The sequence below is a fragment of the Camellia sinensis genome, chromosome 8 (assembly GCF_055761805.1).
Source record: "Camellia sinensis isolate YWXY chromosome 8, ASM5576180v1, whole genome shotgun sequence".
Classification (NCBI taxonomy): Eukaryota; Viridiplantae; Streptophyta; class Magnoliopsida; order Ericales; family Theaceae; genus Camellia; species Camellia sinensis.
The window spans coordinates 172,142,015-172,214,103 of record NC_138968.1 but is presented as its reverse complement, the minus strand read 5'-3'; the positions used below and the strand labels follow the sequence as shown (position 1 = coordinate 172,214,103).

General features: G+C 36.9%; 2 protein-coding genes and 1 long non-coding RNA gene across 6 annotated transcripts; 1 reads left to right on the top strand and 2 right to left on the bottom strand.

The window, feature by feature from the left end:
- Positions 1 to 23,878: 23,878 nt before the first annotated feature.
- On the top strand, positions 23,879 to 35,889 carry LOC114274513 (uncharacterized). Its single transcript, XM_028216454.2, has 2 exons — positions 23,879 to 24,404; positions 35,135 to 35,889. The coding sequence occupies exons 1-2, from the start codon at positions 24,120 to 24,122 to the stop codon at positions 35,630 to 35,632; spliced, it is 783 nt and encodes a 260-aa protein (XP_028072255.2). The 5' UTR covers positions 23,879 to 24,119; the 3' UTR covers positions 35,633 to 35,889.
- LOC114261074 (homeobox-leucine zipper protein ATHB-15) lies at positions 26,890 to 32,952 on the bottom strand. 4 transcript variants are annotated; one of them, XM_082884135.1, is made up of 5 exons: positions 28,673 to 28,806; positions 28,409 to 28,553; positions 28,030 to 28,135; positions 27,675 to 27,824; positions 26,890 to 27,187 (listed from the first exon to the last, which is right to left on the bottom strand). In XM_082884135.1, the coding sequence occupies exons 3-5, from the start codon at positions 28,045 to 28,047 to the stop codon at positions 26,999 to 27,001; spliced, it is 357 nt and encodes a 118-aa protein (XP_082740261.1). In that variant the 5' UTR covers positions 28,048 to 28,135; positions 28,409 to 28,553; positions 28,673 to 28,806; the 3' UTR covers positions 26,890 to 26,998. The 4 variants fall into 4 exon arrangements, with proteins under 4 accessions (XP_082740261.1, XP_082740260.1, XP_082740262.1 ...); XM_082884134.1 differs by having other exon boundaries at positions 28,642 to 28,794; XM_082884133.1 differs by lacking the exons at positions 26,890 to 27,187; positions 27,675 to 27,824; positions 28,030 to 28,135; positions 28,409 to 28,553; positions 28,673 to 28,806 and adding exons at positions 29,143 to 29,367; positions 30,670 to 30,708; positions 31,493 to 31,568; positions 32,062 to 32,134; positions 32,800 to 32,952.
- An 18,159-nt stretch (positions 35,890 to 54,048) lies between the features above and the next one.
- LOC114274512 (uncharacterized) lies at positions 54,049 to 56,996 on the bottom strand. The gene is made up of 5 exons (XR_014339063.1): positions 56,900 to 56,996; positions 56,359 to 56,464; positions 55,828 to 55,977; positions 55,107 to 55,202; positions 54,049 to 54,302 (listed from the first exon to the last, which is right to left on the bottom strand). It is a non-coding gene; the product is annotated as an uncharacterized LOC114274512 (long non-coding RNA).
- Between the last annotated feature and the right edge of the window lie 15,093 nt (positions 56,997 to 72,089).

Sequence of the window (72,089 nt, the reverse complement as noted above, 5' to 3'; positions counted from 1 at the left end):
TTCATTATGTGTAGATTTACATACAATTGAATTATATTTGACCTTGATTTGATATGTAAGGAAGGATTTACTACAAGATTGAAGTTAGAAATCTTACCTAGAGTTATTGAATGATTGAAGCTCTTCACAAGTTCTTGAGTTTTCTTTCTTTTCTTTATTTCTCGTTTGCTTTCTTAGTTGTTCATCTTGCATTTACACTCTCCAGCAAACTCTTTTCCAGGTGAGCTCTCTGTCTCTCCCCGTTTTTTTTTTTTTTTTGACTTCTTGGATTTAATGGTGTACTCTACTCTTCAATTCATCACACACATATTATTCACATCTCCTATTTTTGACCTCATAGCACGTGCACACATGCACTCTTGTAACACTTCCAGCACAACACATGCACACACCCACAGAAGTTTCTTTGCACACCCACACCCACACCCACGCCCACGCCCACATACATTCTTAATCCTAGATTCAATTTATGTTTAGGATTTATTTAATTACGCAACACTTAGTCTTAATAAATTTCAATTGGCACATCATTAAATTAATTATGACTAATCATAAATCTCACATAATTTAATCGGTCTAATTTGACATCCATCAGGGCCCAATTAATTTCATTTAATTTATCATTCTGAATCAGATTTTTAATTAAACTCTCAAAAGGTTCCATATATTCGGTTAAACACATTTCCATTATCAATTTTGATTTCTCAAGTCATTTGGGCCTCAATTTCTAATCAGACTTCAAATTTTTGTCAATAAATTACATATCCAAATTGGACACCCCATAAATAAATTTAATTCTTAATAATTACAATTCTCAATCTTCATAATTTAATTAACTAAATTTTCTCCAATTCGGACCTAATTAATCGGATCTCAATGTTACTAAACTGAATCGAATATTTAATTAAACTCTCAAATGGGTCTGTAGCTAAAATTAAATTGACTCAACTTTTTAATTTTACTTCCTTAAATCATTTGGACCCATAATTTCTAATTCCAAAATAAATCTTTAATAGAATCATATACGAGTCAGATTCCACAATTCTCATAAATCCTAAATTAAATTATAATACTCGACAATTAAATTTCAAATCTTCTTAATTAATTAAGTACTAATCATTATACGTGGTGAGGTCGTTACAGTTGCTCCGACATTTTTTAACGCGAATGGCATAACACGATAGTGGTAAGTTCCCCGGTTAGTGATGAAGGAGGTGTGTTCCTGGTCAGCTGGGTGCATCAGAATTTGATTGTAGCTAGAGAAAGCGTCCATGAAACTGAGCATTTGATAGCCGGCAATGGTGTCGACAAGCAAATCTATGCGGGGGAGAAGATAACTATCTTTAGGGCAAGCTCGGTTAAGGTCAGAATAGTCGACGCAGAGTCACCATTTTCCGTTGTTTTTACGAATCAGGACCACATTCGACAGCCATCTGGGGTAGCCCACGTTCTTGACAAACCATGCCTTTAATAGTTTGTCTACCTCAGAGGCGATAAGGGCGTTGCGTTCTAGATGAAAGACATGCTGCTTCTGGCGAAAAGGTCGGAAGTGGGGCTCGATACTGAGACGATGCGTGATGAAAGAGAGATCGATACCCGGCATGTCGGAATGGGTCCAGGCAAATACATCATTGTGCTCGGTTAGGAGGGCTGTGAGATCGGCCTTGGCTTGAGAGGATAGTTGGCTACTGATCTTGGCTGTTTTTGTTGGGTTGGTGTGGTTGATGGGAACTTCAATAAGTTCTTCACTAGTTTCCCTTTGGCTAATTCATCTTCGTCTCGGACGTCAAGTTCTTCGATGATCATAGCTGTCACGACCCAAACCCGGCCCTATGGGTTTAGCACCGTAACCGGCCAGTAATCCGAGATTACCGAAGGCCTGCAGAACAGTAGTACAGTAAAACAGAGTACAGGGCCTGGCGGAAGCCAATACAGTAAAGAAACAATGCCCAATGAGCTGTGACAGTCTGTATGCAAAAAGACTTTTCATACATTTATACGTAAACAGTACAGAACAGTATGCACAATATTTACAATCATTCAGACTAGGGACTCAATCCCTATAACAGTACCGTAAATATTCAGTCTATACAGAACAGTAAGACGGTACAGAAGGGGGAATCCTAAAACATCTCTAAGCCTTAGCAATAGGCTTGGAACCTCGCAGTGAGGCACATAGGCTGGCTTGACAAAACTGGAGTAACCCTGACGCTCCTAGCCGCGGTCTGGTGCCTGTACACCTACATATATATATGAGCAGTGAGCTAAAGCCCAGTGAATAACATAATGCGTAAAGAGGTTAAGAATGAATGTCCTTACAGTATGAAAACAGTTCATTTAAACAGTATTTCAATTGTTCAGTCAGTACAGTCGTATGTGGTACACCCATTAGCATAACAGTACAGTAAACAGTAGGTCTTAAAAGACCGAGCAGTAATTGATGGCCATCAGTCAGTAACAGTAGTGGTTCCAACAATGGAACCGACAGAGATTTCTGTCGCAGTAACAGTAAACAGTAGGTGCTAAGGATGCCACAATACAGTTCAGAATATAGGACATGCATTCATTCAGTTAACAGTAATCAGTTCAGAAAATAGTACAGTTCAGTTGTTCAGAAGATAATCATTTGTGAACATATCTTTACACAATCGTTACTCACAGAGTTCTGGGCTACAGTATGCTAGAGCGTGTCTCCCCAGTCGCTAACCCTACACAGTTAACAGATTGAACACACACTAAGCTCAAAGTTGGGAAAGATAATAACTTAATCCCTAATTTGCCTCGGTGTGTCCTACATCTATATCCTCATTAAAATGTCTTAAACTAGGTCTAAGAATGCCTAGAATGGGATGAGGATGCAAAGATGTACTCAAAAAGCAGTTTCAGAAGTTTCAGAAAGACAGAGTCCCGCTCGAGCGCAGGTTTACCCGCTCGAGCGGACATGCAACAAAGGTACACGCTCGAGCGTCAACTCTCCCGCTCGAGCGTACTGTAAAAGTACTGGATGGGTGAAATCTCCGCTCGACGGGCGCTCGACGCCCGCTCAATCGTGAGACACATGCCTCCGCTCGAGTGCCCAATCCTCCGCTTGAGCGGACTGTAAAACAGTGCTCAGAAATACTGGATGCTCGGATTCCACGCTCGAGCGCCACTTCCCCGCTCGAGCGGAAGTGCAAAATCTGGGAATTCCAGATTGCACCTCCAAGCCAAAACCAGGTTCAAATGCATCAAAACCAATCCTCTTGGGCCCATTTTTCTGGAAAACATTTATAAACACATAGAATAACATAGTTCAAAGCTCAATTTGAGAAATCAAAGCCCAAGGGTGTTTAATTTAAACTCAATTTCAAATCAATATCAAGAACAATATGAACATGCAAACATGCATGAATTCAAAATCATTTTGAAGCTCCAATTTGATGTTCTAAGGAGCCAATTGTTTCCAAAACATGATGAAATCATGGACCATTACAAAATTATGGACATGCATGTACCATTTTACCATGAAATCAACTCACAACTCAACAATTCAAACATGCATGCATGAAATGAGCTTCAATTCACCATTAATGAACCAATTCATGACTTAGCTCTACAATTAGACATGAACCATGCATGAATCAACTTAAAGACAAAATCAAAAAGATGAAATTCATACCTAGGTTCCTTGAATACAAGTCTAGAGGTTCAATTATGCACTTAAGCTCTCAATTCCTCAAGATTCAAGCCAAATCTCTATGTTGAATTCACTACTCTCCCTTCCTCTCTCTCTCTAAGGTCGGCAAGAGCTCAAACAAGGCTGAGGAAATGTTTTGATTCAAGTGTGGTGTAGCTCAAAGGTGTATAGGTAGTGGCCCACTCAAGGGCAAAGTTGTAAATAAGTCAAACTCTGCAATTGGTCAATATTTAATCTAATTTAATCATACCTAATCAGTTTTCAGATAATTACACCGTAAAATCACATTAATTATGATGATCATAAAACATCAATCAATTCCGGATTCGGCCGCCGATAAGGCCTTCAATTGGCAGTTAAAAGCATAACACGTGAATAGATAATCAAACAATCAAACAGATAAATGCACAATTAAACAGATATACTCAGTCGATTCAGTTCTAGATTTCAGTCAATCAGTTCAGTACTTTAATCAGTTCAGTTATCAGTCATAATCAGTTCAGTACTTTAATCAGTTCAGTTATCAGTCATAATCAGTTCAGTTTAACGGTAATCAGTAGTGAGTGTTATTACAGTCTCCCCTCCTTATAAAGAGTTTAGTCCTCTAAACTCAGGTTACCTTCATTCTAGAAGAAAACAGGATTCAGTGGGAATAGTTCAGGATATCTCTTGGCCATGTCATCTTCCCTTTCCCAAGTGGCATACACGCCACCGTGGTTTTGCCAATCGACTTTTACCAGCGGGATTTCTTTGTTTCTCAGTTTCTTGATCCGTCTGTTTACAATCTGTATAGGCCGTTCCTCGTAAGTGTAGTCATCACTCAGCACTACACGAGTAGGCTCTATTACATGGAAAGGATCCCGTAGGTAGTCTCTCAATATAAAAATGTGGAAGACGTTATGCATATGCTCCATTTCAGGAGGAAGCGTAACTTGATACGCCACCGGATTGATTTTCTCAATAATCTCATATGGTCCGACGTATCTCGGTGCTAACTTGCCTTTGACTCCAAAACGAGTCTGGCCTTTCATCGGTGTCACTTTCACAAATACGTGATTACCCACTTCATACTCTCTGTCTCGTCTTCTGACATCAGCATAACTCTTCTGTCTGCTCTGTGCAGTTTTCAGTCTCTGTTGTATCAGTTTCACTTTCTCAGTTGTTTCATAAACAATCTCGGGCCCAAGCAAAGGCCCGTCTCCAACTTCTGCCTAGCAAATCGGAGATCTACATTTTTTGCCATACAATGCCTCGAAAGGCGCCATACCAATACTTGAATGATAGCTGTTGTTGTAAGCAAATTCAGCTAATGGCAAATGGCTTTCCCAGTTTCCCTGAAAATTAATGACACACATTCTCAGTAAATCCTCTAGAGTCTGGATGGTTCTTTCTGACTGGCCATCTGTCTGAGGATGATAGGCACTACTCAGTCTCAGTTCAGTACCCAGTGCAGTCTGTAGGCTTTGCCAAAATCTCGATGTAAACTTCGAATCCCTGTCAGAAACAATGGACACGGGCACTCCATGCAGTTTGACAATTTCGTCAATATAGAGTATAGCCAATTTGTCCGCATTATAAATTGTCTTAACAGGTAAGAAGTGAGCAGATTTAGTCAGTCTATCAACAATAACCCAAATCGAGTCCATACCCTTACTGGAGCGAGGCAATCCCACTATAAAATCCATGGTGATATGCTCCCATTTCCACTCCGGTATCGGTAAGGGTTGCAATAAGCCTGCGGGTCGTTGATGTTCGGCTTTAACTTGTTGGCAATGAAGACATTTCGATACAAAATCAGCAATTTCTTTCTTCATTCCCGGCCACCAAAAATTCAGTTTCAGGTCTTTGTACATTTTCGTGTTCCCTGGATGGATAGACAGTTTTGAGTTGTGGCCCTCCTGCAGAACTCTTCTTTTCAGTTCAGTATCATTCGGTACACACAGTCTTTCTTGAAATTTCAGTACATTATTCTCAAATTTGAATCCCGGTCTCGGTTTAGATTCTCTTTCTTCGATGATCTTCTTCAAGAAGTCATCCAGTTGTTGTTTCTCTTTAATCTCTTCAATTAGTGCCGGTTGAGCAGAAATAGCAGCTAAGGTTCCACCTTGTTCTCGTAAAACAATTTCAATTTCAGATTTTTTAAGGTCATAAAGCAACTCTTTCTGTCTGGTAAGTAAACATGCTAAGTTTCCAATCAATTTCCGGCTCAGTGCATCGGCAACGGTATTGGCTTTTCCCAGATGGTGCAGTATCTGTAGGTCATAGTCCTTTATCAATTCTAGCCATCTCCGCTGTCTCATGTTCAGTTCTTTCTGTGTGAAAAAATACTTCAAACTCTTGTGGTCGGTATATACTTCACATGTCACCCCATACAGATAGTGACGCCAAATTTTCAGTGCAAATAGTACTGCAGCAAGTTCCAGATCATGGGTCGGGTAGTTCTTTTCATGCGGTCTCAGTTGTCGGGAAGCATAGGCAATTACTCTCCCATTCTGCATTAAAACACATCCCAAACCCTTATGAGAAGCATCACTATATACAGTATAACCATCCGTACCTGAAGGTAAGGTAAGAACTGGTGCAGTCACTAGTCGAGTTTTCAACTCCTGGAAAGCAGATTCTCTTTGGTCAGTCCAGTCAAATGATATCCCCTTCTGAGTCAGTTGAGTCAACGGTAAAGCAATTTTGGAGAAATCTCTGACAAATCTTCTGTAATACCCAGCCAAACCCAAAAAGCTTCGGACTTTAGTCACGTTGGTTGGTCTAGGCCAGTTCACTGCAGCTTCGATTTTCTGTGGATCAACAGAAATTCCATCTTTGCTAACAACATGCCCCCAAAACATAACATGGTCAAGCCAAAATTCACATTTAGACAGTTTAGCATACAGTTTCTGTTCCCTTAAGGTTTGTAGGGCAAGTCTCAGATGATGTTCATGTTCTTCTATACTCTTGGAGTAAATCAATATGTCATCAATAAATACAACAATAAAATTGTCAAGGTACGGTTTAAAGATTCTGTTCATAAGGTCTATAAATGCAACTGGTGCGTTTGTGACTCCGAAAGGCATAACTAAAAATTCATAATGTCCATACCTCGTTCTAAAAGCAGTTTTATCAATGTCATCTGATTTAACTTTTAACTAATGGTATCCGGATCTGAGATCAATCTTCGAAAATACTTTAGCACCCTGTAACTGATCAAACAGGTCATCAATACGCGGTAATGGGTATTTATTCTTTACAGTTACCTTATTTAGTTCGCGATAGTCAATGCACAGTCTCAGTGAGCCGTCTTTCTTCTTTACAAACAAAATAGGTGCGCCCCAAGACGAAGTGCTAGGTCTGATGAACTTTTTGTCTAACAGTTCCTGCAATTGCACTTTCAGTTCTTTCAGTTCAATTGGAGCCATTCGGTAAGGAGCTTTAGATACTGGCTGTGTTCCGGGAACCACATCAACAGTAAACTCAATCTCCCTGTCAATCAAATCTCCTGGAAGATTATCTGGAAAAACATCTGAGAATTCTCTGACTATAGGAATACAGTTCACATTAGCATTATCATCAGTAGACACAGTCAATACAGAACACAGATATCCCTTACAGCCTTTTCTAATCAATTTTACAACTTTCACAGATGAAATCAGATACGGGGGAGGTACTACTCCAACCCCATTAAACACGAATTCAGGTAGACCAGGTGGATGGAAAACTACTTGTTTCGTTACACAGTCTATGGTGGCATGATATTTCGTTAACCAGTCCATCCCTAATATAACATCAAAATAGTCAATGTTCAATGGCAGTAAATTGATAAACAGATGTGCATCTCCAACAATGATTTCACAAGCAGGGTACATGTATGAACAGGTCATAGATCCCCCAACGGGTGATGATACAGCTAACAGATAATTCATAGGTTCTAGTGGTCTATTCAATTTACGCGAAAAAGCATGCGACACATAAGAATGCGTAGACCCCGAATCAATCAGTACATAAGCATTCTGAGTACAAATAGAGAGAATACCTGACACAACGGTCTCGGTATTCTGGACGTCTCCCGGTACTAGGGCGAACACTCGGCCCTGCCTCATAGGCTCTTTCCCGGTAGTTCTGGGGTTCGGTTTCAGTGTAACAGTTGATGCTGCTACGCTCGGTGTAGCTTTACCACTAGCTTGTGGAGCAGAGGGACAGTCTTTAACCATGTGGCCCACCTTGCCACACCTATAACAGGCTCTTGATATCTTGTAACAGACTCCTTTGTGATTTTTACCACATTCAGAACAGGACGGTATTGTACGGTTTCCTTGACTAGAAGTAGTCGTTGACCCTGTGTTTTGTTTCTTGTTCAATGGACTATGCTTGCCTTTCTTAAACTTAAAACTCTGCCTTTTACCCCGCCATTCAGATAATGGTGTTTCAGTTTTCAGTGCTTCAATGTTTGATTCAGCCATCAAGGCTCTGTCAAGGACATTCACATAGTTCGGTAGTTTCAGAACATTTATTCGGTCAAGAATTGCAACATTAAGGCCGCCTTCAAATTTTCTGGCCTTCTTATACTCAGTATCCACCATATGCGGTGCATATCTAGCAAGCTTGGTGAATTTCGTCTCATATTCAGCAACGGACATTGTCCCTTGTCTCAGCTGTTCAAACTCAGTTACTTTTCTGTCCCTAACACACTGAGGGAAGTACTTTTCAAAGAAGGCTCCCTTGAATTGAGCCCAAGTCAGAACGGTATTTTCATCTCGGATGAGCATCCACCACCTTCTAGCTTCTTCTTGCAATGTAAAGGTGGCTAACAGTACTTTGTGTGCTTTAGAGCACGGGAAAACTTCAAATAATTTTTCAGTCTCCAGAACCCAAGCTTCAGCTTTTAACAGTTCAAGGCCTTCTTGAAAGGATGGCAGTTTCATTTTGCTGAACTTCTGGGTGAGTGCAATTATGTCCCCATCATTTACATTCACATTCTGTTCATTCACATTCACATTTTGTTCCGGTTGTATCGGAGGAGGAGGTAAGGGTTGTTGGTTCAGTTGTTGGTCCAGTCTTGCAGTTATCAGTTCCATCATTTGTTCCAGTCTGGCCATTCTGGCCTCAGAGGATAAGGATTCAGTTTCATTTGCAGTGTTTGCATTATCCATTTCACTATAAGCAGTTATAACAGTTTTAAACATATGTAGTCATTTGTTTCACAGTTTAACACATTAGCAGATATTCAGTCATAACATAACCACACACTTATCATGCTCATGAGATGCCCTAATTACTTTTCTAGGACATCCTATAGCTCATATGGACACGTGTGTGCGGTATAACTCGTGGTAAGTATCGCTCTGATACCACTCTATCACGACCCAAACCCGGCCCTATGGGATTAGCACCGTAACCGGCCAGTAATCCGAGATTACCGAAGGCCTGCAAAACAGTAGTACAGTAAAACAGAGTACAGGGCCTGGCGGAAGCCAATACAGTAAAGAAACAATGCCCAATGAGCTGTGACAGTCTGTATGCAAAAAGACTTTTCATACATTTATACGTAAATAGTACAGAACAGTATGCACAATATTTACAATCATTCAGACTAGGGACTCAATCCCTATAACAGTACCGTAAACATTCAGTCTATACAGAACAGTAAGACGGTACAGAAGGGGGAATCCTAAAACACCCCTAAGCCTTAGCAATAGGCTTGGAACCTCGCAGTGAGGCACATAGGTTGGCTTGACAAAACTGGAGTAACCCTGACGCTCCTAGCCGCGGTCTGGTGCCTATACACCTACATATATATATATAAGCAGTGAGCTAAAGCCCAGTAAATAACATAATGCGTAAAGAGGTTAAGAATGAATGTCCTTACAGTATGAAAACAGTTCATTTAAACAGTATTTCAGTTGTTCAGTCAGTACAGTCATATGTGGTACACCCATTAGCATAACAGTACAGTAAATAGTAGGTCTTAAAAGACCGAGCAGTAATTGATGGCCATCAGTCAGTAACAGTAGTGGTTCCAACAAGGGAACCGACAGAGATTTCTGTTGCAGTAACAGTAAACAGTAAGTGCTAAGGATGCCACAATACAGTTCAGAATATAGGACATGCATTCATTCAGTTAACAGTAATCAGTTCAGAAAACAGTACAGTTCAGTTGTTCAGAAGATAATCATTTGTGAACATATCTTTACACAATCATTACTCACAGTGTTCTGGGCTACAGTATGCTAGAGCATGTCTCCCCAGTCGCCAACCCTACACAGTTAACAGATTGAACACACACTAAGCTACACAATTGGGAAAGATAATAACTTAATCCCTAATTTGCCTCGGTGTGTCCTATATCTATATCCTCATTAAAATGTCTTAAACTAGGTCTAAGAATGCCTAGAATGGGATGAGGATGCAAAGATGTACTCAAAAAGCAGTTTCAGAAGTTTCAAAAAGACAGAGTCCCGCTCGAGCGCAGGTTTACCCGCTTGAGCAGACATGCAACAAAGGTACACGCTCGAGCGTCAACTCTCCCGCTCGAGCGTACTGTAAAAGAACTAGATGGGTGAAATCTCCGCTCGACGGGCGCTCGACGCCCGCTCGATCGTGAGACACATGCCTCCGCTCGAGCTCCCAATCCTCCGCTCGAGTGGACTGTAAAACAGTGCGCAGAAATACTGGATGCTCGGATTCCACGCTCGAGCGCCACTTCCCCGCTCGAGCAGAAGTGCAAAATCTGGGAATTCCAGATTGCACCTCTAAGCCAAAACCAGGTTCAAATGCATCAAAACCAATCCTCTTGGGCCCATTTTTCTGGAAAACATTTATAAACACATAGAATAACATGGTTCAAAGCTCAATTTGAGAAATCAAAGCCCAAGGGTGTTTAATTCAAACTCAATTTCAAATCAATATCAAGAACAATATGAACATGCAAACATGCATGAATTCAAAATCATTTTGAAGCTCCAATTTGATGCTCTAAGGAGCCAATTGTTTCCAAAACATGATGAAATCATGGACCATTACAAAATTATGGACATGCATGTACCATTTTACCATGAAATCAACTCACAACTCAACAATTCAAACATGCATGCATGAAATGAGCTTCAATTCACCATTAATGAACCAATTCATGACTTAGCTCTACAATTAGACATGAACCATGCATGAATCAACTTAAAGACAAAATCAAAAAGATGAAATTCATACCTAGGTTCCTTGAATGCAAGTCTAGAGGTTCAATTATGCACTTAAGCTCTCAATTCCTCAAGATTCAAGCCAAATCTCTATGTTGAATTCACTACTCTCCCTTCCTCTCTCTCTAAGGTCGGCAAGAGCTCAAAGAAGGCTGAGGAAATGTTTTGATTCAAGTGTGGTGTAGCTCAAAGGTGTATAGGTAGTGGCCCACTCAAGGGCAAAGTTGTAAATAAGTCAAACTCTGCAATTGGTCAATATTTAATCTAATTTAATCATACCTAATCAGTTTTCAGATAATTACACCGTAAAATCACATTAATTATGATGATCATAAAACATCAATCAATTCCGGATTCGGCCGCCGATAAGGCCTTCAATTAGCAGTTAAAAGCATAACACGTGAACAGATAATCAAACAATCAAACAGATAAATGCACAATTAAACAGATATACTCAGTCGATTCAGTTCTAGATTTCAGTCAATCAGTTCAGTACTTTAATCAGTTCAGTTATCAGTCATGATCAGTTCAGTACTTTAATCAGTTCAGTTATCAGTCATAATCAGTTTAGTTTAACGGTAATCAGTGGTGAGGGTTATTACAATAGCCTCTTTCAGCTTGATCTCTTTGAGTGAAGCGACGTAGCATTCTCTGGCTGCTGACCCCGAGATCGGTAGAAAACTTCATGGCCAGATGATTCGTGGACGTAACAGCTTGAAAAGTGTTAAGGGTTGTGCGGCCGAGGATGATGTTATAAGCGGAAGAACAGTCGATGACAAGGATAGTGAGTAACTTGGTGGTCTGTTGTGGATACTCTCCGATGGTAATGGAAAGACCGATGGAGTCTATGGAGGTCACCCGATCCCTCGTGAAGCTGACCAACGGGGTTTGGAGAGGGGACAATCTTTCTTTCCCGACCTTGAGCTGGCAATAGGCGTTCAGGAAGATGATTTCTGAAGAGCTGCCGTTGTCGACAAGCACTCGTCTGACTTTGTAATTAGACAGGAGAGCAGAGATGACAAGGGGGCCGTCAGAGGGTAGCGGATGCCTGTGCAATCGGCCTTCGTAAAGGTGATGGGTTTCATCCACTGCTTGGGGTGTTTGAAGGGGCGGTCTAATGTCACGACTTCTTTGTTGGAGCCTTGCTTGATTTTTTTGAGTTCTACTCGTTGGGCTGAACGGGGTGGTCCTCCGCATGCAAGCCTTCTAGCAATGACTCTGATCTCTCCAACCGGGGGGGCAGGGTTGCCTTGTTCTCGGGGTTATGGTACGGGTCGATCATTGCCTTGGTTAGGTTGTGTGAGTTGTCAAGGAGGGGTGTGTCGGTGGTTACCTCTGGTAGGTTCGGTCTTTGGCCGTTGCTGGGAGCGGGCTGTCGTGAACCGACTGAGACGCCCTTGGCGTATCAAGCTCTCGACCTAGTCTTTAAGGTTAACACACTCCTCGGTATTGTGGCCGTGGTCCTGATGGAAACGGTAGTATTTGGACTGGTCTCGCCGGTTAGAAGGAGACCGCGATGGTTCTGGGCATTTCAGGGGATAATCTCATTGGATCTGATTCAAAACTTGTTCCATGGGGGAATTGAGGGGAGTGTACCGTTCGAACCGGCTGGACGATCGAGTAGGTATCGACCGGTCGGCTTGAACAGGTCGATCGGTATACTGAGGTATTTGTTGTGTGTACTGGGTGGTTCTGGTTTCAGATTCCTTTCTCTTCTCTCTGAGGGTTGGGTTTTTGGTTGTGGAATCTTGTCGAAAGGCTAGAGAATCTTCGGCGTTCATATATTTTTGAGCTTTGGAGAGGAGGGTTGTCATGGAAGTTGGAGGGTTTTTGAAGAGGGAGAAAAGGAAGTCGGATGATTGTAGACCAGCCATGAAAACTGTGAGAATGACCTTGTCATCATTTTTTACCACCTGCAAGGCCTCGGTGTTGAAACGAGTGACAAAGCTACACAGCGATTCCCCCTCCGTCTGACGGATGTTAAGGAGTTGAGTCGCCGGGTGACGTTGGCGCTGGGCACCAATGAAATGACTAAGAAAGGAATCACTTAGGTGTTGGAAAGTAAAGACGGAGTCCATCGACAGCTGACTGAACCAGAGTTGAGCCGACCCCTTGAGCGTTACGGGGAAAGCTCGACACATGATCTCATCAAGAAAATCATGGAGGATCATTAAGGTCCTGTAAGTCTCTAAGTGGTCGACCGGGTCCGTTGTACCATCGAAAGAGTCGATCAAGGGCATTTTGAACTTTGGAGGTAGTGGTTTGTCTCTGATGGAGGTGACGAACGGTGAGTTGGCTATTGCGGAGGGTTTATTTTGTATGTTCTGCATGACTCCTTGAAGCAGGAGTTTCATGGCTCGGAGCTCCGCATCCCAGACAGGGATGTTGTCACCTTCAGAATGCAATAGAGGTTGGACACTACTGGCCTCTCCCTTAGGAGTAGGTGCTTGGACCGGCAGACGTGGACCCCGAGGTGGTGGATTCATATCTTGCGGTAGGGGTCGCAAACCCTCGAAGTTGGAGGGGTGGGCTTGTTGGGAGGGATGACTCCAAGTTCGTTCTCAGTTTGGTCGGATATCTTGTGGTGGTGGAGGAGGCACAGGGAGGTCTCGTTGAAGCAAAGCGTTGATCAGGGCTTGGCTTTGTTCGGCTAAGCGGTTGATGCTGTTGGTGAGTTCTGTGAAATACTACGGGGTTGTTTGGGTTAGGAGGGTCGGCTTGGGGGTCGGCAACGTTGTGTTGCGAAGCCATGGATCTTGTTGTGACCATCCACCCTGGTGGGTGGCAAGGAGGAATTATCGGGAGTAGGTCTCCGGCAACAATGAGCATGATTGTCACACAGAGTAAAAGCTTCCCACAGACGGTGCCAACTGATGATGCTTCTTACTCCTGATGGAACAGGTTGGGTTGATCCACGCCTCCCAAACTGTTGTCCGATTGCTGGGCCCACGGAGAAACCTGCATAACAGTTCAACAGGGAATGAGAGTCCCCCAGCGAACCCTCCGACGAGCAAGTTAGAGAAGAGAGTGATGGAATGTAGAGATAGGATGGTGATAAAGAACCTAACCTTCTTTTTGTCTTAGAAGCGTGCTTATATCCTTTGCTCATCATTTTCTTGTCCACTCCGACCTGTCATGTTGGCCGAAAGCCTACGTTTTAGCTTGCCTTGTTCATGGTGAAGCCGTTTTGCCTTGATGTAAAGGGTTTACCGCATTGAATGCCGCAGAGGAACTCATTAATGGCTGATGCGTGGTGCAATAACTCTGCAGGATTTTTATCTATTTACATGGCTGGTTCTTTTGTTGGCAAGTGTTTAAGTATCATTGGTCCTTGGTGCAACATTGGGTTCTAGCAATGTTGGGCTGTAGTGTTTGAGTTATGCATTGGGCTCTAAGTGGTGAGCCAAAAGCCCCTATGGGCCCACCTATGTCAGTATATATATATGTATATGTATGTGTATATGTATGTATACATAATCAAGAAAATATATATATATATATATATACAATTGGGTTTTGATTTGTATATGTATGTACCCACTTTTTTCTTTTCTTTTCTTTTCTTTTTTTCCTTCCTAATTTTCCTCTCCTCATTATCTTATATTCTCTTATTCTCTTCTTCTTAATTGTCTTCAACAATGGATTATAATTCTTGCAAGGGCTATTGATCGAGAAAAACTGGCTGTGTTTGGTTATACTTTCAAACTATAATTTCATCCCTACATTCTAACAACATGTTTGGTTTGAGTTTTCAAAAGTTAATTCCAGCGCCATTTGAAAACATGCTGAAATGTGTGTTTGACAGATCTCTCTCTCTCACTCTATTTTTATGTGTGTGTGAGATGACAAATTAGTATTTTCACTCTCTCCCCTTTCTCTCTCCCTCTTTCCAACCAACCCATAGTGTGGAATCGTGTCTCGTAACTGAGTTTTTTTTTTTTAATCAAATGCAGCTTTGAAACAAGGCAGATTGGGAATTTTTTTTTTTTTTTTTGAACGAAAAGAGTTACACTGAAGCCCACACAGGAGAAGAGCATTAATCCTAACAATTTGAGAGAGAGCCATTGGGGGGTTTGAAACCCAACTTACATGAAGGTCATTGTGGACATAGGCTTGTGCTACCCAATGGGTAGCCCTATTGTTGGTTCTATTATTCCATCTCAACTGTAGGTAGGGAGTTTGAATTTGGAATTTGCTCTTTGGGTCTTATGCCCAGTAAATCGACTGGTTGATCGGAACAATGGTGTTTTTTTTTTTTTTTTTTTTTTGCAAAGGGCACTTATTATTTAGAAAAAAAAAAAAAGAAAAGGAATTTGTTTTTGATTTTTTTAACAAAAATAATGTATTTTTTTATATTTTAAAACAAAAATATTTAAAAATAATAATTTGAATAAAATATACAATAAATCAGTAATTGAATATTTATTTTGGGAAAAAAATTATTTCATTTGTAATATTTTCAATTAAAAAATTTATTAATGTTATTTTTTTGTTAATAATTAGTTTAAAAAATTAATTAAAAAAATTGATTAATGTTAATATTTTGATTTTCGGAATATTTTTAATATTCTTAATATTTTAATTTTCGGAATATTTTTAATATTTAATTTTCTAAATATTTTTAATATTTTAATTTTCTAAATAATTTAAAAATATTTAATGTTTATACGGGCTTAAAAAATGAATTGACAGAAAAATTAATTAACATAAAATAATTGACATAGAAGTTATTTGAAAAAAAAAATTATTCAAAAAAAATACTTAAAAACAATTAATTGAAAAAAAAAATCATTTTTTTTATTTGAATATTTTAAAAATAGTTTGGTTATGACTGTTAATCAAAAATACGGATATCGAGTTATGAGTTGTGTGTTTGATTATCAATTATAGGTTGAATTAAGTTTTGAAAACTCATCACCAAACAAATTTTTTTATTTCACATGTCACATCAAACTTTTCAAAACTCAATTCCACATACAATTCAAAACTTAATTCAACACTCTATTCAAAAATCACAACCAAACAAATTTTCTACATTCAAATCATAATTTCACAACTCACAAACTCAAAATACAATTCATACTCTCAAATTATATTTACAAAACTTTACCAAACACAAACTTAATAATCAAAGTGGGTTGGGAGTTTCTCTCTAAATTTTAGAGAGAGAGCTTCAAAGGACCATTTAGGGTTGGTTTGGGATGTCCTAAAAAAGTGCACTTTTTCACTTATTGGTGGGTTTGGGTTGGGTTTGGGTTGGGTTTGATGTGATGTGTTAGAGAGGTGATGTGATTTAAATAAGATGATGTGACTTAAATAAGATAGTGACTTTTTGACTTTTTAGCTTATTTAGTACATGCCAAACTAGCCCTTACTTTATGTTTTTGTCGCTGTTCCTTTTTCTTCGTTCGCTCTGTTACCATTCTAATGGTTGATCATATTGGTTAGATTTGATAAGCATTTTATCATCTTCAAAGTACTGTAATAAGGATTATTTTAACTTTAAAAAAAGCATACTCTTTGTAATGGCTATACCACTGCACTTATGAACTGGAACTCTGCTATGGCTTTTTGAGGACGAAAACAGGGATTCATCATTTGGGTTCATCGTTTCAGGATAACAAAATTAATGAGTCTTTTTGTTTGGAAAGAGAGAATCAGAAGGAAAATGTTTGAGTTTGGATGATGAAGATAATGGTATAATTGTCAATTTATCATTTCTGTTAACAGAAGTTTGTATGCATTTCAATCCAGGAACCACGTAGAGGTTATGTGATGATTTTCGAATGTTAATGGGATATATTGCACCATGTCCAAATTACAAGGGGTAAAGTAAAATTTTCCCTTGATTTAATTATAACCATTCATTATATTTTCCGTAAATTATTCTACAATTTATTTTATGTTTTTACCTTTGTTATTCCTTGAAAGGACTAATTCAACAATGATTCATCCCACTAAAAACATCACCACTAATAGCACTAATGCATTAAAAAAGTAAAAAAAAAAAAAAAAATATAACTCCAAGACCAAAACATCACATCATTACTGACGGGACCCACTGCCACCTAATTAGTGGGAGCACTAATTAGTGCTCCCAAGCATTATTCGGACTAATTAATCAACATCTGTGCTAAACCAACTATTTCATGTGGGATCCACCACATAAAAGGACCTTTGATAAACATTAGTCAAGTTTCAACAAAGAAAAGTTTCATGTATGTATTTAACCAAAAAATGGTTTCTACGGAGAAATTTTTTAGCGTAAAAAAGATAGATGTGATGTGGTATCTTTTTATGATATAATTGACTTGATAATAAAATATATATTATTTATTTTTTCTTTAGAAAAAAGATAGCACAGGGGCATAAATATTTGCGAAAGATCAAAGATTAGGCAGTAAAGTCATGAGAGACAATAATTTAGACCACGACTAAAGTTGGGTTGAGATGAGATAAAAGAAAAGGTGGGTTGGATGTATTGTATGTTAGTTTCCTTGGAAAAAGGGTTAGTGAGCAGCAAAAAGGGTGGGGTTTTGGATTCAGGAAACAAAAATGCTTTAGAGCTCTAATATAAGAGCTCTAATAGCTCTAATGGGAATGTGGGACCCATCCTGATGTGATGTTTGTGTCTTGTTTTGTTTTTTTTTTTTTTTTTTTTTTTTTTTTTTGCTTTGACACATCACTAGAGCTCAAATTAAAGCTCTAAATTTAGAGCTCTCTAGCATTTTCCTTCAGGAAATCAATCAGCAAGAGAATGAGAATATTCGAAGGTACGGAGTATTATATCAGTTAGATATTATGATTATTCATGAAAGTTTCTGAGAAAAAAAATTAGTGATGTTGATGATATATAACGCGGTTTACATGGATTTGTTGTGTTTAAATCTTTTTTGGAGTCTTTGTTTGCGTTTAGGAATGGCAATGGGGGGCAATGGGGTGGATATTAATTCTCCATCCCCATTCTCCTATAATAAATTTTTCCCATTCCCCATTCCCCATTCCCCATGGGTACCACCCTCCCCATTTTTTAATGGGTATGGATTTCCCCAACCCACTTTAATCTCCATTTTTATTTTTTATATTTAATGTTAACAAAAACCTTTTTTTTTTCTTTTTTTTTCTTTCTTTTTTTTTTTTTTTTTTTTTTTTTAAGGTTCACAACAAAAACTAAATATACCTTCAATCTTTTTTCTTTCTTTTTAAATATATTTAATGTTAACAATTTTTTTTTATTTTTTATTTTTTATTTTTTTTAAGGTTCACAACAAAAGTTAAATATACCTTCAATCTTTTTTCTTTTTTTTTTAATATATTTAATGTTAACAATTTTTATTTATTTATTTATTTATTTTTTATTTATTTTTTTTTTTTTTAAGGTTCACAACAAAAGTTAAATATACCTTCAATCTTTTTTCTTTCTTTTTTAATATATTTAATGTTAACAATTTTTTTTTTATTTATTTATTTAAGGTTCACAATAAAAGTTAAATATACCTTCAATCTTTTTTCTTTCTTTTTTAATATATTTAATGTTAACAACCTTCTTGTTTTTCTTTTGTCTTTTTTTTATAAAGGTTTTAGCTAAATATACCTTCAATCTTTTTTCTTTCTTTTTTAATATATTTAATGTTAACAACTTATTTTTTTATTTTATTTTTTATTTTTTTAAGGTTCACAACAAAAGCTAAATATATATTCAATCTTATTTTATTTTATTTGGTTCAACAACAAAATCAAATATACATTAATTAATAATTAAAAAGTTTGTTTTATAATAATCAAATATATAATTTTGAGAAAATCAAAAAGTTTGTTTGAAGATAGTGTTATAAGACTCATATTAAATTGCATCAGGGCATAAACAAGGAATTGTTAGCCACGGACAATTTAGACATTAAACCATCTTTCTCTTAGCAAATCTGAACAATTAATTTTAATTTATCCAAAATCTAATTATACCTTTAACAAATCTGAACCACTCATTTTAAGATATCTATGCATTACCACACCCAATCCATCCTCCATCTTCTTCCTTTAGTCCCCCACGAATTTTGTTGTTTGTTACTTTTAAAAAATAAAAAATATTTTTTCAATTAAATTTTTACTAATTTCACAACACCATCACCACTATTCTCACTTTCACTGTCACACTACCATCACCATAGCCACTACCATCATCACTGCCGCCATCACCCCACCACTATGTAACAATTTCTACTTTCACCTTCGTTCCATCACCACCACCACCAAATATAAAAAAATATATTTTGAATTTTTTTTATAAAAAATATTTTTCATTAAAAAATATTTTCTATCTAAATAAATGAAGCATAACATTGGGAAACAAGCTGATTTCAGTTAAATCTGTTCATAACTAAAAAAAATTCTTTTAATTTAAAAAAAAATTATTTAGTATGACTTTGTATCCCCTTTTTGTTTTTCTAGCAAATAAATCTATGTACCCATCATTTCTAACCAATCACAACTCATGCTTGTTTTGATTCTCTACAATTTCCTTATTTTCAAATACATTCATATATATATATATATATGTTGTATAAATTGTGTGATAACATAAAACAAATAGATTCATACTCGTTAATTGAAATTTCAGAACAAGCAAACCATTCTGAAAATTATAATACACAACAAAATAAAATAACATAGAAAAGCAAACCGAAACCTACACTAGACAATGTCCTTAATTTTTTTTAAATAAATTTAAAAAATTCTAGATATGCATAAAATTTGACAAGAATAATGTGACAATGTTAATTAATGTGTATTTGATTTTATTGTTGAGCCAAATAAAATAAAATAAGATTGAATGTATAGCTTTGGTTGTGAATCTTAAAAAAAAAAAAAATGGTTGTGAACCTTAAAAAAAAAATTAAAAAAAAAAGAAAAAAATTAAATATATATTTAGCTTTGGTTGTGAATCTTAAAAAAAAAAAAATGGTTGTGAACCTTAAAAAAAATTAAAAAAAGGAAAAAAATTAAATGTATATTTAGATTTTGTTGTAAATCTTAAAAATTAAAAAAAAAATGGTTGTGGACCTTAAAAATAAAATAAAAAAAGATTGGAGGTATATTTAGCTTTGGTTGTGGATCTTAAAAAAAAAAAAAAAAAAAAAAAAAAAAAATTGGTTGTGAACCTGAAAAAATAAATAAATAAAAAAAAGAAAAAAGATTGCATGTATATTTAGTTTTAGTTGTGAATCTTAAAAAAAAAAAAAAAAAAAAAAAAAAAAAAAAAAAAAAAAAAAAAAAACATATGGGGAAATTAGTGGGTACCCATCCCCAACCCATCCCCTATGGATATTTAAAGAATATCACCTACCCTACCCAATGGATAAGAAAAAGAGGGGAAAACCCATGTATTTGGGTTGGGTCTCCATGGATACCCATAGGGTAGGTTATCCATTGACATCCCTATTTGCGTTCCCATTGTGATAATGTGGTTAACAAATCTAAAATTTAAAGTGACCATTTCATGGATTCACCTTCACGCGGTTCTAACATTTCATGCTTGGGAATGAGGTTTACCATGTAGGAATTCAACCAAAAAAAAAAGTGTATTGTCAAAATAATACCTATGAAAACCAATTTGATTAAGAGTTAAATTTCTCAAAAATAAATAAATAAATCAAGGGTAAGGCGAGGCTTCTCCCCCGTCCTAATCTCAAAAATATATATATAACTAATTGGTTTTTGTCCCATTCATTTTGAATTCGTGGATCCATTACGAGTTTCATTTTGATAATTCAAATTATTTATTTTATTAAACTTTTTGTATATATTATTTATAAAAAAAATAAGTTAATATTAGGAGTGTAAAAATGACTCACGACCCGTAGGTGGCCCAAAGCCTGCCAGTGGCCCAAGGTAGGCTCGGCCTGTTTAGGCACGTTTGGGCCCGAGTCTGAGCCCCTAGGCCTAAGCCATCATTTTGAAGTCTGACCCAGCCCATCGGCCTGTTTAAGACCCACTCAGGGCCTGATCCACCCGATCCCCCGTGTCTTTTTTAGTGAAAAATAATAAATCTTTGGTAGAAAAAATAAAAAAAAATAAAAAAACAAAAAAAATGGTTAGGCCCGCCCAAGCCCGACGCAAAGCCTAGACCCACCGGCCCGCCCAAGACCCGACTGCCCCTGGGGCTGGGCCTAATTTTTTGACTGGTGTCTCTGGCCCGAATTTTGGCGGAAACTCGCGAGACTTGATATAGGCCGGGCTAGATTTACTTCCCTAGTTAATATGATAACCATAGACTCAGAAAAATATATGGTATATTTTTAAAAATACATTATCATGCATTATTTTTAGAGATAAACAGTAAATTAATTAAGTTATGATTATCAATTTGATTTAATTTCTTATATAGATGATCCAAACTAAATCTATGATGGCTCCATAAACCAGAATAACACCCTCTAGTCCAAATCTAGGACGAAAAATCCAGACACTTAAAAAATATAAATAAATAAATAAACAAGCTCAATTGATTAAAGTACTCCCAAAATTTAAAAAAAAAAAAAAAAAAAAAACGCAATCAACTTAAATACTCCAAAATCATATAATTCCTAAACATGAATAACACTAAAATAATGCCTTTGAGTTGTTCTTGTCAGGCATGAATTTGGCATGCCTCCTTTGTTGGGTTAGGGTGGGTTGGTTGGGGTGGGTGTCAGCAAGGGGTCAAATTATTGGGTTTACATTTACTGTGTTTTTTTCTTTTTTCTTTTTTTTTTCCCTCTTTTTCGTTATTGATGTTTTTGCGATCTGTTTATTTTGTATTAGGGATAAGCAGTGAATATATTGATTCGTCTGAATCGATCGAACCAAGTCGTTCCGTCGCATTTTGGACAGATACATGATGATGAGCGGACAGTTGTAAATTTCTAATTCACGTAGTTTTAAACGGATGACAGATTTGAGGTTTCTTTTGCCGCAACCAAACCGCCAAACTATGAGCACCCTAGTAATTTGTAAGACTTTGTGTTTTCAATTTGTTTAGATATTCTGTTTGTGTTTTCAATTGAAAAAGAGTTTAAATATTCTGTTAAAAAATAGTTTTCAACTTGAATATATTTTTTGAATTAAAAAAATAAATGTATTATTTATATATTTTTTTTGATTTTTAAATCTAAATCTAACTCTAAAAATAATAAATAAATAAGATGATATATGCTAGTTGGTTTTTGTTTTCAAAAACAGATATAGATGTAACAATACAGAGACATACAATATTTACTACTACTCTGTTCATGATTTTGGTGATTTGAATTGTTTTTATGTTTTAAGAATCACAAATTATAATATTTTATGTGGATGAGACCTGCTGTAATTATAATATGTGGATGAGGTATGCAATGATTGTAATATTCTAAAATTTCAACTTTTCTTTCTTTAAATGAGATCTGTAGTGATTTTAATATATATATATATATATATATATATTTTTTTTTTTGAGGAAGTGCACAAGTTGAATTATGTTGAAAATTTATAAAATTTTGAAACGCTAAACTGATCTGTCTCCATCCGCCAATCCGTGTCAATCTGCCCAATCCACATTCGTCGGATTGACGGACGGATGCAGATTAATTTTTTTTTTTCAATCCGTCAATCTGACGAACGGATGACGAGTTAGAGATTCTGTAACCACAACTGATCCGCGCCCATCCCTACTTTGTACTCATTCCATATAATCAATAATTTTTTATTTTTTAATTCTGTATTCTTTTGTTGATCAAAACATAATAATAAATATTACACAATGCTCAAGGTCACAAGTTCACAAGTTTTTGAGATTTAAGCCCCAAAGTCACAAGTTCAATTCCTTCCTTGGACCAATCTTTTGGGCGAAACATTGTTGGTTAAGAGGTTGGACCTCAAGTTGTCTAGTCAACACTTGGTGTGGGTTCAATGCTCCCTCGTTGTGCGAGTTCTGACTTAAGCGGAGCTTGTCTTGGGAGGTCGGGGCAAGTTCCCAGGTTATAGTCTCCTCGCTCAGAACGGCTAACAGGACACCTTAGTGATCTCTGCAAGGGGCGCTGCCTTGAACCTGCGGGAGGGTAGGAAGGATTTTCCTATAACCAAAAAAAAAAAAAAAAAATATTACGCAATTAATTATGAAACTCGGTTAAATCTCTAACAACTTGTGGAGCTCCTCAATTATTTTAGTGAAACAGCCTCTTCTTTTTCTTTTTCTTTTTTTCTGTTTTTTAAAGGAAAAGTTAAATACAAAGTAAAGGTATTGCTTATTAATATGAGTTCATTACATACACCTCTCCTGAGGTATCTCATATTACATACACCTCTCCTGAGGTATCTCATAAATACAACAATCTGTTATAGTTTCTAAAATTACATTGATCTCTCATGTTAAATTTATAGTTTATTGAGATTAACAATAAATGTACAATTACTTCATTACAAAAATTAATGTTATATGCATTAATGAGTACACTAATTAATGTATCAATTGATGATATGACATAATTTAAAATATTTTTAATATTTATAATTTGTATAATGAGTAGGGTCAATAATAATATAATGACTAATATTAATACACTAGTTAGTATACTAATGAGTGCATATAATACCGCTCATTTACAAAAATAAATTTCCATAACACTATATTTGTAACCAAACAAAACAAATAAAAACTACAAATTTATTTTTCTTTTATCTTTGTGCCCAAACTGCCCCAGTTCACAATCAGCATCTCTAAGCCTGGTTTGGCAGACCATTTGGACTAAATAATCACAAAAAGATAAAAAAGCCACAAAATTATCATACTAACCCATATACAAATCAAAAATAAAAAAACCATCATTTTTAAGCGGAGGACAATTTTTTCATTCGAATGCCAAAAGCTAAAAAGGCCAAATAAGAAAATCAAACAAATAAAAAAAATCCCAGATTAAAAAAAATAAAGAAAACCAAAAAATCAACTAAGAAAATATTACCAAACAACCCCCAAATATTAACACCAACACCAACACCAACACCAGCTCTATACCACCATCACAACCCTCCCATCGGAATATACACGCAAAGGAAGGGAAATCAAACCCACATATATATATATATGTTTAAAATACCTAATTTATTACTTTTAAATTTTTTTTTTCCCCATCTTTATAAAAAAGAACTGAAGAAGCACCGCACTTCAATTCCATACAAAACAAGCCCCAAGTCTCTCTGCGTTGGCTGTTCTTTGTTCTCATTTGGGTATACAAAAAATTCAATTGATGGATTTGTCTTGCGTCCTTGTTAGTATGTGTTTATTCTCTTCAATGTTTCCGATCTCGTTGGCTGCTAAACCAGATAATCATGCTAATAACCTAACCATCCAGCAGATCCATGATGAATGTTTACCAGAATCAGGAGACTTGTCGTCTTCTCTAGGTCTATACCCACCAAACCCAAATGGCCAATCTTTGGATACTCCCTCAGCCGCCTCATCTTTTTTGCGAAATGCCGAACTTACTGCAGAACAACCATCAACCACCGCCGCCGAGCAGAACCAGTGTCTGGTAAGAGACCTTCCACAGCCCTTTATTGCCACTAACTCATTGTCATATTTAGTTATGGAAAAGGTCTCGTAGCTCAAATTTTGTGGCTCAAAAGTGGCTCAAATGGCCAAAACGACGGGCCATTTTTATGTTGTTCTGTACTCAAAACGACGTCGTTTTGACCATTTGAGCCACTTTTGAGTCACAAATTTTGAGCTACGTAGCATTGTCGTTTAGTTATAATTCAATTATGTTCACACATTTGAAAATATATATTTAACAAATCATAAATTTTCATTGGGCCAAGTAGAGGTCACGATTTTAGATGAGTCAATACACGTTTTTTATGTAAGTTTGTGAGTGCGTGAGTCAGATTAATCCAATTTCAAAGTAAATTTATCGAAGCGGTTCCTAAGTTTCACAAAAATTGAAATTATGATCGAACCATTGAGAGTATATAATCGGGTCAAAATCGAAATATAGAAATCGATTTGCTTCACTTCAATTATTGAGATTTTATATAATGGGTTTTGATTATTATGTGTATTTTCTGCTACAAAGTGTTATGGGTCATGGAAACAGACTAATATGTGGGGTCTTTGTTGATGAAGACTCTGCATAGTGTTCAGGTGGTTAACTCTTTGAAAATTATGTTGGGTCTTGCTTGAGTTGCTTGATTCAAGAATCATCATTGAGTCTTGATCTTAATGTGAGCCTTGATTTTTATGATTTTTGTAACCATAGTGGTGTTGGAGGAAAAAGGAAAGAAAAATGATGGAGAGGAGTCTTAGATGAGTCTGTTCTAGGGTTGTTTTGAAAATATTAAATAAGTTAATTTTTTTGTTTATTATAAAAAAACATGTAAAAAATAAAGGGTGATGTAATTGAAATAAGTTAAATTTTTGACTTTTTTATTTTTTTATTTTTTTTGAAAAAAATGTTAAAAATGTGATGTAATTTAAAAAAATCAAAAAATTGAAAAAATAAAAAGATTTTTAGCCGAGTTGTCAAATCAAGCATAGGTCACTTTTAAAAGAGAAAAAATTATTAGTTGGTTTTGAGGCACGGCATGGTGATGTCGTAGACAATCACAAACTCTTATATTCTCTCGTATTTCTAATTATTCTACACAAAATAGTGAATTTTACTTTTTTTTATCAATTACGTTCACATCTACGTGATGCTGTCCCGAACCAGCCAATAGGTTTTTTTTTTTAAGGGTGGTCAAGTGTACGATAACCTTGATATGTGTGGTTTTCATGTGATAGATGACTAGTACAAGATGATTGCAATAATCAAGTTGGAATTTGATCCCAAAAAAAAAAAAAAAAAAAAAAGTTGAAATTTACTTCAAGTTGTAAGGGTGTGCCACGTGTTGCAGACTGTTTTCTTGATTATATGTAAGGGCATCTCCAATCATATGTTATTGCCATTGCTATAATTTGGCAATAAATAGTGTTATTTTATCAAATTATAGCAATGGTGCTCCAATGGTCATTTGCTATTTTAGCAAATCTTAATCAACTTTTCCTCCAAATTTGTAGGTGTTGTTTGGATATAGGTTTTCTTGTGATTTTATTTTTGTTTATTTTTTGTCTTTTGTGACATTTTTTTACTTGTTTATTAAAAAAATATATATATATTTATATTATTTCCAACTATACAAATATAAAAAATTTAAAAAAAATGAAACCTCACCGTCTAGTAATTAATTTTTTTATATTACTATTATTTATAAATATATATATATATATATATATATATATATATTTATATTACTATTATTCCCAACAAGTAATTAATTTTTTTTTTTTTTTTTTTGTTAAACAAACCAAACAGAGCCCAACGGCTCTTTATTACACTGAGGCATCACCGTCTGCCTCCATACATCTAGAATGATCCATCCTTATCCTCTTCCTCTCCCTCTCCCTCTCCCTCTCACTCCTCATCCCCTCCCTCTCCCTCTCACTCCTCACTCTCTCAGTCTGTCTCCCTCTCACTCTCTCACTCTCTGACTCTGTCTCCCTCTTCTGAAACCAGTCCCCATTCTCCTCCATGGTTGCTGATGTGGATCGGTCTCTCACTGCTGGAAAATTCACTTTTAGCGGCGTTTAAAAAACGCCGCTAAAAGTACTAAAAACGTCGCTAATTCTTTTTATGACGTTTAGTACCAAACGCCGATGACGCGGCCGTCGCTATAACTTTATGACGTTTGAAAAACGTCGTTATATTAGTATAGGCGGCGTTTTAAAAACGCCGCCAAATGTCCTACCTAACTGTACTGTGACGTCACTATGACATTTAGCGACGTTTTTTAAAACGCCGTCATAGACATTTATATATTTTTAAAATCTAGCTGTTGTGAGATATAGTGACGTTTTTTAAACGCCGCCATAGCCTTTTTTTTAATTTTTTAATTTTACATGGTTGAACAAAAAAAAAATACCTGTCAAACTAATAATTGATGTTTATTAAAATAATAAATAAACTAAGCTTGAAAACAAAATTAAAAATAAAAAAACAATACATTGCATACCTAAGAATAGCAACAATTTAGACTTTAAATACATCAATTAAAATCAAAATGATCAAGAAGTGTAATTTGCCCAAAAAAATTAAAAAGGAATAAAAAGCACACTAATATGGCTTATATTAAAAACATCTGAAATTAGATAATCATTTAGCTCTTCACTTGCATCATTCAACAAAACATCAGCTACATCTTTTGCAACTTCTGATCTGCCTCTGTTCTTCCTTTTCGCTTCGATGATTTTATGTACTAATTCAACCATTTTCTTCTTTGCCTGAAACAACCCATGTTCAAATTTATTATTAAAAATGTTAATTTCCACAAAAATATTTTCCATCAAAACAAATGGGGCAAAGTTTACTCAAGACAGAACAAATGGGAAACTCTAAATGTATATGGCATACAATTATTATTATTTTTTTAATATTTAGGACACACTAAAGTGAACTGGGATTAAAATTTACACCTACCACTCTCTTGGCAGAGGCAAAGTTAATAGGTGATTGTGGTGAATGCCTCATTAAGTTTCTATGAAAAGTAGCATGGTTCATCCTTTTAGTATCAACAACAATTTGTCGCAATGAATCATTCTTTATGGATGCAGAAACAAATAGAGATGTTGGTTGTTTGGTTGCTTTCAAATACTACTGAAGTCTGAAATCAATGTTATCTCAATAGCAGATCCTAGTTCAGTTAGCCATCATCTGCTTGATCTCAGTTATTATTTATCCAATTTATTAATTCAAGAGAAAATTGCAAACCTGTTGCATAATTTGTGGAAACTCAGAGCAGAGAGTTTTTCTTCCATGATCAACAAATATCTTCTCCAAAGTAATGTCTTGAAGGGTGACCAAGGTTGTCTCAAGCATGTCAAGACCAGCCTGGTTAGCAAAGGTGAAAACTGGCAATGCCTGCATATACAGTTAATTGTAAAGATAATGAGCTTGTAGAAGCAGCATAATTAAAAGCTATCTAATTTTTGTATTTTAGGGGTCTAAACTAACTGGGATTTTTAACTGTGACATATCACCCTCTATTCTGTATTCAAGACCCATGTCACAGAGAGAGAGAGAGAGAGAGAGAGAGAGAGAGAGCTGAAAATTTTAAGCCACATACCTTTAAAGAGCAGCACATAATAGCATCTGTGTGATGCCAAAGGGTTTTGAGGGTGGTTTCACTTCCTTCACTGCCAGACTTGAGAAGCTCTACTCCCAAATAACACCTGTCAAGAAAGAAAGAACACACCAAGGACCAGTGAGAGCAAAAAAATTTATTTTAAGCCCCCAAAAAGACCAATTGCTACACTTCGGGACAACGGAATTCAAAAACTAGATTTTTAAAACTCCTCTTGATTTGACCTATTAAATAGAGTATGCAAAGTTCAGAAATTTTGTGTTCATTGGCATCCATCTACGAACACACTATTACAATCTAATCCAATAATGCCACAAGGAAGATATAAAACTTCAAACATCAAAGTCATGCTCCACTGTACCTTCAAATGCAAATTCAAATGCTATTGTCATCACAGATCTTGTACTGCCACCATTAGAAGTATAATCATTAGATGCTTTATTTCCAGCCGGTCCAATCTCGAGAGCAGAAGCAAGGTCAAGGGTACGATTTGGACTGGAAGCTTCCTACAAAATGTCCCAGTTCATCAAATAAATGGAAGTCCAAAGAAGAGTTTAAAGTAGAGAAAAAAGAGAGAGAATGATAGCCGAATACAGCAACTATAACGTAAGCCACAGGGACCAACTTTAACAGCTGCAGCTGAGTAAGCATCGATACTACTGTCTGCCCATTCTGACCTGTGCTTCCGCAGGAATCTAAGTAGTATTGCAGGGGGCACATTCTGAAATATAGGAAAAGTGTACAGCAAGATCAGATAAAGAAATGTTAAGCTCGAAATGAGAACATGAATACAGCGAACTAGTAGAAAAGGATTGGGCAAGACTTGCGTTAATAGACCTATATACAACAATTATCTTAATTTACTTCACTTGCTAATATGTGACATTTTGATCTTAGCGAGCATGCCCATGGCAGAATTTTTTTTTTTTTCCTTTTTTTTTGGGATACGTATCCCCCATGGATGAGGAACTTCAGGTATTAAAAATGATGCAAGGAATCAACAATAAGACAACCACACAAGGACATGTCAATGTCGTAGGAAGACAACCACACAAGGACATGTCAATCAACCAATCACTCATACAGAAAGTTACATATCATCACAAAAAGTCATTTTACAACAGATAAAAAGTCATTCTTGTGTCTAATTACAAGAATGAAATGAAACATATCTAGAAAACTCACATTAATATTCCTACTCACATATTCCCTTGCCATGGTTTTTGTGAGGCCAAGTACCCCTGCCTTTGCAGCATTATAATTGGCGTGCCCAACGTTACCAACAAGACCAACAATTGATGCTATGTTGATTATCCTTCCCTGCCACATCAGCAATTAAGATAAATGGGAGATTGAAAAGCAAAAAGATAATAAATAGCTACCAAATAATTGAAATTTTTTTTCTCAATTGTTTCTCAAAATATCAAATTTCTTTCTCAATTGTAAGCAACTTGTGATGCATTATGAAAGAGCATGAAATGAGGAGAGAATTGAAATATTTTTCCAAAAACTATTTCTGCTGCAAATTTGAGAAACAAACTTTCAAGTGGAAATGCATCAAAATTCGAACTGTTGGGTTAATTATATCCAAATTTTATTAATTATTGGTGAATATCGACTTATTCCCTACATGAATGAACATGTATATTTTAATTAGTTTAACTATGAAAATGTAAGAAAAATACTTTCACACTCAAAAACCACCTTTAGAATAGGGCATTAGTATAATTTTTATAGATGAGAAAGGGTCAATACATATAAGCAGCTGATAATGCAAAGACAAACAACGAAGTATTTTGCTTGCTTGCCCTGCTGCAATGTTGCTAAAGTGGCACACGCTCTAAAGACTGATGCAAAGGTGTACTGATCTGGTGTCAAACCACTCTGTCTCATCTTATAATAAAGACTCAATCCCATTTCTACAAGACCATTTTGCACATGACCAGCAATTATTGCATTCCATGAAATTAAGGTAGTCCTCGACAACTCATTGAACAGACTGCCAGCAGTTACTAAATCCCCTGCCTTTGCATACAATATCAACAATTTGGTTACCAAATATTCATTGGGAACAAAGCCAACTACCACCATTTGTGCATGGATTCTCCTAATACTAAAAAGATCAACCAATAAATAATTGGTATAGTGGTAATACAATAAATGAAAACTCAATGAATTTGTTAAATTGTCAATACTAATACTAAAAAGATCAACCAGAATGACCAAAAATCAAAATAAAGACATTGGGGCTTTTAGATGCCTTCAAATTCCTAACTCTTAAAATATTGTAGAAATAACTAAGTGAAATTGAAAATTAGGAGTTTATGGGAGCCCCTTATGATTGTTCTGTATATCATCATCTAATCCACTAGAACCAATCATGTTCTTCTTGACACCAAAGAAAAAGATACGATTATTATTTAAGTTGAATAATTTGAACTAAGACATACATGGACACCTAAATACAGGGATTATTATCCTATAAGTTCACACTAAAATTGGCTACAGGCGCAAATTATACATCGACAAATAATGATATATATATATGTAATGAATGGATGAACGAGTAAACAAAATACAAGAATGTCATCTATCAAAAGTGACGAGCGAAGAGAGCTGTACCGAATGGGTGTTCTGATTCTCTCCCTTCTCCAAAGATATCTGCATGGACAATCCAAAATGGGAAATGCAATCATTTGTACAGCTACTGCTGCCAATTCTCATTTTCACTAAAACAACCTTCTCTTGTTGGTGCTTTTTTTAGTTTTTTAAGACACTCCTCCTTCAAGTACTTTCAAAGAAAACAAATACATATAAAAAGAAGGGGAAGAAAAAAGAAAAATAGGAACAAAGACCTAATAGCCGTGGACGTGGCCCTAGTTTGGAGTCCACGTAAATTTGTGTTCTTGTGTGCTTGATTAGATTCTTGTTTTTATTCTTATTTGTGTTTCATCTTTCACTGATCTTGGTTAGGTGTAACAATTCCTCACAACGACCTCCTAACATAGGTTATTAAAACAGGGCAACAAGTCACAAGTGCGGAAATACCAAAATACCTTTACTCCAAATTTGGAGTCAAGTAGTTAGTGTCTAGTACTTATCAGGATCCACACTACCCAACTATCATTTTTCATCAAAGAACATGCCCGTAGCGCTTAACAAGATGGCACGACAAATGTCAAAGTATTTAACATGAGAATAGCTACTTCATTTTTCATGCCTTTTATCCTTTTCCAGGCAGCCACACTGAATTCTAGAAAGTGAAAATCTGCAGTATCATCCTTTATAACTTTTCAAATGAATATAGCTCTCATTCCTTCAATGCACGATAACAAAAATATAGCCAGCAAGACATTTCAAACAATATGAGATCATAAAAGGAAGATCCCATCCTTTAAGATATACCCTCTAGAGTGAATAATTTATGAAGATGTATTAAATTTACCAAGAGAAGATCTTCATCAATTCCAAAGGATTTGCGAGCTTCTTCTAGGCGCTTTGATGTGACCTTCTCATGTTTCCTGCACAATCATCCAAAGTGGAAACTACAATAAACAAAACCAATTGCTCAAGCAAAGATTTGCACAAATTGTAAAACTCAGTGCATTATGGCATGGTAAAGTTTCAAAACATAGTGAACTTCTGGTTAAGATGCTTCTTTTAATGAGATTTCGCACAAAGCTTCACACTTACTAGATTTCTTCAAATGGACCCAAAACATTTCAAATTTAAATGTGCATGCACGTGTAGACACACATCCTGGGGAAGAAAAAGACTAGTTTCCAACCTTTTCACTGTATTTTCTCAAATTAACTAACACACATCAAGAAGCATTCACTAAAGGATTCCACAACTCTTTTACTTAATCAACATGCTTAGGTGTTAATTATCTTCTTATGACCAAAGAAAAAAAAAAAAAAAAAAGAACTAAAAAAAAGAGGCAGCTCTGTTTTTTGTTTTTTCGAATGTTTGTGGATAATGATGTTTAAAGGAGAGGGAAAACAAGTGATGTACCCAGAGCTCGCTGGATCTCTAATCTCAAACTCATCTGTCATAGCATCATAGCCACATATTACAACATAGTGACCTACAGAAGATTATAGTCCAGTTAGTAACAGATACAGATGTGGCATGTACAATGAATATACGAGGTTACTGGCCATGAACTCAAATATGAGATAGTATTAGTGGCAGTGAGAGGACTAGAAATAAATAATTTGGAGGAGAAAAAATGAGACAAACGCAAGATCATGTTCAACAGTTACTTCATTAAATCAGAAACAGTTAAACCCACACATTCATCTGCCCCTTTTTCTCCTACAACTCCAACTGATCCAAAATGAGTTATTTGTAGTTCATAAACAATAACGAAGTTCTCAAATTTCAACATTCCACCAACTATATATATATACAAGTCACAATAACAATCTACATCAACTTGGAAATCCAATCAATACGTTGTTCAAAGTGAGCAATTTATTTTGTCAGATTTTTCATCTTGTGTTTGATGAAAAGGAGATGACCCTTCGTCTGAGCCAGGGCAAAAAAAAGGATGATTATTCAATCAATACATATATAAATTCATATATATACTTGTATAGAGAGATTTTTAAGAGAAAAAAAAAATTATCCAAAAAAAAATACAGATAATGTGTACGCATATAACGAGATTGTGCGAGAGAGACAGAGATCGAGAGAGATTGAGAGATCGAGAGAGAGAAGAATCGATAAAACTGAGATTGGAAGACCAACCTTCAGACGGCGCTGATCTTGCACAACCTGTTTAGCACGGGCCCTAACCTCATATGGATCAATCTTGGATTGGGGCTAACTAGAGCATATACAACTCATCAATCACTGAAACGGAGAGAGAGACGGGAAGGAAGAGCTTCAGAGAGAGAGAGAAAGAGAGACGGTGGAGCTCACCTTAGGCGACGATGGTGTAGATGATGATGTAGACAATGGTGCAGATGGTGGAGACCGATCTGAATCTCTGAATCTCTGCGATGAAATCACTGAGATGAAATCGCTCTGAATCTTTGTGATGAAATCACTGAGATGAATCTCTGAATGGCTCTGATAAGGGTTTAGAGAGAGTTGAGAGAGAGATTTAGAGAGAGAAAGAGAGACAGTGGTGGAGCTTCGAAATCGTTCTGAGATTTAGAGAGAGAGAGAGAGAGAGAGAGAGAGAGAGAAAAGTTGGGTCTGAGATTCAAAATTAGGCTTTGAAAAGAGAGAGAGAGAGAGAGAGAGAGAGAGAGAGAGAAAAGTTGGGTCTGAGATTCAAAATTAGGCTTTGAAAAGAGGAGACCAAGCGCGTGAGGCACAACACATTCGGAGGCGTTTCAAACGCCTCCTATTATTAAACGATGTCGTTTTGTTGAACAAATATGCGACGTTTTAAAAAACGTCGTTAAATGTTAAAAAAAAGTGACGTTTAAAAATGCGTCGTTAAAAAAACGCCGCCTAAACCTCTTTTTCCTGTAGTGTCTCCCTTCTTTCCTCCATGTCGAAACATATCTCACTCTCTTACTCTCTCCCTTTTCTGAAATCACACCCCCTTCTCCTCCATGATCGAAACCCCTCTCTGACTCTCTCACTCTCTCACACTCGGTCTCCTTCTCAGTCTCTCACTGTGTGATGTGGATCGAAACCACCCTTCTGGTTGTTGATGTGGATCGGTGATCGTGGTTGTTGATGTGGATCGGTGATCATGATCGGTGATCGAAACCCCTCCATGGTATTTTTTTTTTTTTCAAATTTTCTTAATTATTCTTTGTGATCAATTTTTGTTCTTCTGATTTTCATATCATATCTGTTTCAATTTCATTCATATCTTCATTCATATCTTCATATCTTCATATATGTCTCAATTTCATTCATATCTGTCTCAATTTCTTCATATATGTCTCGATTTCATTCATATCTTGATGTTCATATCTGATTTTCTTCATATCTGACTGAGATTTGGTGATAAATGAATTAAAAAAAATAAAAATAAAATAAAATTTGAGAAACTAAATTTGGGTTTGTCTCAATTTCATTCTGAAATTTGTTTTCATCTCAAAATTGGGTTTGATTTTGAAAAATGGGTTCCCTACTGTTTAAATTCTGTTGTATTCAACTGAATTTGGTGCCAAATTGCTGTTCATTTTTGCTGATTTGGCAAGCTTGGAGGCTGCTATTTCACTTGCCATATTTGACAACACATATGGCATCTGCCATCTTTGGCAAGTGAAATAGCAGACCATTGGAGACCTGTTTTTGCCATTCTTGTCATTTTTTAGCTTTGACAAGTGAAATAGCAGCTCCCATTGGAGACGCTCTAAGGTAAAAAGGAGTGGATAGAAAGTTAAGGTCAACGTCAATAATGTTGAAATTAAAATTTTAGTGGTCAATTTGTTGTTGAATTAAAAATTTTGGAGTTATTATTCTAATTTTTCCTATGTTTTATAATAGAAAACATATCAATAATAAACAACATTGTTAAGTTGATTCAACCTATGTCAATTCTATCAATAAAACTATTCGCTCAAATTTATTCAGAATTAAAATGTATGGTTTTGGGAGTTGATATTTTTTGTGATTTTTTTATTTTTTGATATTTTTAAAAGTTAAAAAATTAATTTTTTTAAGAAGTTGTTAAAAAGAATTACTTTTTGTGTCACGTTAGCCTTTTTTAACTGATAACAAAAAATTTAGTAACTTTAAAAAAAAAAAAAAAAATTAACAAAAATTGACTTTTTAAAATTGTTCTCAAACAGCCTCTCAATTGTTGTTTGGACTGCACATATGATAAAAATTCTGAGTATACTGCAATTCCATACACAAAATTGATATTTGAATCTTGGTAGCCTCCTCTACAATTTTGTTTTTACAAACCGAAATACTTAAAGAATAATAAACAAATATATCATGGTTAAGTTTGATTCAACTATTTTTGAAATCGAAATCATAAATGAATAAGTGATTTGGACTAGATTGGATCGGCATACCAGTTACATTGATTTTATATTAAAACCTCTGTTTGTGATTTGTCATGATCATTTGGTTTCTAATATACGCATGACCATATCCTTCATGACAGCAATCTGGGACTAGTGATATTGAAGATGGTGAAGAGCTGCTGCCAAGAGGCCATCAGGACAACATAGGGAGGATGGAGACAAGAACTCAAGCGTTGGATCTGGGATGGACTTTCCTTAGACTCACTTTCCAAGCATTACTGTTAATGGTGATTTGCCACTTCCAGGCTCCATCAACATCAACATCAGCATCAGCATCAACATCAGCATCAACATCAATATCAACATCGCCATTGTCTTCTTCAATGAGGTTTCATGTTATTGGGGGTGCCATGCTGATTGGTTTCGCTTTCACCATGATTGGGATGTTGTTGCGCAATGCGTACCCAACCGCTGCAAGCATTGGTGAGCACACTGGCATGTTTTCTGCCGCATTTGGGTTCTTGGTGATGACTGGAATCCTCCTCCCTGATAGATTGAATTGGTTTGTGTTGCCTGTTGCTGGTGTTGTCCTCTTTATTGGGTTTGTCTTTGTCCTTGCAAACATCAGGCAAAGATGATATTATATATACTTTAGGGCTGTTGTACTCGCTGTAATAAAATTTGTAAAACTAATGCAGTTGAGCGAAAAAAAGTTGAGTGGGTGAAAAAAACTGAAGCAGATAGAAGGTAAATTTGACATTAAAAATTAGATAAATTAATGACACTACCTAGCCGGCTTCATCTTTTAGTACCCATCCATGTGAGAAATGGGGGTGTTCCTGTTGTATGCTTCATTTTTTAGTTTATACAAAATGGGTATTGCTTCTTGATGCTACTTTATACTAGAATATGTTGAGAGGTTGTTTAAGTCCAACTCCAGTTATGTTGTGAGCTGTCTAAATTCATTCAATTCTGAATTATAATTCAAAGTTGTGTACATGAGTCCAATTCGAGTTAGGTCCGAATTGCACATAAATTTGAGTTTGTGTTGGGGGATGCAACTAAATTAATTAATTTATTAAAATCAGACTTTAGTTACATTTTTTAAATAAAATTATTAATAATATCAAAATAAATAATTTATATAATGTAAAAGAGATAAGAATTGAAGAATCAATGTGTCGCTACTGTGATATAGAATTTAAATTACTTTAATTCAACCAGTGACTAATAATTTATATGTATATTTAATATACTAGCATATTATCTGTGTTATGCACGGGATTTTGTGATTTAAAAAAAATTATTGTGAAAAAAATTTGTATATGATTTTCCTGTCAAATGATTGTACATACGACTATCTTATACGTTGATATATAAATTTGTCAACTATCCATTTCTAAGAATAGTATGATATTACTTTTCCTCATAACATTTGTCAAGTCTCCACCCTTCACCAATCAACATCTCTCTAATTTTCATCTCCTATTTGTTGACTATAACAACTCTTATTTAAAGTACATTTATTATGCAATCACCCTTACTTTTGTTAAAATTCAATGTATAAAGAGAAATAGAGAATTGTATAGAGAATTGATGTAGTATTGATTGATGTTGAATATATTTATAATGATTCCTATATATAGAAGAGTAGAGTAGGTAGGTGTGTAGTAGGTGGAGTAGGTGGTAGTAGGTGGTAGTGGTATAGGTGTGTAGTAGGTGGAGTAGGTGGTAGTAGGTGGTAGTGGTAGGTTTTAACAGCCCCCCGCAAACTCAAGGAGGAGAGACACAAATCAACTTGAGTTTGGAAAGAGTAACAAAATAAGAAAATAGACTAATACATAAAATAAAAGAGGATAGGAGACACTGTATGGTCGTGTCAGACCGTTGTTGAAGATAATGTCTGGACAGTTGACGAGGTCACACTAGACCGATGTAGAAGCTAACCGGAATCAATGTCGGGACAGTTTATGGGGTCATGCCGGACCGTTGAAAAAGCTAACTGGAATCAATGTCGGGACAGTTTATGAGGTCATGCGAGACTGTTGGAGAAGCTAACCGGAATCAATGTCGGGACAGTTTATGGGGTCATGTCGGACCGTTGGAAAAGCCGCACCCTCAAAAGGTGTGTCCAAGCTTTCAAAAGGCGTGCCATCAAAAGGCGTGCCCAATCCATCAAAAGGTGTACCGGACATTATGGCGATGCGCGTGACTACCTTGGCTTGCGCGCCCATGTTGTCGTCTAGCGCCGAGCGGCGCACGATGCGCGTGTCTGCCTTGGCTATTTAACCAAGACGGAGGCTGAGGCTGAGGCTGAGGCTGAGGCTAAGACAAAAACCTGCTAAAAACCTTTGAAAAACTCTTCGTTGTCTGAGAGAGATACTTTGTAACACTCGGTTGCCCAGAAAATGGCCTCTTCTTCTCGTGGTCTGCTCACGCTCTTTCCAGACCTTAACGAGTCCACAAGAGAGATAACCGGTGCGGTGGCCCTTGAACCTCAACCAAGCGCCTCTGGTTTTGCTCCGTTGAACTTTTCGATGCGGTCTGTGGAGCAAAGAATGGCAGTGCAATCGGATATTGAGGCCAATCAGTATACATTGAAGTCATGTGTGGAGACCATGACTGCGGTCACAAACTTGTCGCACCGGCTGCAGAGTAGGACAAATGAGGTGCAACAGTTAAACGCCCAACTGGCTCTGCTCCAGCGTATGTATAAGGATGCACGAGCAGAGATAAGTGTGCTAAAGGCGGAAAATAAGGAGCTGAAGCGAAAGGCCACCGTGATGTTCCGATTTGGAGGTCCGCCATATGCTGCAGTGGAGGAGCAGGGGGGAGTGAACGTGCTCGGTGGCGTGGGAAACACGGAGGCAACACCGTCAAGGGCCGTCCAGGACGGAGGCAAGAAGAAAAGACCGGCGGAAGAGGTGAAGAAGTGAGGTCGGTGGGTGGCCGTCTGCAGAAAAGAAAACAAACTTTTGTTTGTGGGTGTTGGATTTGTTTTGTTGTGTTTTTGTGTTTGTTTTTTTTTTTTTTTGGTTTTTGGTTTTGGTGGAATGAAATAAAAGAAAATTTTGAAAAATCAAAAGAGGTTGGAATGTACATATATATAGAGAGAGATAGAAAATAAAAGAAAGTTGATGAGAGGGACGGAACCCGGAGTAATAATAATAATAATTAAAAAAAAAATGGGTATCATGGAGTGGGCGGTGGTAGAAGCAAAAAAAGAAATAAATAAATAAAAAGAAAAGAAAAGAAAAGAAAGAAAAGAAAGATGGTTTGGTGGGAGAGATGATGATGGTTTCAAAAAGGAGATAAAAAAAAATAAAGAAATAAATAAAAGAAAAAAGAAAAGAAGAATGGTTGTCCTACCAATAATAAAGTAAATGATAAGATGATAGATTGTTGTCTGGGTGGGCATAGGATATAGATTATTTAAATGATAAGAAGAATTATTGTAGGAGAGAGTGGGAGGAAGATAATGAAAACAATGTGTGGTGGAAAAGGTGGGAGACTCAAACAACTGTGTTTTCACCGGAGTTGTTTTCTTGGCCGACATTGCCTCTGTTGGTGAACAGAGAGAGAGGGTGCTTATGAAGAAGCAGATGAAGCTGATGCTGATGATGAAGATAAGCTGATCGGAGGGGAAGTTCTCTCTTCAGAAATGGATTCGAACTCGACTTCTCCGACTTCGGGCAAAGAATTGGATAGGGGCAACAAATTTAGGGTTGTTTAGAATAACTCTTTGGGCAGAAAGTTGTGTGTAATTAGGTGGGTTTCTGGCACAACGGCAGCGGATCGAACTGTAGCGAAACAATAGCAGTGATGAAGGAGAAGCGACAGTAGTGGATCGGTCCTTTGAGGTAGACATGAGATCATCAGAATTTTACTACACGTTGCACCGCTTTAGATATACAACGGCAGATCTCAGATCTGAGATACACGAGTAGGCGACAACGGAAGATGAGCCACGTTGATGTCCAGTCATTGACTATAGTAGTAGTTTGTGATGGCGGAGACTTCGCGACAGACATGGATGGATGGAGGTGGTGGTCGCAGCAGTCATTAAGGCATCGGCGTCGGCGTCGCTTTTTGGAAGAGAAGGTTTTCTTGAACAGTTTCTCACAGTTGGAGTTGCAAAGTTGGCGCATATCGAAAGAGTGTGTTGGCATCGAAGCAGTTGGGTGCAGGGCATCCAATCAGGGGGTGTCGGATATCTTGGTTGCGCAAGTTCAAGCATAGCAGGTATAGACGTCCGAGACAGAAGCGTGGAAGAGATCTGTGGGAGATAGGAGCAGAGGCTCTCTCCAAATCAGAGAGTGGTGTGAGTTGAGTTGACGATGTAGGATTCCCTCCTCCTCTTATATCTCTGGTGTATTATCTCTAGCTTCAGGGGGTGCAAGCATCTCAGTGAGGAGATGCAGACTATGCTGAAGACATCCGAGACAGGAAGCGTGGAAGAGATCTGTAGGAGATAGGAGCAGCGGTTCTCTCCAAATCAGAGAGTGGTGTGAGTTGAGTTGAGGATGTAGGATTCCCTCCTCCTCTTGTATCTCTGGTGTATTATCTCTAGCTTTCAAGGGATGCAGCGTCTCAGTGAGGAGATGCAAACTGTGTTGAATTTGGGCGTGACAAGATTAGCAGCAATGTGTGTTGTGGATCACCTCACATGGGTTGAGGAGGTGATTTGTGGGATATCATCACCCCATGTGAGGGGTGATTCTCCATGTGCTGCAAGAGTTGGCAATGTGCAAAACCAACACACATGAGCTGGCCATGTTAAGAAGCCAACGCAAGAAGAACCTTTAGCCATGTGAAGAAGGAGTTGGCACAAGCTGGCCATGTGCTGGCCAGCCCCTCCATCCACCATTCTGAAGTGTATAAATGAAGATGGGTGAGAGGAGAACAGTGAGAGAGAGTAGAGCAAGCCACAGAGAGTGAGATATGTGAGGCGGAGAGACCATCTCCCTCGGTGTGAGCGAGGGAGACGGGTGAGTGGGTGAGTGAGGAGAGTGTGAGCTCCTTATCTATTGTAATCTTTCTGTAATATCTCCATTGTTATAGTGATAACCGGCTACTATCCCGTGGACGTAGGCATTGAGGCCGAATCGCGTTAAATATTGTGTCTCTTTGAGAGTGGGTGTGTTTTTCTGCATGGAATAATTTCTATAAGGTCTTGGGCGGGATCCCAGATCCCAACAAGTGGTATCAGAGCAGGTTTAGAACCTAGTATTTTCGCTTTCCCGGCGGGCGGCAACCTCACTTTTGCCGCCCGCCGGACCTCAACCTAGTCCACTAGAGTTTTCTACACATACCTTTACTCTTCTTCACCACTTCGCCGGAGCAAACCCAAAATCCCTCTGGGACATTTCGTCGAACACCAGTGTCTGCTACAGTCACTTCAAGCCTTAGCCCCTTTGCGTTTCTCTCTAGCGATTCCTCTTCCTCTCTGCAATCTCCATCAAATCCTTTAAAACTCATCTCTCTTGACCAAATTTGCACCATTTTCATGGCTTCACAAGATGCTTCAACCACAAAATCAAGGAAAAGGGCACAAACCAGGACCCCAACAAGTGGTATCAGAGCATGTTAAAATTCAATGTATAAAGAGAAATAGAGAATTGTATAGAGAATTGATGTAGTATTGATTGATGTTGAATATGTTTACAATGATTCCTATATATAGAAGAGTAGAGTAGGTAGGTGTGTAGTAGGTGGAGTAGGTGGTAGTAGGTGGTAGTGGTATAGGTGTGTAGTAGGTGGAGTAGGTGGTAGTAGGTGGTAGTGGTAGGTTTTAACAGCCCCCCGCAAACTCAAGGAGGAGAGACACAAATCAACTTGAGTTTGGAAAGAGTAACAAAATAAGAAAATAGACTAATACATAAAATAAAAGAGGATATGAGACACTGCATGGTCGTGTCAAACCGTTGTTGAAGATAATGTCTGGACAGTTGACGAGGTCACACTAGACCGATGTAGAAGCTAACCGGAATCAATGTCGGGACAGTTTATGGGGTCATGCCGGACCGTTGAAAAAGCTAACTGGAATCAATGTCGGGACAGTTTATGGGGTCATGCGGGACTGTTGGAGAAGCTAACCGGAATCAATGTCGGGACAGTTTATGGGGTCATGTCGGACCGTTGGAAAAGCCGTACCCTCAAAAGGTGTGCCCAAGCTTTCAAAAGGCGTGCCATCAAAAGGCGTGCCCAATCCATCAAAAGGTGTGCCGGACATTATGGCGATGCGTGTGACTACCTTGGCTTGCGCGCCCATGTTGTCGTCTAGCGCCGAGCGGCGCACGATGCGCGTGTCTGCCTTGGCTATTTAACCAAGACGGAGGCTGAGACCGAGGTAGAGGCTAAGACAAAAACCTGCTAAAAACCCCTGAAAAACTCTTCGTTGTCTGAGAGAGATACTCTGTAACACTCGGTTGCCCAGAAAATGGCCTCTTCTTCCCGTGGTCTGCTCACGCTCTTTCCAGACCTTAACGAGTCCACAAGAGAGATAACCGGTGCGGTGGCCCTTGAACCTCAACCAAGCGCCTCTGGTTTTGCTCCGTTGAACTTTCCGATGCGGTCTGTGGAGCAAAGAATAGCAGTGCAATCGGATATTGAGACCAATCAGTATACATTGAAGTCATATGTGGAGACCATGACTGCGGTCACAAACTTGTCGCACCGGCTGCAGAGTAGGACAAATGAGGTGCAACAGTTAAACGCCCAACTGGCTCTGCTCCAGCGCATGTATAAGGATGCGCGAGCAGAGATAAGTGTGCTAAAGGCGGAAAATAAGGAGCTGTAGCGGAAGGCCACCGTGATGTTCCGATTTGGAGGTCCGCCATATGCTGCAGTGGAGGAGCAGGGGGGAGTGAACGTGCTCGGTGGCGTGGGAAACACGGAGGCAACACCGTCAAGGGCCGTCCAGAACGGAGGCAAGAAGAAAAGACCGGCGGAAGAGGCGAAGAAGTGAGGTCGGTGGGTGGCCGTCTGCAGAAAAGAAAACAAACTTTTGTTTGTGGGTGTTGGATTTGTTTTGTTGTGTTTTTGTGTTTGTTTGTTTGTTTGTTTTTTTTTTTTTTGGTTTTGGTGGAATGAAATAAAAGAAAATTTTGAAAAATCAAAAGAGGTTGGAATGTACATATATATAGAGAGAGATAGAAAATAAAAGAAAGTTGATGAGAGGGACGGAACCCGGAGTAATAATAATAATAATTAAAAAAAAAAATGGGTATCATGGAGTGGGCGGTGGTAGAAGCAAAAAAAATAAATAAATAAATAAAAAGAAAAGAAAAGAAAAGAAAGAAAAGAAAGATGGTTTGGTGGGAGAGATGATGATGGTTTCAAAAAAGAGATAAAAAATAAAATAAAGAAATAAATAAAAGAAAAAAGAAAAGAAGAATGGTTGTCCTACCAATAATAAAGTAAATGATAAGATGATAGATTGTTGTCTGGGTGGGCACAGGATATAGATTATTTAAATGATAAGAAGAATTATTGTAGGGGAGAGTGGGAGGAAGATAATGAAAACAATGTGTGGTGGAAAAGGTGGGAGACTCAAACAACTGTGTTTTCATCGGAGTTGTTTTCTTGGCCGACATTGCCTCTGTTGGTGAACAGAGAGAGAGGGTGCTTATGAAGAAGCAGATGAAGCAGATGCTGATAATGAAGATAAACTGATCGGAGGGGAAGTGCTCTCTTCAGAAATGGATTCGAACTCGACTTCTCCGACTTCGGGCAAAGAATTGGATAGGGGCAACAAATTTAGGGTTGTTTAGAATAACTCTTTGGGCAGAAAGTTGTGTGTAATTAGGTGGGTTTCTGGCACAACGGCAGCGGATCGAACTGTAGCGAGACAATAGCAGTGATGAAGGAGAAGCGACAGTAGTGGATCGGTCCTTTGAGGTAGACGTGAGATCATCAGAATTTGACTACATGTCGAACCGCTTTAGATATACAACGGCAGATCTCAGATCTGAGATACACGAGTAGGCGACAATGGAAGATGAGCCACGTTGATGTCCAATCATTGACTATAGTAGTAGTTTGTGATGGCGGAGACTTCGCGACAGACATGGATGGATGGAGGTGATGGTCGCAGCAGTCATTGAGGCATCGGCGTCGGTGTCGCTTTTTGGAAGAGAAGTTTTTCTTGAACAGTTTCTCACAGTTGGAGTTGCAAAGTTGGCGCATATCGGAAGAGTGTGTTGGCATCGAAGCAGTTGGGTGCAGGACAACCAATCAGGGGGTGTCGGATATCTTGGTTGCGCAAGTTCAAGCATAGCAGGTATAGACATCCGAGACAGAAGCGTGGAAGAGATCTGTGGGAGATAGGAGCAGAGGCTCTCTCCAAATCAGAGAGTGGTGTGAGTTTAGTTGACGATGTAGGATTCCCTCATCCTCTTATATCTCTGGTGTATTATCTCTAGCTTCAGGGGGTGCAAGCATCTCAGTGAGGAGATGCAGACTATGCTGAAAACATCCGAGACAGGAAGCGTGGAAGAGATCTGTAGGAGATAGGAGCAGCGGTTCTCTCCAAATCAGAGAGTGGTGTGAGTTGAGTTGAGGATGTAGGATTCCCTCCTCCTCTTGTATCTCTGGTGTATTATCTCTAGCTTTCAAGGGATGCAGCGTCTCAGTGAGGAGATGCAAACTGTGTTGAATTTGGGCGTGACAAGATTAACAGCAATGTGTGTTGTGGATCACCTCACATGGGTTGAGGAGGTGATTTGTGGGATATCATCACCCCATGTGAGGGGTGATTCTCCATGTGCTGCAAGAATTGGCAATGTGCAAAGCCAACACACATGAGCTGGCCATGTTAGGAAGCCAACGCAAGAAGAACCTTTAGCCATGTGAAGAAGGAGTTGGCACAAGCTGGCCATGTGCTGGCCAGCCCCTCCATCCACCATTCTGAAGTGTATAAATGAAAATGGGTGAGAGGAGAACAGTGAGAGAGAGTAGAGCAAGCCACAGAGAGTGAGATATGTGAGGCGGAGAGACCGTCTCCCTCGGTGTGAGCGAGGGAGACGGGTGAGTGGGTGAGTGAGGAGAGTGTGAGCTCCTCCTCTATTGTAATCTTTCTGTAATATCTCCATTGTTATAGTGATAACCGGCTACTCTCCCGTGGACGTAGGCATTGAGGCCGAATCACGTTAAATATTGTGTCTCTTTGAGAGTGGGTGTGTTTTCCTGCATGGAATAATTTTTATAAGGTCTTGGGCGGGATCCCAGATCCCAACAAGTGGTATCAGAGCAGGTTTAGAACCTAGTATTTTCGCTTCCCCGACGGGCGGCAACCTCACCTTATCCGCCCGCCGGACCTCAACCTAGTTCACTGGAGTTTTCTACACATACCTTAACTCTTCTTCACCACTTCGCTGGAGCAAACCCAAAATCCCTCTGGGACATTTCGTCGAACACCAGTGTCTGCTACAGTCACTTCAAGCCTTAGCCCCTTTGCGTTTCTCTCTAGCGATTCCTCTTCCTATCTGCAATCTCCATCAAATCCTTTAAAACTCATCTCTCTTGACCAAATTTGCACCATTTTCATGGCTTCACAAGATGCTTCAACCACAAAATCAAGGAAAAGGGCACAAACCAGGACCCCAACAAGTGGTATCAGAGCATGTTAAAATTCAATGTATAAAGAGAAATAGAGAATTGTATAGAGAATTGATGTAGTATTGATTGATGTTGAATATGTTTACAATGATTCCTATATATAGAAGAGTAGAGTAGGTAGGTGTGTAGTATGTGGAGTAGGTGGTAGTAGGTGGTAGTGGTATAGGTGTGTAGTAGGTGGAGTAGGTGGTAGTAGGTGGTAGTGGTAGGTTTTAACAACTTTTAACTTCATTGACTCTTTTTTTTCATTCAAATTTAAAGGATAGTTAGAGGGGTTTTTTTCGTAGTTGGGTAAACCAATAGTGTTCCACCCGTGTTATGTACAACTTTTGTGGTTAAAACCCATGTGCTATCACCCTCACATTATAAAAATTTTAAAAATTCTAAAAATTCATGTTGAGAATTTGGAGTTCCCACAACCTTTGTGGTTAAAACCCCATTTTGCTTATATAATATATATAATAGTATAATTACTCGTGCTATGCACGGGTATAAATAAATAATCAAAAATTAATTTTTAAAATTAAATAATAACCTGAAAAATTTATCTACAATATTTTATAAAAATGATTTAGAATTAATTAAATTTTATTCATTTTTATCACAGTTACATATAAGAGAATTTTTTTTTTATTCTTATGTCATTAATTGTATGCTCTAAGTTCTTAATAACAAACATATGTCATAATTTCAATGGTAAAAATTAAAAAACAAATCACAAAAATTATATTTATAATATAATATAAGTGCATTTCGTCTTATGAGTATCGTAAATTTAATTCATCGTATGATAGTGGTAAATTACATTTGTCAATATAGTAATTTTTTCATGTTTGTGAAGTCTAAAATTATAATTTGTCTTATGTTATAAGATTTACGCAAAAATGAATTAGGATTCACTTGTGATATTAAAATTGGGTTTAACATTCGATTTATGCTAACTTGTCATTCACTTAATTATTAAAAATTGTCTTGTTCTGTTCCTAATTTATATGAATCATTTGACCTATCTATTTATTAAATTAGTAAATAAATATTTGAAAATATTTTTTTATAATAAAAATAAGGAATATGGATTTATTTTATGCATACTTATTAAAAAGTTTGAAGTATAGTTTTAAAATATATATATACATATATATATTTATGTTTAAAACAATTAAATGAATAGTTATATATATTTGTGTATAAAAAAATTATTTAAGATAAAACCACCCTAAATTGTAGGTCATATTCTAATCCTAATAAATTTAAATTTTATATTTAAATTATATCATAATTTATCAGTTCGTGATTGATATGAGCTAATTTGAGGGTTCAAATTTTGGATTAAATACTAAAAAGTAGCCAAGAAAATTTAGTACAAGTTGATTTTTTTTGCCAATAATTATTGATTTAAACGTAATCCTTAGAGAATAGTCTAGTTCATGTCTAAACCATGAGTTAGTAGACCTACCTATTTATTTAATTTTTAATTAGTAAATATATTAAAAAAAATTATAACAAAAATAGGAAATATGTACATATTTGTTTGATATATTTATTAACAATTCTAAAACTAATTAAGAAATTATGTATTTACTCTTAAAATGATAAATTACATTGGTAACCCCTATATTTTAACTCTTTTGTTATTTTTGTTCTTGTAATTTTAATTTGTTCAATTTTCTTCGTTTGAGAAGTGAGTTGGCTTTTTAGTTTTTTGACTTTTTGGTTATTTTAGCCTGGGGCTAAAAAGTCTCGTTTGAGAGGGCTAAAAAGTCTCGTTTGAGAAGAATTTTTTTGACTTTTTTTGACTTTTTGTGAGAGAAATAATATAATACTTATGGATTAGATGTAATGTTTTCTTTTGTTAGGCTAAAAAACTTATTTTGTCTTTTTGTGGTTAAAATAGCCCAAAACCCAACCCATATTTCCAAATAGACGCTAAATTTATAATTTTGTCTCAATTTAGTCCAATTGTTATAATTGCTATTTTTTATTTTTTTATTAAAAATACACACATGAGTAGCATTTGTTATACTTTTATAGACAAATTTATAAATTTATTCAACTCAATAAGTTAATCTCAACCAACTCAATAACTATTTTATTTCAAAAATCTTAACCGGCATTATCAATTGAACTAAATTAATACAAAATCTAAAATTAAGGATAAAAATCAAACTAATTGAAATTACAGGGACCAAATTGACACAAGAGACAAAATATGGGGCTATCGATTTAATTTACTCTTCTTAAAATATGTCAAATATTCATTGTATCGATATTAAGATATATTTATATCTGAAAAACTATTTAAGACCAAAACAGACTAAAACCTGAATAAAAAATTAATGGCTTATAATATTAAAAATATTTAATAATTATAAATTCAAATTTGATCAATTTTTCATTTAAATTTTTTAATAGAATTAGGTTGTTTGATAATTTTAATTTATAGTTCCAATTTTTCCTTATATTTTTTTAAAAATATTTTTAAATTATATATAATTAAAATTTCTTTTGAAATTTCCTTTTCAATCTCAAATTAGTTATAACTTGAATTTGGTTAAAATTTATTTTTGTCTTCTCATCTACAAAAACTAACAATAAATGTAAATTAATTTTTTGAGCATTGTAAAAAGGTAAATAAAAAAATACATTATCAAGAATAATAATAATAATAATAATAATAATAATAAAACATATTTTTGTTTGACGTGTAACGTCTTACCGCTGCATTAATAATAGATATTAATAATAAAATTCATTATGATAATACAATAATAATATATCAAATGATAAGTAACGTGTGATTACAATAATTTTTGATAGTTATACAAAAGTACCCAAAATTATATATAAAAAACAATATATGATTCATATTCAATTTTTATATGGTAAAATTCACACTTAATCTCAACCACACATTAGTTTTCTAAATCAATTCATCATCCAAACTATTTACTATTATTTTGATATTCACCTTTTCAAAATCCACCCACACAATGCTCTGGCTGAGCTTATCATCACCCTTATTGTTGCCCAATAATGACTTGGACTCCCTTTTTTTCCCACCTCCTTGACCCCTTCTTCACCTGATTGGCTACTTTTTCTTTTTATTTATTTATTTATTCCTTCTCCTCCAATCACCACCCGCCACATGTCTGTGGGGAGGGGGGGTGATTGGAGGGGGTCTCAATCATCACCCTATTGTTGCCATGCTCACCACCTCCACTAACCATTATGTAATTCCGATCTAGTTTTTTATCTTTGTAGATATAAAAAGACAATGTTGTGAAAATAAAAAAGTACTATTAGAGTTTTAAAGAGTTAAAAATGAAAAAAAAAATCGTGATTTTAGGTTTTCTCATTCCATATATGGGTGTTATTTTTTTTTAAAAAAAATCCATAAATTATGGAATAGTGTTCGTTATTTTAAATTTTATTTATTGATAATTTTAAATATTTATTGATGGGCAAGTCAATTAATTTTTTTTAATTTTTTACAAATAAAAAATTTGAAAATTTGGTTTAAGAAATTTAAAAAATAGCCAAATCATAAAGAATAATATAAGAAGCTTTATTCTTAATTAAAAAAAAATCATAACTATATTATCAATTCACATATATCAAAAGAAATAATAACGACAATATAAAAATACACAAACATCCACCAAAAAAAAAAAATCAAATCAATTCCCAAAACAAAGATAGTTAATAGATATATATTTATTATCAATTTAGTTGGAAAAAAATACATTGGCAAAAAAAAAGTCATATAGAGAAAAGAAAAAAAAAACACTCACTCGAAAATATAAATTTACAAAAAAAAAAAAAAAAAAATCACAAACAAACAAACTTGAAATAAGTTTGGACTATTGGCAAAAAGAGAGAATAACAATTGCATCATTACATTTGGGGAGGAGTTGGCTGGGCTAAAAAAAATCAAATACTGAGTATTTTAAAAAGAGAATTGTATTGAATTTTTAATTTGATTGAGTTTTTAAAATTTTAGATTTATATTATTTCCAAAAAGGTGAGAGTGGGATGAAGGTGTGCTTACCATATTATTTTGAATTTTGAAATTCAAAATCATAGAAAGACCATTTTCTTTATATAATTTGGATTTCGATTTACTAGTGTCTTTGCCCAAACTCATTCAAATTTAATTTGAATTTTCTAAATTTTTACCAAAACGTGCATCAAATTTAAAAATATTTTATACAAATTCTAAAAAAATTTGACTGAACTTGAATTGCTCAAATTAAGTTTGCCCAAATTGCAGCCTTACTTCACTTGTATAAAAAATTTAAATAGATTTGTTTGCTATATTTATGTACCTTATTTTCTGGACAGTAAGAGATTAAAAAACACGAGAAATTTTAGGATAGGTGTCATATGGTACTTTTCTCTTCGTTCATTGATTGAGAGAGTGGAGATTACATTTATGTGTTGGGTGATTGAGAGATAACATGAGAGGCCATAATATTTTTAATTGGTTGAAGTCACCATGTGACATGCCGCATAGTACCTTATCTACACCCAATTTTTTTCAAAAAACACTTCTTTAACCATTAAATATTGTAATAGAAAAAAGGGCCAGTTGGTTTCTCCTGCATTTCCCACTTCTCTCCTATTTGAATCACATTATTTTTAAAAAATGGATAATAATTATAATTTTTAAGACAACTATCTATTTTTATAATATGAATATGATTCAAACATAAATATCTAATCATGTTAATTTTTTACATAATTATTTTACTCAACGAATTTTAAAAAATAAATTATTTAAATTACTAAGATCGGCCTCAAAATGAGCTCCGCATATGCAAACACTCTTTTAAATTGAAATGATTAATTTGAAAACATTCAAACCCAAAAGAAATGTTGCAATGCTGAGAACAAGAAGTCCACAAACGGAGTTACTAGCCCAGCAATGGCAAAGCAGAACCAAAGCCCAAAACAAAAAAACATTGTAGATCAAAATAAAGGAACTCCACATGCAGGGCCAACCCGGTTTAAGGTGAACTCAAAAAATTGAGACTTTAAAAAAACTAAATATATATAGATATATATATATATATTTAAAACAATAATGATTAAGATCCCTTTTTTTGGGATCTCCATAACCCCTTTTGGATCGCAACTATTGATGGTGTGGACCCCACACATACATGAGTGGATCTCACATATACATCAATGGTTGAGATCCAAAGGAGTTGAGGGCCCAAAAAAAAAGGTTCCAAACATTTTTCTATTTAAAAAAAAATTTAATAACAAAATTTGATTCCATATGTATACAAATACTAAAATTATTAATTTTTTTAACCCGTGTTATGTATGGAAATCATTTAAATTATTAGATGATAAATTCAATTTGATAATATTGTATTAGTGAGTGAATCAACTATATATATATTTTTTTTACAACAATGATAATATTGTACTTCTAGAGTAATATCATATGGTTTCTATAGTCAATATAAATCATAGTTATTGAAATAGATGTAATACTCTAAATTTTGAAAACCCACTAGATAAGTAATATTATTAATTTGTTCAAATTTATTTTATGTTGACTTAGCAAATTGAAAATAAAATTTGATCAATTTCAATTTAAAAAAAAATTATTTCTCTAGATGCAATTATAACTACAATAGTTAAGAATATTTTAGAAACAATCCATAATTTTGCAAATTACTATCCATTACTTTTAAATAATTCATCACTTCAAATTTTGTTATTAATTTTTCAGTAAATTTTTTTTTTTATGCTACTAATACCATAATATTTTTAGATGGAATGTGCATAAGAGCTTGGGGGGATTCTTATTAACAATGAATTACGAAAATTAACTGTTTACTGTGAGGTTATGCAATCATCATCCTTAGTAACAATGAACTGACAGTGCACGTGATATAAATTCTCATGGACTTTTCTTAAGTGTGCAACTTACATCTTACACTTACACTTTTTGTGTTTATTGTCCTGTTTGATGTTTATACCTTCCACTTACACCTTTTGTGTTGGTTGCATATGGTGTGCAACCTTAAGTGGTTGCACACCATAACAAGACCCAATTCTCATAGATGGTGAGTTTATCAACTGCTTTTTTTTTTTCCTTTTAATTTAGGTTATGTTTGAGAATTAATATTTTTAGTAATTTTTTAATTTTTTTATAAAAAAGTGTAAAAAAGTAAAAAAATAAATAAATAAATTGAAAACTTAACTTTTTAACTAAATACCTGTCTTCCCAAACCCCCCTTACTCTTAGTAGGTCATTAGAAGTGAACCTAGAATTTAAAAAAATTATTTTGTAATTAAGATATTTAAATATATTTTAAAACGGTTGACAAATGTTACTGTTCATTATTGAGAAGTTATTTAAGCTCGAAATATTATAGGTATGCGGACCACTCTACTATTGTAACACGCACCGAAATATTGTTCATTTTGTACCACGGGGTAAGTATGTTTTGGTTCTTCCTTCACTAAAAAAAGCATCTTAGAGATTCGTAGGTATGCCACATTTATAAGGTAAGTTAAGAGTTCCTAGCGTACTGATGCGAGACGGATTCGACCCCCCCACAATAAACCTCCAAGCATGTAGGTCCACCTGGTGGATATGGTGCCAAATTTGCGACCTCAATTGCGCAATGTAAAGAGTGAGTGTGCTTTGTGGACGAATTGCCGTGCTCCGAAAGATGAAGGCTTGCACAAGTAACAAACAGTGAGACTGCCTGACCAAGGTTTGGTCGGAAGCCCCTCCGATAGTAAAGTCATGCTAGAGAGAGAATGGGGAAGACAAGTGTATAGAGATAGTGTAATTAAATTTGAATTCTTTGTAAAGGGAGGTAAGGTTACTTTTTATTAGGGGTGCAAATGAACCGAGCTATTCATGAACAAGCTCAAACGAGCCGAGCTCGAGCTCGCATGAGCTCGGCTCATTTATCTTTATTTAAATTATATAATAAATATATTATTTATATATTAAATAATATATAAATATATATAAATACATTATTTATATATTAAAAATATATAAATATATATATAAATAATATTTTTTATTTAAATATTTATATTTAAATAATATAAATAATATTAAAAAAAATTTATCGAGTCGAGCCGAACTCGAGCTTCATTAAAATTAACGAGCCGAGCCGAGCTCGAGCTCAGTTCCTTATTGAGTCGAGCTCGAGCTCAATAAATGAGCTTGATAATTAAACGAGCCGAGCTCGAGTTTAGTAAAACTTGGCTCAGCTCGGTTCGTTTGCAGCCCTACTTTTTATAGAGAAGGCTTGACTTGCTCATCAAGTTCTTCTCTCTGCCGCTTGGTACTCAGTCGTTATCCTAGGTCGCTCCTCATTGGAGAAAAGTAGAGACTCTGTTGAGCAGTTCTGTTATTCACGACCATTACAACAAAAAAAAGTTTTTATGGTACGCAATGCACGCCGCAAAAACTCTTCTACGACATGCAGCGCACGTCATATTATAACCAGTCATGGAAAACCATTCACTTTCAACGACATGCTTCGTATACCATCAAAAACTATTTAATGGCAAATTTTGTAAATCATTGTTACTTTTTCTACGACATGCTATTGTAACTATTTAACGACATTTTGTGCATTGTCGTTACTTTTTCTACTACTTTTGCACGCCATTAATTAGTAAGACAAATAACGACGCTGATTGCACGTTGTAAAATATGTAATACGACTTATTATGCCTGCCATAGAATATGCCCCTTTTTTTTTATTTTTAAATTCAACAAGTTCTATTTGACTAATTTTGTACAATCTAACAAATATTACAAACAAGCATCACAAAACATCAATCAACCACCAAAATATTGTTTGAAACATAAAAAAAAAAAAAAACTATATCCATAAATTATAAATATTCAACAATTGTTTATACATTCCAAACATTCAAAAACTATATCCTTAAGCTCTAAACTGTACAAAAAGTTTAAACCACCCAAAACTATGCATATCTAACTTTTTAAACATATCGACAACTATTAAGAAATTATCTAAAACTACCGACAATAGTTCCTATTGCAGTTGTAGCTGTAACAGTAGCAAATCCACTTGCTCCTATCACAGGGACGAGGGTGCCCAATGTATATGTTAAGGTATCTAAACCCGTGGCAATAGCTGAAGCAACTAACCCTGTTGCATTTCTTGTCTGCATGACAGAAGAAACTTCACATAAGTACAAAAACCAACGACTCAGGGTCAAAAATATTTCTTGAGTATTAAGAAATGATCAAGAAATTTTAAAACATAAACAAAACATTTTCAAAATTAATAAGATAATTTAATGGCCCCATATCATAATGAAAAATTAGCAAAAATTCAAAATCTCAATAGTCTCAATGTATATGCAAATAAAATCCATATAAAACAAAACCTTTTTTTTCATACCTCAAATGAAGTTACCTCTTTTGTTGCAATGTTTCTAGAGGGAAATGAGTAGGAATCTTCAAACAAACAATTAAGTTTGTACAGAAAAATATAATTTGCTACTAAATCTAGGCCATATAGATACAGACACACATAAGTCATTAATTAAACAAAAAAAAAACAAAACTATGTGAACTATGAGAAATGTCCATCTATGAGTATGTTGGTTTTCATCAAATAAGGAAAAGAAACTGAACCAATTAATGAAACTGCCACTACAAACAAAAAAATCCCCCCTATTAAAGAAGCATCCACTAAAGAAAAAGCATAAGCAAATTGTACACGAGTTACCAATTGATTATCACTTATCATCTTGTTTTCTTGCACAAAGTATATCGGAACACAAGTAAATAAATAATCCATTTTAGAGCTCTAGTATTTCATTAAATATTTAGGATACACATACTGATTAATGAATGCCAAACAAATCACATATCAAGAGTCAAGACCTTGTTCGTTTAAAAGGTGCAAGGTAGCCCACAACACACCCTAAGATAACTAAAAGTCATTCTGTGCAATATATTCAAGTTTCAAGGTGAACCAAAAGAATCAAAGAATCCACATTTTGCAGAATTATTTATGCTTGAATAGGCTTGTGAACAATAAACAAAGAGGTATTACCTAAGCAGAATCTATACTCTCACGATGGAACTGACATATTTTTCCCATAGCAGAAACAGGATTATCATATGCCATTATGTTTTTAGGTTGCAAGGCATTAGGGTCCCTTATCACAACATTTAACATTGAAAGAGCCTCTGAACAAGGTATAAAGAGACACTATCAATTCAAAGGAAATATGAAGGAAATCAACTCCCAAAATGTCGAAGCAGATTATACCTAAAACAAGAGGTTCAAAAACAGAACCACCAAGTTCTACACAAACGCCAAGTCCATATACAGCAGCCTGAAAATAAACATGTTTCAAAAGTGATCAACAGCGAAGAAACTTAGGGATTAAACCAAATATTGAGTAGTTTGTGCAGACCTACCGGACATCTGGGTTCATGTCATTGCAAGCTTCCAAAAGGAAAGGAAGATATGTATCATAATATTTGTTCAACACATGTAGAAAAATTATATTGGATAAATGGCCACAATAGCAATCAGTACATCTACATAAATGTTTTGAAAGGAATATTTACTTCAGAGCTGCTTTGTGACACTGCTCTGCAACATCATCAAAGATGCAAATTGCTATCCTTCTCTCCTCAACTATTTTATCCTTCCCCTGCAATTGAGACGAGGAGGCAAGCAATGAAGCACGATGTAACAGAGCTACTTGCACAAAATTCAACATCAACAGAATGATGAATAGAGGAGTTACGCAAATGCAAATAGCATAAAACATTATCCCCCTTTTTTTTTTCTTGGTAAATTACCCAAAAAGAGGGGTAGCTAAAGATTGGATGCCCTATTTTAACTTTGGCTTGAGTTCTATTAGTTTCTGGTTTGGTTTTAAAATTAGCGGAACTCTAAACATATAAGTACTATAGAAAAGAAAAAGAAAAAGAAAAAAACAACAATAATGCTAAGCACATAAATATCCAACATGCACCAGCACCACAACAATACTACTATGCATACTCAGTTGCATTTTTTTATTGAAGAAGAAGAAGAACAAAGTTCCTAATGTACAACACAGTCCATGAAAATCGATAAATTTGCCAAATCAAAGACAAAAATTTGCCAAAACATAAATTGACTTAATCCAAAAATTCAAACCAAGACAAAAATGGGGAAAGGGATACAAGATTTTGTGATCTGGTAGTTCTATGCTCTTTCACAAGAGAGGAAAGAAATAATTCAACAAATGTAAAGAGGAGAGAGAAACGTAGGGAAATTGGTTTAGTGGCGGTGGTCATCATAAGTTGGTAAATCTAAAATGGAGGAAATTAAGATGTGTCTATTGGCGTAATTCTAACACTTAACTTTTTTCCCTCTATTTTCAGCAAAATTTAAGATTCACAAACATAACCAAAGTCATAGTCATATGATCATTATCCATATGGTCCAAAAACTAAACATGTGATACCTGCAATCCTGATGACCTCTCTACTGCCACCTTGCTAATTTGTAGCAATCTAGTCTAGGTCCATCATAATTGCAGAGAACACCACATATCATATGCCTTCAAAAATTCAATCATAACATAAGAAAAGTTTAGTGCTCAATTGAGCATATAAAATCTCTGCAATTAAGCATGAAAATTAATTCAAAGCAATGATAGCATAAGAAAAGTTTAGTGCTCAGTTATACATATGGATATCCTATGCTATCTATGTTTGTAAAAGTATATAAATGACATCCTCAGTTAGTCCCATGCACTAGGGGACGACAAACTTACTAATAACATATGATTGAGATCTTTGCCTCGTGTGTGTAGTATTGGGTTGTCATGCCAATCATTTATTCAATATCATAGTGATATGGTTGTATAGTAGTTAGGTACATCTCATCAACTGTACAGGGACACATCCATAGATAAATTCACAACCACTGAAATTGCTATGAGCACACTGTAAACAACATAAAAGTTTGATTGTGTATTGCTAGGGATGATAAGGTACTCTGGAAGTTTGATTGTGTACATTCATTTTGGGTCATCAGATCCAAACAGTTTTCATAGAACTTAAGAGTATATTTATATTTCAAGAAAGCTTTAATATGTATAGTACCAGGCTATGGAATTCAAAATCTAAAAAAAACATTGATCTATATGCATATCAAGAGAGATAAAGAGAGCTTTTTCTTACCATGTGGATTCTAGTTTTTAGTTCTTTTACAGTGTCCCTCGTTTCAGTTAGTAAATGATCAGTAGAATTCATAATTTGCCTTATTCCAAGCCATATTCTAATGCGGCCATCTGCTGTATTATGGTGCTTCTCATACTTTTTCTTTTGACACTGTACACTTAAAGTAAATACATTATTTTATACATTGATCAAATAATAAAATATTTAAAGGATAGAAATCAAAATACAACAATTTTAAGACTTCCTTAAATGAAGAGTACCTTAATAAAAGTTTCCATTTGGGATTCCTTTTGTGTATGGGTTTGTAAGTGCTTGAGCTTATGAACTCATCAATTGGGTGCAGTTTTTTATTGCAATTGTTCAAAAATTTTGTTCTTTTTTCTTTTGTCACCAAAAAAGATCATGATAAAATCTGAGGGGGCACCCACAGGATGGCATCATAAGGAGTCGAACAAAATAGTTTTTTGGTGAGAGTAACAACACCAGACTATTTTCCTTTGGCATTAAAAATAGAAAAAACATAGCTATTACCTTCCATGAGGCGTCATGGAGCATCTGATAGGAACGGGCAACTTTTTGTTGAAACATCAAGCTGCTCATATCTCTCACCGCCATAGTCTCCTCTTTCGGCAACTTTCTGGCAATTTCAAATTAACCTTTTCAGTTACCCTGACAACAGTTTTAAATGGTGGACATACACACAGAGGAAATCTCTTAATTTACACCATATCATACAACAAAAACTTAACAACTCATGGGCAAATCAAGTGTTTTTCAACATGACATTCAGTTCACTAATACTTTGTTGTAAGGCTGAAATCAGCCTTAAAACAGATGACCTCAACAGCTAAATCAATGGTCATCCTTTATTTTACCACACCTTGGAAAATTATATTGATGTGGCTTCCAACATATCAATTCACAACACAGTCTAACTTTTTCATCAATTACTAAACAATCCATCCAAAAAGCAGGCTTTTTAACTCAAATTGCAAAGCTTCACAACATGGATGAGATCTTAAAGTTATCCTACCCTAATTTCACCAATAAACATGATAATAGAACAAATTACCTCTGGTGGTATTTCAAGGTATAATACCAAATCTGCTACCAGTAATCCCATCTCTGGTGCCTGCACAAGGATTTATTTTTTCACTACTTAAAGAAGATAAAAGGGAGGGGGGGGGGGGGGGGGGGGGCGAGGAAATTCACTTTCATAATAGTTTCAAGCATGTCTTCACACCTTACACCATTCAAAGTCAACTAACCTGTGTGCATGATTTTGAAATTGAAGATTTGATATTAGGGAACACAATGTTTCTTTTTTTCTTTTACTCACTTGAAGTCTTGAAGACAAGCAAAGATCAACAAACAAACCAACCCACCACCCTACCCACACAATTAACAAGATTCAAGATAGTTTCTTTATTAAAAAAAAAAAAAATCAATAGACAAAGAATTAAACACCTAAAATGCACAGTACAAAGAATAATTATCGTATAGAATTGAAGAAGCAAACAGCTTTTTATTTTTCACACATCAATCAATGGAATCAAGAGGTGAAACATTTGGGGGTTTTAGATACAATTCTCACTATGAGTACCTAAATTCATGTGCTATGAAGTACCTAAATTAATTAATTATGAGTTGATTTGCAGAATATTATTTGGTACAGTACTAGAATACTGCCATTATATGTTAGGCTAAAAACTTACCTTTTACTACAAGCTGGCACATGCAGCAGTAATAGATGGGCTATTAGCACCACTAGAAAGTGGAAGCAAAAAACCAGATGCCCCACTTCTTCTTAAATAATCCCACAACCAACAACTAGGTCCAAAGGCTATTTTTTCTTCAAGAGAGTGATATCTAATCTAAAAATTATAAATGATGTTCAGGTATGCAAAGTTAAAACCACAATTCAATAGATATATTCAGCAATGCAAACGCGACTCATAGAAGCCATTAGAATTGTCAAATTGAAAAAAAAAAATAAATAAAGAAAAAAATAATAATAATAAAGAAAAAAAAAGAGCTATAAAATATATTTAATAGCTTTAAAATAAAACAAAAGAAAGCTATAAAATTTGTACATGAAGTCTGTAGAATGGAGCAAGGCAGGTGCAACCTCATGTTCCTTATCTATACTTCTCAACATTGAACATAAATTCAGACTAAAGCATACCACACTTTGAGCAGAATTTTAGAGTTTTGTACTCATGATTTGCTACTTTTAAGCATGAATCTTATCTAAATTCATTCTTAAAAGTGTGACTTTTAACCATTATTGTAGTAGTGACTCCATGGAAATGTTTTCTACATATGGATATCCTATGCTATCTGTGTTTGATAAAGTATATAAATGACATCCTTAGTTAGTGTTGGAACAATCTTCTGTATAAATAAAATAACTTAAAATAATTCAAACAAAATAAAATAAAACTTACAGAATTTATTTTGTTGAATCGAATCAATAATTTAAAGACCAAGTTGAGTGTGTAGCACTCTATCCTTAAGACAGATTCACCCCGCTACGGTGGTTATGGTTATGTGGCGTCTATCTCCCAGGATACAATGATCTTCACAAATTTGTAGTAGCACTTCAAACAAATTTGTTTGACGAACCAGAATCTTGTGTTCTATAACTCTCTGAAATTTTTCCTAAAATAATATGAAGAATAAAGGACGCAAGAGAGCAAAATGAAGGCAAGGAAAATGAATTTTCGGAATCAATCAAAATTGGAATGGGGCTGCCTTTATATAGGCTTTGTTGGCTCCTATTCAATTTGAATAGAAAAGGTATGAAGAAGGGACATACCCCTTTCTTTAAAATAAAGAGATACCATGAAAAGTTTGCACCCTTTCATTCAAATGGAGGTTTGACCATTTCTTTAAAACAAAAAGACATCATGAAAGGTTACACCCTTTCATTCAAAATAGAGTCTATTTCAATTCACAACTACCTCTTTATAAATTTTCCAACAGTTAGTCTCATGTACTAGGGGACAACAAACTTACTAATAGCATATGATTGAGATCTTCTTTGCCTTATGTGCGTGTAGTATTGGGTTGTCATGCCCATCATTTATTCAATATCATAGTGATATAGTGGTGTAGTAGAGTAGGTTATATACACAAAAATAGAGTTCTAACCAATGAAGCACGGACACGGACACGGGACACGGCAATTTCTAAAAAATGGAGACACGAACACGGCAGGGGACACTGCAAATTTTTTAATTTTTTTTATAAATATTTTTTTTAATACATATTAATTATTTTATTTATTTATTATATTTTTTAAATAATGTGTTCCAATTAATTTATTTTTTTTATTTTACATACATGTGTTTATTTTTATTTATTTATTAATATGTATAAGTATATATTATCTTATAATATGTATAATAGTTATATATATTATATATGATGAATCAAAAGACAAGAAGATAAAGACAGGAGAGAACTGAGGGAGAGGGAGAGGGAGAGGGAGACAGAAGCAAGATAGAAGCGAGAGAGAGGGAGATGATCGCGATCGCGAGGGAAAGAGAGGATCGTGATCGCGAGGGAGAGAAAAAAGGTGAGAGAGAGAGAGAGCTCTGAGACGGCAAAGGAGCGAGAGAGAAAGAGAGAGAGAGAGAGAGATCTAAGGCAAAGGCGAGAGAGAGCTCGTCGAAGTCGAATAGGGCTCTGGATCATCGAAGTCGAAGAGCTCTGGTTCGTCGCTGACCAGGTTTGTACTCGTTTTCCCTTTCATTTTACTCTTCTCGCTGTGTCGTTGTGTCCATGGCGTGTCTAGATTTGGACACGCGTGTCCCGCAGTGTCTCTGCCGTATCCCCTGTAAAAAAATAAATTAGATTAAGAGGACACACCAGATGCCGTGTCCCGTACGTGTCTCCGGCGTGTCCCCGTGTCCCCAACATGTCCCTGTATCCGACACCTCCACGGCTTCCATTTTGGTGTGTCCATGCTTCATAGTTTCTAACCATGGCTACAAACTTTTGGAATTGTATAAAAAAAATAAAATAATAAGAATGAAATACTAAAACCAACAATATTTTCAAGAAAACCATGAAGAGTGTTGACACCTCTCATGCCACCTGACAACCAAACAAAACAATCATAGTTTGAAGCAACCTAATCAGATGCATAACCACGACAAAACAACCATGGTCTGAACCAACTCAAAGAGGCACAACCTCCTCCAATGTGAAAAATGATTAGCAAATACACTATGGTGGTATTTTAAGATTTCATTTTCATGGTATACTCTGTGTTAGTATTGATACATATCTTTGCTAATATTAAAAAAAAAATGGCAACTAAATTATTATATATACATGGAATTTAATTAAAGATAATCTCTCTTTATCTCATTTGTTTCTACTATCATTATACTATTTAGCTTCTAAATTGAAAATTCAAACCTATTCTACTTAATTTTAAATGAATTCAAGCACATTCTTAAGTTGAAAAAAATTACAAGTAATCTCACTTTTTTTGAGTTAAACAAGCTGAAAAAATCAAACAATCTATAATCTAGAATTGTAATCAAACACCATCAATTGACCTTTTTTTAATCAAATAATCAAACTAAACCCAAAGATTTATTTATAAAAAAAACAAAATTCAAACCCATTAAGAAATGAATTGAACAAATATAAATTCTATTAAGAGAGTGGAATTGAACAAATACAAATTTTATTAAGAGAGTGGAATTGAACAAATACAAATTCTATTATGTATTAAAATTAAGTTAAATTTTCTTACACATACCTTAGTCCTCACTCCAACCTTGCGTGTGAGATTCTTATTTTACAACTACTATATTAAAGAGCACAGATCCTTCAGGAAATAGCTTTTCAAACTTTGGAAAGCATAATGGTTCACACAACGACAATAAGAGGAAAAGTCATGGCCTGACCAAAACATGGCACCTTAAGCCCCGTTTGTTTAGAGAGTTAGAAAGGGGATTGAGATTGGTAGTGAGATGGGACTCACTAATATTGTGTTTGTTTTGAGAGATATGAAAGGAATTGATAGTGAGCCCCGGATTAGGATGAGCCTCCCCAAGAGGATTCGGATGGGCCTCCAAGACTTGGTATTAGAAAAATAATCTGACGGACTAAAATTTTTTTTATTTTTATTTATTTATTTATTTTATTTTTTACATGTCGGGCATTTTTTTTTGAATATTAATATTTAATTTTTTGTATTTTTTGTTAAGCAAAAATCATTATTTTATTTGTTTTATTTTTTTCTATAAATTTTTTATTTTATTTTTATTTTTTTAAAATTTTTTACTTGTTGGACATTTTTTTTTAAAATATTAATGTTTAAAGTTTTTGTATTTGTTTATTTGTTTTATTATTTTATGTTTATTTTATATAAAAATAATTTAACAATCCCTACACTAACAACTATCATCAAAATAAGTACAATTTTACTTAATCCCCTCATTATCAATCCTCTTACTATCAATCCTATCCATTCTACCTCTGAAAATAAGTAAGGCCCAAAGGTGTAGCATTAACTGCTGTCCCTAAGGGCAACAAATATCCCCCGAATCCTTCCGAATCAAAATAATAATAATAATAATAATAATAATAATAATCTCACGAGATTTGTTTCCTTTCTTTCTTTCTCTTTCCTCTTTTTCCCCCCTTTTTTAAACTTAAAGAAATCAAGACTTCAAAAAGCAAATGACAGTGTAAAGAAACCCAATAGCTTAACGTGAAAAGAAAATGTGGGGATATATTTTTGAGTATCAACACATGGTAAGGTGACGCCGACGTGTCAGCCAAAGTGCCACGTGTCCTGGTCCTTATGCCGAGGTCATCTCGGTTAGGTCGAGATTATCTCCCGAAGACATCGGAATCCGAGATAAGCGGATAAGGGATAAGGGACAAGAGTCCTAGAATAAAGAGGAAACTTAGCCCAGATAAGGATAAAACTCTTAGAAAGTTGATCTTTATCTCTTGAGGAGTCCAAAGTAAGTACTGAACAGGAATCCATAGAAGTCAGGCTTCTATTGGGATTAGGATTGAGGTAACTATAAAAGAGAAGCACCCCCATGGGTCTAAGGTACGTAATTTATATTCTGTCTAGTGAGTTAAGCACTATTGATTATCTTTGAGAGATATACTGACTTGATCGTCGAAGTGCCCTCGGGTGGACGAACCACCGCTGGAATCTTCTCTTTCTGTTACAGGTTAGCCAGGTGTCATCTATTCTGCTGGTCCTCTCCAGCTGGTTACTAAGCAGGCAGTGCGTTCAGAAAATCACCCACACAATTTGGCGCCGTCTGTGGGAAAGAAAGTAGAATAAATGGCCAGTAACGAACAGAAGGAAAAGATTAGGGACGACACTCCTGCTGAGAGTGGGAGACCTATTGACCTTGATATCACAGGAGACGAATGCAATGCAGAAACTCATGACCAGGATCACTGAACGAAAGATGTCGGCCAGATTGGCGACGCACCAAAAAAGCCTGATCAAAGCAGGTACTACAACGAGGACGACCTCCAGGTTTGGAAGGATAGGTGCCTACGGAGGGACGAAGAGGTAAAAGAGATGGCAAACAAATTGGCAGACCTACAGTTGGTCGTCAATTTCATGATGCAAAATAACGTCATGTAGCCACCATACCCGTTGCAGGACACGCCGATTCCAGCGGCCAATGCCTAGAAGGGAGGGCAGAAAACAATCCTCGTAACCCCTCAGCACAACGGGAGCGAAAGATACTCTCACCGACCTTCTAGGGAAGTCAGACGAAGAGAATCAAGAAGAGAAGAATCACGGATGACGCATCGCACAAAAGAGGCAGACCCCAAAGGATATCGGCATGTTCAGGGGCAGACACTGTGCTTCAACACAACTCATGGAGAAGGGTCGAAAAGGGCTCACCACGAGGCCGAGAGTAGTATACCGAAAAGACTAAAGTCAAAGGATAGCCAAGCTCCTGGGCGGAGTAAAGAAGAGTTAAGAGATTACCTCAAGAAGAAGCAACAGAATGCCTACGCTGAGGTAACCTCTCCAAATAAGCCGAGGACACCATTCTCGGTGGAATTAGACAGGTTTGAGGCGCCGAAGAGATTCAGTATGCTGAGGTTTCAAATATACGATGGTAAGTCAGACCCCAACTTCCACGTTGGACTCTATTTGAACTCAATGGCATTGTATAGTGGGAACGAGCCGTTGCTTTGCAAAGTGTTCCCCTCATCCTTCGGGGAGATTGCATTAGATTGGTTCCACAAACTACCGAAGGGAAGCGTGAAGACTTGGGAAGGCCTGGCCGAGATGTTTGTGGCCAGGTTTGTGACAAACAAGCTGCAGCCATTAAGGGCGGACGCATTGATGGCTCTGAAGATTAGCAAGGATGAAGGCCTTAGGGCCTATGCAAAAAGATACTATGAGGTGTTCAATCGAATACCCGAATGTAATCAAGAGGTGGCAGTCGTATCTTTCAAGAACGGCTTGAAAGACAACTGTCCACTACGAAAGTCTTTGGCAAAGACATTGTCAAAAAGTATGGAGGAGCTCATGGAGAGAATCGTGAAGTACGCTAGAGCCGAAGAAGACACGTCGGGAACTAGGGAGATAAAACAAGAGAAAGGAAACGGCTCGCTGAAACGAGGCCGAGGTAACAATGGAACGAGCAGGCAAGAGGCAGAACTGAGGGCCACACAAGCAGTAACAACTGTGTTCCGAATCCCAATTCCCAAAGTCCTGGATCAAATTCGGAACCAACCCTATTTCAGAACGCTAGAGAGGACTCCAGGAGAGTTCATAGGAAGAAACATTGGCAGGCATTGTGCCTACCATAATGAAGATGGGCATACAACTCAAGGTTGTAGAGCCCTGAAAACATATTTGGAAGACCTGGTGAGCCAAGGACATCTGAGAGACCTTGTTGCCCTCAGGCACCAGCAGCCCCACCTCCCCCAGCACAACAGCCATAGGCAGGAGGACCTCGGATAATCAACGTAATCCACTCAAAGGTCAATGAAAACGAAATCCGAGGAGAGACCTAGAAGGTAAAACACCTATAGCATGTCTACCAAGTCGGGGACAAAAGACATCGAGCAGAAGAGTGCCAGGGACCAATGATAACCTTTACTGAAGCCGGCCGAGAGATGGTCCAGCATCCGCACAATGATGCTTTGGTTGTATACCCCCAGGTTGGGGAGTGCCAAGTGAAACGCATCCTGATTGACCAAGGCAGCTCTTGTGATATCATGTACGTCCGATGTTACAAGGAGTTCGGACTTCACCCAGATGATATGGAACAATCCAATGGCCTAATGGTTGGGTTCAATGGAACGCCGACATGGCCCCTGGGAATAGTAAGCATAGAGGTGCAGGCCGGCACCAAAAAGATCAAGACATAATTCACCATTATCGACACACCCTCCCCTTATAACATCATCTTGGGAAGGCCATGGTTGCATGCAATGGGGGCAGTCCCCTCAACATTACATCAACTATTACGATTCCCAATAGAGCATGGGATAGAGGAAGTCAAAGGCGATCAGCTGCAGGCGAAGAATTGCTCCATGGCAGCAATGAAATTTACCTACAGCATACGAGAGCTAGAAAAGGCAGAAATTGAAGATGAGGACGTGGAAGTCCTAGAAGACGTCGGCAAGGAACCGGCCGAGAAGAGCGAAGAGGCACTGAAGAAAATCCTCGTCCAGGATGGGGATGAAGAACGCTTCTTTCTTCTCGGCTTGGGCCTAGCCGAAGAAGAGGAAAAAGAATTGAAAGCTTTTTTGAGAGCAAATATTGAGGTGTTTGCTTGGACACCTTACGAAATGCCTGACATTGACCCCGAGGTCACTTGCCACAAACTGAATGTTGACAGGACGGCCAAACCTGTAATTCAACGAGCCAGAAGACCGACGTTGATACACGTCGAAGCAGTAGAGGAAGAAGTAGACAGACTTCTAGAGGCCAGAGCCACTAGAGAAGTTCACTACCCGACATGGCTATCTAATATAGTGGTGGTGAAGAAGAGGAACGGAAAATGGAGGGTCTATGTAGACTTCACCAGCCTCAACAAAGCCTGTCCTAAAGACAACTTTTCTCTGTCCAGGATTGACCAGCTAGTAGATGCCACTTCAGGGTATGGAAGAATGAGCTTCCTAGATGCCTACAGGGGATACCACCAGATAGCCATGTACCCCCTCAGACGAAGAGAAGACCGCGTTCATCACCCCAAAAGGCCTGTACTGTTACAGAGTAATGCCTTTCGGGTTGAAAAATGCAGGAGCAACTTACCAAAGGCTGGTAACCAAAATGTTCAAACACCTGATTGGCCGAACAGTAAAAGTCTACATCGACGACATGGTCGTTAAGACCAAGGAGCCTGAGGGTCATCTCGCCGATCTAAAAGCAATCTTTGAAATCCTTAAAACATATCGGCTCCGACTCAATGCATCAAAGTGTGCATTTGGAGTTGGATCTGGTAAGTTTTTGGGATACTTGGTGACTAGAAGGGGCCTCGAGGCCAGCCCAGATCAAATCAAGGCCATCCTAGAGTTAAAGAGCCCGACGTCGGCAAAACAGGTGCAGATGCTAACTGGAAGGGTTGTAGCCCTGAACAGATTCATTAGCAGAAGCTCAGATAAGTGCAGACCTTTCTTCAACTTGGTGAAGAATGCCACAGACTTTCTGTGGACATAAGAATGCGAAGCCGCTTTGGCCGACCTGAAGAAGTACTTGACCACAGCTCCAGTTCTTTCAAATCTAGAACCTGGGGAGGAGCTGTTCCTGTACTTAGCCGTTTCAGAACATGCGACAAGTGCAGTACTAATCCGAGAAGAGAAAGGGGAACAAAGGGCTGTTTACTATGTAAGCAAAACCCTAGCCGACGCCAAAACGAGGTATCTAACCTTAGAGAAATTGGCACTAGCTTTAGTAATGGCTTCAAAGAAGTTGAACCATTACTTTCAGGCCCATAAAATTGTGGTGCTAACAGAGTACTCCTTGAAGTCCTTACTACAGCAAAGAGACCTGACAGGAAGAATAGCTAGGTGGGCAGTCACCCTAGGCCAGTATGACCTGGAGTACAGGCCAATGACAGCAATTAAAGGCCAGATTCTGGCCGACTTCATGGCTGAGTTCACACCAGAATCCATCGAACATCGGGCTCCATTAAGCTAGGATGAACGATGTCCAGACAAGCAAGGAGAAGCCCAAGCAAAGGCGAAAGAACAAAAGAAAGAAGAAAAACTCAGACCCTGCAGTATTTACATCACCGACTCCTTTCGACTGTTCGTTGATGGGAGTTCAAACCGACAGGGAGCACGGGCAGGAGTAGTATTGATATCCCCAGATGGGCAGGTACTAGAACAGTCAATTCGTTTGGGGTTTAAGGCCTCAAACAATGAAACAGAGTATGAAGCACTCATTGTAGGACTGAAGTTGGCAGCAGCAGTGCAAGTAGATGAGGTAATAGTTTTTTGTGATTCATAACTGATAGTTAACCAAATAACAGGCGAGTTTGCAGCCCGAGATGAACGAATGTCGGCCTACGCAAAAGAAGTCATCAGACTGTCAGCCTTGTTTCAGAACTGCTGACTACTTCAGGTAAACCGAGATGATAACAGCCACGCCGATGCGTTGGCCAACCTAGCTAGTGCAGTGCAACCTGGAAAAGCAAGGACAATAATGATTGACTACCTGTCGGGCCCGAGCATTGAACCAGAAACCACAGCGCATGAAGCAATGTGCGTAGACATGGGACCAAGCTGGATAGACGCAATTGTTGCGTTCCTAAAAGAAGAAAAGCTACCAGATGACCGCAAGGAGGCACATAAAATCAGATTGAAGTCGGCAAGATTCAGTCTAACAGCAGAGGGACACTCTACAGAAGATCCTTCATTGGACCCCTTTTAAGGTGCGTACACCCTTTGCAGGTTGAAGATTTTTATATGAAATCCATGAAGGAATTTGTGGAAGCCACGCTGGGGGCAGATCACTAGCTCACAGGGCCATTATCCAGGGTTATTGGTGGCCTTACATGCAAAAAGATGCAGAAGCCTACGTGAAGAAGTGTGAACAATGCCAAAGATTTACACCTTTGATACACCAGCTAACTGCTGACTTGAACCCTGTATCCAGTCCTTGGCCATTTGCCCAATGGGGCATGGATCTCGTTGGGCAATTACCCCAAGCAACTGAACAAAGAAAGTACTTGCTGGTGGCAACGGACTACTTCACAAAATGGATAGAAGCAGAACCTCTTGCCAAGATCCGATATGTGGATGTGAAGAACTTCATTTGGAAAAACATTATCACCAGATTTGGGATTCCAAGAGCAATTGTTGCAGACAATGGAACTCAATTTGACAGTAAACTAATCAAGAACTTCTGTGCAAAGTTCAAGATCAAGAACTACTTTTCAACCCCAAGCTTTCCACAAAGTAATGGACAAGCAGAAGCATCCAACAAAATAATTTTGGATGGGATAAAGAAGAGGCTGCAGGCAACAAAAGGCAAGCGGGTAGACGAATTGCCCAATGTACTCTGGGTATATCGGATTACGCCGAGAAAATCAACAGAGAAATCCCCCTTCGCCATGGCTTATGGCACAGAAGTAGTCATTCCACTAGAGATCGGCATCCCAGGAATCAGAACTCAGGGAGTAAAAAACGGGACTAATGATGTACTCTTAGCCCGAGATCTTGATCTTTTAGAAGAAAGAAGAGAAAAACTTGTAATCCAGCTTGCAGCATACCAGCAGCAACTTGCAAAAGCTTATAACAAAAAGGTCAATCCAAGAGAATTTCAGATTGGTGACCTCGTCCTAAGAAAAGTCGTCGGCAACAAGAAGGATCCCAGAGAGGGCAAGCTTGGCCCAAATTGGGAAGGACCCTACAGAATCATCTTGGTACTGGGTAATGGGGCATATTAGCTTGAAGATAATGAGGGCAAAGAGTTGCTTGGAACACTTGTAATTTGAAATTTTTCTATCATTAGAATTTCTTTGTTCCTTTGCCATTTGCCGAAGTAAATAAATAAAGATCCAGTTCTCTTTTCAAAATACTTGACATTGTTTCTAGAATACATGCATAATGAGAACCCAAGTGGAACTCAGGTTCACATTAGGGGCAGAGAGAAGAAGAATATGCTTAACAATTGTTGAAATTTGTGGACAATTTATAAGTTGAAGTTAAACCGAAATCATTGCTTAACACTTGTTGAAATTTGTGGACAATTTACAAGTTAAGTTAAACCGAAATCATTGCTTAACACTTGTTGAAATTTGTAGACAATTTACAAGTTAAGTTAAGCCGAAATCATTGCTTAACACTTGTTGAAATTTGTGGACAATTTACAAGTTAAGTTAAGCCAAAATCATTGCTTAACACTTGTTGAAATTTGTAGCAATTTACAAGTTGAAGTTAAGCCGAAATCATTGTTTAACACTTGTTGAAATTTGTGGACAATTTACAAGTTAAGTTAAAACGAAATCATTGTTTAACACTTGTTGAAATTTGTAGACAATTTACAAGTTAAAGTTAAACCCAGATTATTATTTAAACGCTTGTTGAAATTTGTAGTAATTTACAAGTTAAATTAAACCAAGAAGTTTGTCTATCCGAGGTGTGTCACCCCAAGAAGATTGTACAAAGAAGGAAGAGTATGTGAAAGACATACAGAATATTCTAAGTATAAGAATCATGCAAAAGCAGTCAAGAAAAGACAAAGGTACAAGCACTCAGTAAAGGAAAGTTGTATTAGCATTCAACAAAAAGAAAGCACATCGGCCATACAAAGAGCTTACATTGTTTCAAAAACAAAGTATAAAAGAAAAGACATTAAAATTAAGATTCCTCAGCATCAAGAACAGGCTGGGTTTGGACCTCGGAAGGCTGTTGAGAAGCCACCTCGGCCGCCTTTTCTGCCGCAAGCTTGGCATCAATTTCTTGCAAAGTTTCCTTAAGACCCTTATCAGCAATGGTGACGTCGGCTGATGCCTTCTCAGGAGCAGCGTCTTTGGGAATCTCATCACCTTCCTCATCTTGAGTCAAGTCGAGGACTTGCTCATTCTGAGGAGGGGACTTAACCCCAGCAGCATCCTTTGGCTTCCTCACCAAAATCTCTTCCTCGAATTCAGAGCCACTGTCAGATTGAGTTAGAGTTAGAGTTGGAGTTGGGCTGGAGGAAATGGAAGAGGAATGAGGTCGGCATTTCTGAAGGGCGAGTCTTCGGGGACATTAAGCTTCTTTAGAAAAGACATCCAACCAAGGGTGAAACCCTTGTTGCATGCCTGCCTCACTTGAAGTTCATAAGCCTCCATAACATCGGCTATACCTTGAGCGTATGCCTTCTCGTCGGCATCTTTGATTGCAGCCTCTTTCGTGGCCAAGGCCTCTTGAAGCTCCTTTTGGGCCTGTTCTATCTTTTCCTCGGCCTCTCTTTTTTGGGCCTCAGAGACCTTCCTGATGGCCTCTGCAGATTCCGCATTTTCTTCAGCGTCAGTTTGGGCTTTGATTGCAGCCTCGGCTTGGTCTTCCAACTTCTTCATTTTTTACTGTAAGCCTTTATTGGTCTTTTGAAGAGAAGAGAACTCCCTCTTCACCTCGGCCAACTTCTCCCGGTTCTCAAAAGACTGAATTGAGAAGGAATGAGCATGCTGAATGGCCTGAAATTGAACAAAACAAAAGTTATTAGAAAATTTATAAGTATGAAAAAGAAAGAATAAAGTGCCAGATGAAAGACACTTACTTGAACGGAACGCTGAAGCATCAAGGCATAGTTCTCACACTCGTTGAACTCTGCGTTTCGCTCCAGATCACCTGGAAGAAGCAGAGCAGTACTGAGCGCAATGCCGACATTGATATCATCAGCGCTATCGTTGGCCATGACTGGCTTATCTTCCAAGGTAATTTCGGGAGCCCAGGGGGTAGCAGGTTTCTTCGACCCCGAGGTCGTTGCAGAAGATGACCTCGACTTTTTTGATTTAGGCGATTCAGATGGTTGGGCTTCAGAGCGCCTCTTCCCAGTAGAGGGTTGAGATTTGTCACTCTCAGCCAACTTGGAGATTGGCAGAGCATCCTCAGACTCAATTTGAGTAACTTTAGCCTTTGGTTGAGCCTTTTTTATTTTTTTCAGTTTCGGTGGAGGTAGGGTTTGTGTTGGTTGTGCATCAACATCAGAAGAGATGCTGGCTAAGAGATCTTTTGCAACTGGTTTAGGGCGACCCATCTCGGCAGTAGAAACTGATCGGCGTCGACGACGGCGTTGGGATATTGAAACCAAGTATGGAGCCGAAGTTGACGGTTGCTCGGCTGGATCAGAGGTTGACCCTTGGTCCGTCCGAGATGTGGATGCGGTCTATGGCGTTGTGGCAGAGGGTGGAGAAAGGCTTTTCTTCTTCCTTCTAGGGACGTCAGGCAAAGCTGACTTGTACGTTGGAATAAAATTGAGAAGTAGAGGCGCCGTTCGTTTATGAACTAGCAGGTCCAAGAGTCTCTTCAAATCCTTGTTGGGAACGAAGAATTGGCGAAATTTCTTTGGTGGCTTAGGAACAGCTGCAAGAAAAAACAAACACTAAGAAATAGATAAAGTATGAAAGACTTTAAAAAACAAGTAGGTATGAATGCAAGACTCTTACCATTGCCCTCTACAAAGATTGATCGAAGGAGAGGGAAGAGATGAAGGTCTTCATCTGGGGCGAACTCCCAGTTTCCCGAGGTAATGAAATAATCATTCCCAGCTCCCTTGTTGGAGTCAGGGAGGTCGGCGACAATTTTGTATTCGGTGGACCTCAGCTTGAGGTAGTAAGCGTAGCCGGTGTCTTTTTTGAGGCCACACATAGTGTAGCAATACTGGATATCGGCTAGTGTGATCCTAGCGTTCTCTTGTTTTGCTAAGGCTATGATACCATTGATGGTTCGATAGGAGTTGATGGAAAGTTGCATTGGGTTCAACTTGTAATAATGATGTATTTCACGAAAAAGGATATTGAGTGGGAGCCGAAGTCCACACTCAATGAAGGCTACCACAGGGAAGGGCATGGAATGATCAGTAGGCATGATGGAGTCATCATCCCCAGCCAACCTCAGATGGACGTCGGCTGGGATTTCAAACTCTTGTCTAAAGAATTCTAGTTTAGATGGGGTGTTTACTCTGTGTTTCCACATGCCCATGATGTCGGCTTAAATGGAGATATCGGATTTCAAGAAGAAGTATTTTTGGAAGGTTTAAAGGACCTCGGCTAAAAACCTAAAAGTACACTTTGATAAAGGTTTGTATGGATCTAGAGGAAGTTCGTTTCAGTTTTTTTCCTAAATTCTGCGTTCTACAGACAAATCCTAAAACCTAAGTCTATGGACTCGAAGACTGAAGGCACGAATCTGGAAAAGACATAAAAAACAGAAAGAAGAACGAGTTTCAGAATCAAGAACAGAGATGGTCTATCAACAGCATAAAGAATACAAGAAGTATAGGGCCAAGAACAGTGGCAAAAATACAGGGAAGTGGTGAAACAGTGCGTGTGTTCAAGATATGGGCAAGGGCAAAATCGTGGAAAAAACGCGTTCAGATATATGATTCACAAGTTAAAAGTTTGAACAAATACAGTAATGGCAGCAAGTAAACAGAAAGCATCAATGAATTGAAAACGAAAAGAACAGTAAACTCAACGAAGAAAAGAAGCCGGTGTAAAGATCGTCGAAGTCAGACACTGGTTACAGAAGTCACAGAACGACGGAAGCTTCACCAGAAGAAGGAATGAAGGCAGTTGTAGAGCTTGAGGTTTGGAACAATAGCGTATTCAAAGAACAAGAAAAATGAAAAGCAAAGGAATCGAATGAAAAGTGAAGAAGATGAAAGAAACAAGTTTTGTCAAAAACTTGTAACGGCGGCAAAAGAGGGCAATCAATGCGCCTAGGAAGACGGCTTTGTCAGATGGCGCACGCAGGCGCGAGGCGATTTTTTAAGCGTGTCGCAGGTACGATCCAATATAGGAAAGACACGTGTCATAAACGGTTGAATTATTGTATGACAGCTCATACGCGTGAAAGGGTTCTTGAAGTTCTTGTTCTTTAACAAAGATATGTCGGCCAACATAATGATCTCGGCAGAGATACTGTAAACCGACATACTGGAAGGAAGGAATGATATAGGTTCCATCACCTCAGGATGCCGAGGTAATAAAACCTAGGGGGCAGTTGTGGGGATATATTTTTTAGTACCAACACGTGGCAAGGTGACGCCGACGTGTTAGCCGAGGTGCCACGTGTCCTGGTCG

What these genes read in the sequence shown, in the direction of transcription:
- LOC114261074 (XM_082884133.1), bottom strand. Translation starts at nt 32,102, where the DNA reads ATGACAGATGAGTTTGAGATTAGAGATCCAGCGAGCTCTGG. An exon ending in TTGATGAAGATCTTCTCTTG is followed by an intron (nt 30,709 to 31,492) that starts GTAAATTTAATA and finishes TTGTCCATGCAG; the next exon opens with ATATCTTTGGAGAAGGGAGA. An exon ending in AGAATCAGAACACCCATTCG is followed by an intron (nt 29,368 to 30,669) that starts GTACAGCTCTCT and finishes CTGATGTGGCAG; the next exon opens with GGAAGGATAATCAACATAGC.
- LOC114274513 (XM_028216454.2), top strand. Translation starts at nt 24,120, where the DNA reads ATGGATTTGTCTTGCGTCCTTGTTAGTATGTGTTTATTCTCTTCAATG. An exon ending in CCGAGCAGAACCAGTGTCTG is followed by an intron (nt 24,405 to 35,134) that starts GTAAGAGACCTT and finishes CCTTCATGACAG; the next exon opens with CAATCTGGGACTAGTGATAT.